General features: G+C 48.5%; 1 protein-coding gene across 1 annotated transcript; it reads left to right on the top strand.

Annotated features, from left to right (window-relative positions):
- Positions 1–19,914: 19,914 nt before the first annotated feature.
- On the top strand, positions 19,915–61,374 carry LOC144134064 (uncharacterized). Its single transcript, XM_077667056.1, has 3 exons — positions 19,915–20,470; positions 61,189–61,305; positions 61,370–61,374. Exons 1-3 carry the CDS (start codon positions 19,915–19,917, stop codon positions 61,372–61,374), a joined length of 678 nt encoding a protein of 225 aa, XP_077523182.1.
- The last annotated feature ends 10,715 nt before the right edge of the window (positions 61,375–72,089 follow it).

The raw sequence follows: 72,089 nt of genomic DNA, 5'->3' as shown, positions 1-72,089 counted from the left end.
CTGTGAAATGAACTTTCCGCAATTTTTCCTGAATATGCTTCTCACACAATAGCGCCAGTATAGCAGGTAGGCGAGACTCCTTTTTTGGCTAGAAATGCTGAAAAAACTTCACCGCCCAGCAATCTGTGGGCGCCGGGGTAAGCCCGGTACGAGGATACCAGTCATCGTCTAATGGCTGTTGATCGACGGCGTTCGTGCTATTGGGCGAGCTGGAGCTATTTCTGCAGAAGTCGCACCATGCTTAACTGTCTAAAAATGCTACTTTGAAAACTTGTGCACGAAATATTACCATTACGGCCTGTGCGTTGCTCTGCGCAATAACACTGCTAGTGGCCCTATCGAAAAATCTCGTATATACGTTTCATATGTGTTTGTCCATACGAGATTATGGAATATGTGTCATAGGTGCCCACATATGTGACACAAACCAAATATCATACGTATGATATGTGTGTCGTATGTAAATATATTGGGACAGAGAAGCGCTGGGCTGGAATTGAAAAGATTGAACCATGAAACAGCTGCCATACAATTCAGAAAAATAAAAAAGTAAAAAGTACCGGGCCAAAAAAAACAACCTGCTCATCAGTATTCGGACCACCATCCGCAACATCGGCTGCGCAGAACACTAACCACTACTCCACCACTGCTTCAAGTAGAAAAATTGTGTTGGGCAACTACACCGAGGGTAACCATATTTTCGAAATTATAAAAACTGGCATAGATACTACTCACCGTGAGCTACACCCCTGTCAATAATCAACGACCCTCACAATAGAAGTTCTAAGTTAAGAATTGAATATTATTTAACTAACCAGCTAGTTAGCACGTCTTAGCACTATTCTGATGTACTACACCATCGACAACGCTACGACGCAAAAAGCGCTCTTCTAACTAGAACAACTTATTTTTAAAAATTGTGTAAATCTTAGGTCAAACACCCTGTGTACTCTCTCAGCCTACAGCGATCCAGCAGAGCTACGGCAGGCGAAGCGCGAGCTCGGCGCAGCGACCACCTGCTTCAAGACGCAGATTCGGTTGTTAGGAACACCGCTGTTAACCACCGTCAACACGCAATGAAACCTTGGTTCCAATTAGTGCTGTTACGTTCGCATTAGAGCGTGTTTAAATCTTTACTGTAGTGTGACGCCATTCCGCTATTTAACGAAGTATATTTTAATATGAGTTATATGGTTCATATCGCTGAACTTTGACATGAGGCATCCGCGTTGTAAAAATAATAATAATAATAATAATTGGTTTCTTGGGGAACGAAAATGACGCAGTATCTGTCTTATATATGGTTAGACACCTGAACCGCGCTGTAAGGGAAGAGATAAAGGAGGGAGTGAAAGAAGAAAGGAAGAAAGAGGTGCGTAGTAGAGGGCTTCGGAATAATTTACTTTTATTTGTAAACAATGCAAATTATGGGTAAATATTGATGCTTCTTTTGACAGATGTTACGCCAAATAATCAAAGTGTCTCGCTCCTTCTACACGAATCATGTATAAAGAAGCTCTTGGAACACAGATTCTTCTAAAAAAAGCTACGGTTTAACTACTGTTGAACTTGACTAGAGAGCGAAAGCTGTGGTGTATCGGGCGTCTAGACGCGGCTTAGCGCCTGCAATGATGAGTGCGTTCCGGACAACTGCTAGCACTAGAGCTCGTAGAAGCGGCTGCGTTCTCAATGCCGTCCATGACGCCCGTTTATGAACGACTCAGTACAAAACTCGAAGATACGTTTCTAAGCCATCAATGGATGGATGGATGGATGGATGGATACGGCTGAACCCTTTACATCGGGCGGTGGCTCAAGCCACCTAGCCATGTCTTGTGAAATTTTACTCCTGTCTTGCTTTTAGCCGCCAATCAGATAACCTTCGCTTGGTTACTTCTAACCTCTTAAAATCCACTTTCCCCTCACTATCCCTAAACCCCAATGCCTTGGGTAAGTCAGCCCCGCTGCCTTCCACTGTAGGGTGAAGCCCTTTACAGAAAAGTATCAAGTGTTCAGCCGTTTCCTCCTCCTCTCCGCACGCAATGCACAAAGTGTCTATCTCCTGGTACCTGACTCTATACGTCTTAGTCCGCAAAACTCCAGTCCTGGCCTCAAACAGCAAAGAACTTCCCCTACAATTATCATAGATATTTTCCTTGACAATTTCCTGTTTAAAGGTCCGGTATGTTTCCAGTGCCGATTTCGTCAGCATCCCTGTTTTCCACAACGCTCTCTCTGTTCCTTTAACCTTTTTCTTAACCGATAATTGCTGATTTGCCCCCTTACTGCTGTCCAGATATTTGCTTGTCAATTTTCTAGTTCGCTTTCTCCATTTCGTGTCAACATTCTTTATATACAGGTATCTGAAAACTTTCCTAGCCCACCGCTTTTCATCCATCCTTCTCAATCGATCCTCAAATGCTATCTTACTGCTAGCCTCTCTGCTCTCGAAAGACGCCCATCCCATATCCCCCTGTACCCCCTGATTTGGTGTATTGCCATGTGCTCCCAAAGCTAACCTCCCTACTCCCCGTTGCCTAATTTCCAGCCTTGCTTGAACATCTGGCCTCATACACAGGACCGCATTCCCGAAGGTCAGGCTAGGGACCATCACCCCTTTCCAGATCCCTCTTACCACCTCATACCTATTGTAATTCCACAGTGCCCTATTTTTCATGACAGCTGCATTCCTACTAGCTTTATTCATTACATATTTTTCATGCTCTGTCAGATACTCAGCACTGTTATTTATCCACACCCCAAGATACTTGTACTCATTCAATACTTTTAGCACGAACTCCTGTATTCTATGCTCGCCGCCCTCTTCATTAAATATCATGACTGCAGATTTTTCCTTACTATACTTGAAGCCTAATCTATCTCCCTCTGTACTGCATATGTCTAACAACTTCTGCAGGTCTTCCTTGTTGTCAGCCATTATCACTATATCGTCCGCGTATATTAGTCCCGGTAATGTCTGTTTAATCAATTCCCCTTGCTTGAAAAAAGATAGGTTGAAGCCTAGTCCACTCCCCTCTAGCTTGGCTTCCAAACCTTGCAGGTACAACATGAACAACAAAGGGGACAGAGGACATCCTTGTCTAAGCCCCCGCTGTATCTCTACAGGCCCTGATACATTTTTTTCCCATTTTATGAGCACTCTGTTACCTCTATATATATCTTTTAAAAGATTAATTACTCCATTTTCCACATCCAATGTGCCCAATATGTCCCACAAATGCTCCTGAGTAACGTTGTCATAGGCTCCCCTAATATCCAGAAATGCTAGCAATAAGGGCCTATGTTCCTTTTCCGCAATTTCTATACACTGTGTCAATGAAAATAGATTGTCCTCCAACCTCCTTTGTTTCCGGAACCCATTCTGTAGTTCCCCTAACACCCCCTCGTTCTCCACCCAAGCCTGCAGTCTATCCTTTATTATTTGCATCACCACCCTGTAAACCACAGATGTCACTGTTATGGGGCGATAGTTACTTACGTCTGCTTTGTCCCCCTTTCCCTTATATATCATGTTCATTCTACTTAATCGCCATTCATCGGGGACTTTCTCATCCACTATCATTTTGTTCACTACCTGTATTAATGTTTGCTTGGATTTTGGTCCTAACTTCTTTATCAACATAATCGGGATCCCATCTGGTCCTGTTGATGTGCCACTAGGAACCTTCTTCTCTGCCCTTTCCCACTCTCCTTGCTCAAGTGAAGCTATTGCTGTAACCGGTCTATCCTCCTTCGATAAACTATGTACCACGTGCTTTGCTGAAAATTTTTCCGTCATCCTTGTTCCTATGTGTTTTATTGCTTCATCCCCTTCTAGTCGAATACCCTCATCTGTAACAATAAACCTTTGTTCTAGCCTAGTTTTATTACTCATTGCATTTAGATGTTTCCAGAATTTTTGGGCTGCTTTTCTATCCTTTTTATTTACTTTTGACATCCATTGGGCACCCTTTCTTCTAATTTTCTCATTAATCAAATAGGATGCATCCCTTCTACACTTTATGAAGGTATCCCATTTTCTGTCTACTTCGGGTTTTGGTTCCCCCCTCTTCTTGGAATATCTGTGTTCTCTGGATGCTTCCTTGCGCTTTTCTATTGCCCTCTTGACCTCCTCATCCCACCAACTCTTGGGTTTGCGTCTTTTCCCTTTTAACTTTACTCGCACCTTAGCTAGCTCTAGCTCCAGTAATCGAGTTAATTTGGTATAAGTCCATTCTGTTTCACTATCCTCAAAAATTAATTTCTCGATTCTTTTGGCTGCTACTTCCAATTGCTTTTCTGAGTAAAAATTTCCCCCTGATTGTTCATCTTGCTTCAGTCCTACATTGCTTTTTCCTCTGAAGCTCAACTTGATACGCTTGTGGTCACTACCTAGACTTCTGGAACCATCTTCATCTATGCTCATTACCCCTAATCTGTTATACATCCTCTGTGACATTAGTGCATAATCTATCGTCGAGTGCAGACTCCCCGCCTCCCATGTTATGAGCCCTTCACACTTCTCGGTGCTGTTGCATACAACTAAATCATGCCTGTCACACATGTCCTGCAGCATGCTTCCTGTCGAATCCGTGTACCCATCCAGGTCTTCTATGTGTGCATTCATGTCACCTAATATAATTATCTCGCCCTGTCCTCCTAGCTCATCAATGTCGCTTGCAATACATTCTAACATTTTCCTGTTTTCCTCTCTGGCATTGACCCCTGTCCACAGGTATACAAAGCCAAGGAGTGTTAGCTTGCCTGCCACTGTTCCTTTTAGCCATAAATGTTCCCTGCATCCCAGTCTAACCCTTTGAAAATTCATACTTTTATGAATGAATGCCCCAATTCCACCTCCCTTTCTGCTGCCCTCTGTTCTACTGCAATATTCCCATGCGTAGTCTGGGTTACAGGGTGGTTGCTCCATGTCTCTAAGATGTGTTTCCGCTAAACCATATACCATTAATTCCTCCTGTCTTAACTGTTCTTCTATTTCCTCCCATTTCAGTCTATTCCTGCCACCTTGCATGTTAATGAAACCTATATCTGAATTAACTTGGCCCTGGCGCTTGCGTCTCTTTCTTCCCCTATGGTTCCATTGTCCGTTTGATCTTAATTCTTCCTTCTCTACACTGGTTCCATAAGAGCTCTGGGTCCCCCCAAAAAAGCTGTTGCCTGGCGACCTATCCTACTACCCACCTTCTTGCCAGTGGCACCACCGTAGTGGATGCCATCCTGTGTAAAAGGGTGGGGCCTAACCTCATACACTTCCCTGTTCACCTCCATCACCTCGTATCTTAGTCGTCGACTCAATAGCCTAATTACCCGATTAGTCTCCACGACCCTCCTTTCCGTTTCGCGAGCCTGTCTCTGGACCTCTGGGATTGTGCATATGGTCACATGCACACTCCCAGAGGCCTCTCTAAGCCTACGCATCCCCACCTCCAACTGCGTCTCAAGATTCTGGCTCCTCCCCTGCAGTACATCATTGAGACCAGCATGGATGACCACAAGGTGTTCGCCATCCATGCTGCCCACCACCACCTCCCGGGCTCTGGCCATTGCATCCACCATGCACTTTCCCGACTGAGCCTCCACCTGCACCCGCCTGTCTGCCTTCACTGCCGTCAGAACGCCTCCCTCAACCCTCGCTACATTCGAGTCCCCGACCACAAGAACTCTCCTGCGCCCCAAACGTTCGCTTCCTAATTCCATCTGTTGGCCTCCGGATCGCTCTAGCTGCCTCTCCTGCCGCTGTACGCTATTGTCGCGAGTTTCCATGCCCGCTTTAACCTTTTTCATTGCGTTCTCATTTTTCCCACTCGATGCTCGCTGCACTACAGCACTGTACGATTGACGAGCCTCGTCCCCCGCCTGACACTTCTCCGAACTGGGGTGCCCAGCCGGCCGCGACCTGAGCGCTTCAACCTGTTTTTCTAGTTGGATCCGCTTTTCCCGCTCTTCTTTAATCTCGCCCACCATTCGCTTCAACAGGGCGGCATTATTCTCCTCCTTTTTAATCAAATCGGCGACCTGGGCTTCCAGCTTAATCCGTGCCTCTCGTTGGACCTGCCAGTCCGCATTAAGTGCATTAAACCCAGCTTCCCATTAAACCCATTCACTGGAGGCGCGCCATCTGCTGGACCTTCGCCGTACACTGCTTGTTGGGGTTTACATGGGCACCGCGTGATGGCGCTACGACTGCACGCTATGCACGAACGAACTTCATTGGAAACTTACTTCGCTACTCGGTTAATTGGGATTTCCGTAATATTCAAGTCCATAATTTAGTTATTCACGCGCGCCTCAGTACATATATCGAAGGTACGTTTCGTAAAATTTCTGCTTTCACTATACGCCCCTTAATTCACTCCCAGAGATGGAGAAACCAAGAGATGGAGAAAACAGCGACATAATCGCACATCAACGCCCAAACTGAAAAGTACACTGTACCGTTGCTCGCCACAACTGGAACTCGCTATGCGAGAGTCCCTCTCCACTGACTGTCGGGGCGTCCAAAACGTGGCACGTATCAAGATCCGTCATCAACTCCAGCAAGAGCATATCCGAAACCTATGATCGAATGAACAGGATCGTTCACTCAATCTAAGGCACCAACAATGAAATAATAGCTGGAGCACAAGTACTTATACCTAAGCCCACAGATACCCCATGTCGAGTAACCAGTCTTTCCATCAAGGCCCTTGATGCCCCAGTCACGATGGAAGAAGTCAGAGGGGAACTCGCTTCCATGAAAAAGAACACCGCACCTTGGCCAGATTAGGTGACCGCCCGGCTCCTATACAATCTTCCCGACGACCAGATTGCATTGCAAGTACCCGGGCGGTCGCCTTATCTAGCCCCCGGTGCGGTGTTTTGTAGCGATAGCTACATTACGGTAGCATTTCGAGCATTCAGCGTAGCGGCGCCGTGCCGGTGTCAGCGCCGCTACCCTATGGCTGCGCTGCCACGCTGTCACGTGGTTGGTCACATGGTGCGGAGCATCTGCCGGCGGCATGGCGCCGTGGCTGATCATGTGATTCGTCACGTGGTTTGTCACGTGACCAAGTTCCACTGGGCCAGCTGTAGCTATCGCGTTACTCCATGTTTAACCAAAGCTAAACCACCGTCATTTATTTTTCTAATGGAAGCGAGTTCCGCCCTGCCTTCTTCCACCGTGACCGGGGCATCAAGGGCGTCTTTGAAATATTGGGGCTTATGACCTACCCGATGACCAAACTACATCATTAGTCCAACATTTCAGAGAGAAGCACTGGGATACGGGACTACTGTCACCGTCCTGGAAGCTGGCGGACTTACGATACATACCAGAGCCCGACAAACCCTCGCTGTTAGGAAACCTTCACCCAATTTAACTAACGTCGCGCCTGGGCAAACTCTTCCAGAGGCTCATCCCCACCAGGTTTGCTCGATACTTGGGGGCAACAATCTGCTGCTGACAGCGCAGTTTGAATTCCGGCCGCACATTTCAACGCAGGACGTCCTGCTATAGATATGAAAAGCCCTTCTTGACAAAGGTCAAAAATTCCAGATCGGGGCCATTTTAGCACTTGATTTGAAAGGCGCATTTGACATCTTCCACTCTAGTATAATGAGTGGCCTAGTTGATGTCAACTGTGGTCCCAAGACGTACAGCTACATCAAAGACTTCCTAACATTGAGATAGGCCGTACTCAACCTGGGATCCTTCCGATCTGGGCCCATCACACTTGGCCCACGAGGAACACCGGAGGGGGCTGTCCTGTCATCTCTGATTTTCAACCTGGTGATTAAGGACCTACTATCCTAGCTTCAGAAAATCAAAGGTGTACAACACGCCATCTACACAGGCGACATCACGATCTTGTGTCGCACCGGGAATGGCGCAGAAGTTGAACAGCTTCTCCGGGCAGCAGCCGACGTGTTCCACCAGTATACAAAAATCCGAGGCCTACCGTACGCCTCAGAGCAGTCGGTATTTCTCGTACTCGAGAAGCCGAGACAACCTCTGACCAAAAACATCGCCATCCGCATCGATCGATAAGAAATCCCGAAGGCACCCGAAATTAAAATGCTGGGCCAGTATTTACCAAAAGGCCGGCAAAAGACGACCACCGCCAAAACGTTCACAACTAAGCAGCAGATAACCAGGATGCTCAGCCGCAACTGCAACAAGCACAAGGGCATTAAAGATATGGGTCATAATTCGCCTGATGCAAGCATTCTTCGTCTCAAAACTAGTGCACGGCACTGCCTAGCCCCACCTCACCCAGTCAGAAATAGCATAGCTGGAACCACTCATACGGGTGGCTTACAAAACGGCACTGTGTCTCCCATAGGCAGTATCAACATCGCACCTCATGTTTCTCGGCATCTACAATACGCTCCAAGAAATCTGGGAGGCGCAAGGACTATCACAGCTCAACCGCATGGCCATCACTGTACAGGCCAGATTGTTCTGAGCAAGGTACACCTCACAGCACCCTACACTGTCGACCAAAGGACGGAACTTCCTCTATCAATCTTCAAGAAGATATATGTCCATCAAATACCCAGAAATATGCATCCGACATTTTACGCGGAGCGAAGAAACGTTAGAGCCGAAAGCCTGCGCAAGAAGGCATGCTCTACGTGCATGCAGCCGGTCCAATCCAAGGGCGGATGACCATCGCCATAACGAATCCCGAGAGCAAACTGATTAACTGTGCGTCAGTGTGCACGTCCATCCCCACTCACGCAGAGGAGGCAGCCATTGCGCTAGCGCTAACTGCCAACTCAAAGGCCAATTTACTGACTGGTTCCCAAATATCGTGCAGAAATATAAGAATGGACTAATTCATCAATCAGGTCTCACACTCTTAGCCAAACGTCCTCCGAATCAAGGCTCAATCGTATGCTTTCCAAGGAGCACGGATCACTCGGGTGGGATTGATGCCGCCCACCAGCACACCCGAGCACTCTTATACCGGGATTTCTCCTTAGTCGACGGGAGGGAATGATGCCGAGCACCGGCACGCCCGAGGTTTCTTATACCATGATTTCCTCTCTGTCGTCAAAGCAGAGGAACACATTACACAGCCGATTATCAGCCTCGCCGAACACCCAGAGGCCTGCAGACAGGACAGACAGACATACCCCACACCTCACAAAACTCTAGAGAAGACGGAAGAACGCGCTCTAAGAACGACTACAATGAGACACTCTCGTAACCACATAAACTCCTCCAAAGATACCCTTCACTATAAAAACCACGTTGTCCACACTGTGACGAAATAGCTACGGCTATCACATGGTGCGGGCATGACAATTCAATCCCGCTAATGAGAGACAATTAATAATAATAATTATTTTTTGGGGACAGGAAATGGCGCATTATCTCTGTCATATATTGTTGGACACCTGACCCGCGCCGTGAGAGAAGGGATAAAGGAGGGATTAAAGGAGAGAGAGACAATTCATAATACTGTACCATTCATAGGAAGTGTAAGGCATAGGAGAGCAAAGAGTGAAAAAGACGCGCCGAGCTAATAAGCACCAGGCTGATCCCGGAGGCAGTGCAATACCGGGCCGACCCGTGACAGAGTGCTTCAAGCGAAGCACACCGCCATATTCCAAAAAATAAGTTTAATATCTTAGGTCCAAGGACCCGCTGCAGATATTAAATCAGGTATCATGTATCAGGAGCAGCTGACTGACTGATGTTGCTGAGAAATGGGAAAAGGAAAGACCACGGGCCTGCCTACTGGCTCAAGCCGAGACACGCTCGCTGCCGCGTGCTGAAAGTAGGAGACCTAAAAGATAGGAGGAAAAGGTAGACAGAAAAGGCGCCGCGCGCTAATAGGCCCATAGGCCCCGGGCCGACCCCGGAGGTAGTGCAATACCGAGCCGACCTTTGCCAGAGTGCTTCTAGCACTCCGCCATATTCCAAAAATAAGTTTAATATATTGGGTCCAAGGACCAGCAGCAGATATTAAATCAGGTATCAAGTATGAGCCATAGCATAGCCATGATCTACTATTCTGAGCAGCTGTCTGTCTGTCTGTCTGTCTGTCTGTCTGTCTGTCTGTCTGTCTGTCTGTCTGTCTGTCTGTCTCTTGTTGCCAGGAGTAAAGAAAAGGAAATTGCACAGGCCTGCTCAATGGCTCAAGCCGAGCCAAAATCGCTACTACGCGCAGATAGTAGGAGAGATCAAAGATGGGATAGAAAGACAGGATAGAAAAGACGCGTGGTATAATGACCCAGGCCGATCCCGAAGGCAGTGCAATACCGAGCCAACCGGTGGCGGAAGTGAAGCGACCTTCAAGCACTCTGCCACAATTAAAAAAAAAAGTCCAATTGGGACCCGCATCAGATATTCTACGGGGTCTCAAGGGCTGCTCGAGCCGGAACACTTATGTAGAGACACTCCTTTAATGAACCCATTGTCTTTACTATTATTAGCAATATATGGCTGGCTGCGATTAACAATACACTGTCTTTGCAAAGGCTTAATGTAGACTTCGCCTTCTGCGCATCATTTCTAGCTCATTATGAAGGCAACGAAACGCAAACCGATATACATTACTTTATTCCTGACTGGCATTAGCTTCGTGACTGCAAATTATTCGCGGCGCGCGTTGCCAGAGAGAAAATTGAAAAATTCTCACTTCTCGGTGGACACCGCCGCTCCCTAATACAAGGAAAGAAGCTGGGAGTGAAAGAAGAAAGAGAGAAAGAAATGCCGTAGTGGAGGGCTCCGGTTTAATTTCGACTAGCTGGATGCCACCCGCCGCGGTGGCTCAGTGGTTAGAGCGCTCGGCTACTGATCCGGAGTTCACGGGTTCGAACCCGACCGCGGCGGCTCCGTTTTTATGAGGCAAACGCTAAGGCACCCGTGTGCTGTGCGATGTCAGTGCACGTTAAAGATCCCCATGTGGTCGAAATTATTCCGGAGCACCCACTACGGCAACTCTTTCTTTCTTCTTTCACTCCCTCCTTTATCCCTACCCTTGCGGCGTGGTTCAGGTGTCCGCCGATATTTGAGACAGATAATGCGCCATTTCCTTCTCCACAATAAACAATTATTATTATTACTATTATCGTTAACATGTCATTGCCTTTATATTTACCCTCCATCGAAACGCGACCGCTGCCGTCGGGCTCGAACGCGAGTACTCTGGATCAGTAGCCGAGCGCCCTAACCCCTTAAGGCACCGCGGCGGGGTTCGCCAAGGTGCGAAAAATTGATATTGAGCAAAAAGTGCGCAGTATTATTTCATATGGTAACGGACACTATAGAGTAGTAGAAGAAAACTATAGATGCACCAGAGGAAATGGCACGTTAACCATACAGTGGTAAAAAAAATAGAAGACGCTTAAGGTTCGTCTTTAAGAGTTACGCGACAGCGTGTTACAGCGTTGCCAAGGAGTGAACGGAACGCCATCGAGCGTTAGGCGCGGCGCGTGGCCCGTCGGACAATTTAAGGAAAGGACGCCTATCTCATATATCTCGATTGACTCTCGAACCGGGTGATAAGGGAAGGAAAATGAAATGAATATTTGTTTTAAGGAAAGGAAATGACACCTGAGAGAATTCTCGCTGGACACCCGTACGGCGCCGTAAGGGAAGGGAAATTCCTTTACGGCGCTGTTTAGGTGTCCACCGATATGCGCCATTTAAAAACGAAAGCTTTACTGAATAATAATAATAATAATAATAATAATAATAATAATAATTGGTTTTTTGGGGAAAGGAAATGGCGCAGTATCTGTCTCATATATCTTTGGACACCTGAACCGCGCCGTAAGGGAAGGGATAAAGGTGGGAGTGAAAGAAGAAAGGAAGAATAGGTGCCGTAGTGGAGGGCTCCGGAATAATTTCGACCACCTCGGGATCTTTACGTGCACTGACATCGCACAGCACACGGGCGCCTTAGCGTTTTTCCTCCATAAAAACGCACCCGCCGCGGTCGGGTTCGAACCCGGGAACTCCGGATCAGTAGTCGAGCGCCCTAACCACTGAGCCACCGCGGCAGGGTAAGCTTTACTGGCCGCGAACTTGCAATTTGGCCGTGGCAGTGCTCCGAGGAGGCACATGACGTCACAACGCGCGCCTCGCCGCGGAGCCGAACCGGTCTGGCCGGGCCGGCGGCGGCTGGCGCACTCGGCGCAAAATACAGACATGCTCCAAGTCTCTGCCAGCGCGGTCAGAGTGCGCCGAAGCCGCCGAGCGCGTCGGCCGTCAAGCGGAGTTGGGGAGTATAGAGGGTCTCGCTTTGGCCGACGGGACGTCGCCGTGCAGCGCGCGTTACGCCGGAATATAAACGCGCCTTAACAGAACCTGCGCTTAACCGCTAACCAACGTATTTGATGGCGGCCACTGAAACCCACAGCACACTGACTGTGAGCGAATAAAAAAAAAACCTGTGCCGAGGCTCGGAATCGAGCCAGGGCCATTGAGGCGGAGACACTACCCCTCCGCCACGCCGGCTGAAACTTTAACCATCAATAAATTCCATCAAGTGAATGCACTCTTCCGATGCATAAGTCTCCGCACTTTCGCTACGTATATCCTGGCCTAACAGAGCTAAGCCATCAGCATTTTTTCGCTCACGGCCAATGCCACCGATGACACCGCCTTTTCAGTGACACGAGCTCCTTAACACTGTCCGGTTAAAATTATCGCGCGCCTAAGCAATTATGACGGACACTTCAACCACGCAGTTTGCTCTGGTGTGGCGTTTCTTCCACGATATAGCAAAGTCCAACGCCAATGAACCCAATGAAGGCCTGCCCTCAACCCTGCTTCAGCAGGGTTAAGGTATTTCTCGTGCCGCGTTTCTACCAAGTGTTTCAGATTACGGCGGGGTTCTCAGAAAACGAGACTGGGGCCGTATTCCGAGTTTGTGTCATAATAAAAAGCGTCATAATCTGCCGCAGCGGCCGCACCTGATTGGTGAAAACGCCGGAAGCGGAATTCGGTTCGGTTGCGATTTTGAGCGCCTGCAGGATGTCACTGCGTTGCCACCGCCGCAGGGAAACGTTCAGCGGCGCATTTGCGCTTTGCCAACAAATGGAACGAGACCAATGGGGGAGAAGAAACATTCAGCCAAAAGGGGTAAGATGACAGTTGCTTTATTTGCCCAGAGGACTTCAACAAAAAGGTACAATAGTTTACATTCTCTTTTCTGCACTGCACTGTAAAGGCCGGAGGTGTAGTTAAAGAAAATATTGTTCCCAATACGCATGTCTTTTCAGTTAAAGAAGGCGGTTGCTACTGCTGTCGATGGTTGATGGTAAATATAACGCAGCTATCTTGTTCGCATAGCACGGCGGCTTACATTTATCTTCAGGGCAAAAGGGAACGGAGAGGATAATTTGTAGCATCCACTCAGTCGCTGCACAATGCGCGCTCCGTTCCATGCTGAACCATGACGCCTTGACGAATTGCCGTCTGCAACATCGCTCAACATATGTTGCCGCTGTTATCAGACAGTTGTGCAGACAGTAATTTAAGTCTTTCATTATATTTGTGCAGACACTGCAAGAGCCGCGAGATGCCGCTTATAGGTTTTCAATTTTTCTGCCGCCAATGAATAAACGAGATGAGCTAAAAAATATTCTTGCTTTCTTTCTCCTCATAGATGCGTTTGCAGACTTCGCAGACGAAGTTTTCATAAGTTCGCGATGGTACGAAGCGTAGACATGTCCACACTGACGCCTGCAAACTAACCTGCAAGCTAACTCGTGAGCTCAATACAAACACACACCACAGCGGCTATCGAAAACTGTAAGGGACTCCGAAAAACAACCTCTGGCGTGTCAAACGCTTCGATATAGCAGCGCGTCGCTGGCGACTGATCATTCATGCACATGCGCGGTTTCACGCTGCCAGGCAATACACACGATCATAATGCAGGACACAGCAGCTATTACAGAGTTCTAGAAGAGGAAATGCACGTTTGCGCGCAGTAAACGCAAGTATTTTGCGGGTCATTATGCTTTATGTTACATCATTCAACATACCCAAACGAGATAACTCCGGTTATAGTGGTGCCATCGGGTTTGAATAAAGAGAACATTTTCTACAACAAACCGGTGCTCGTTAGGCTTAAAGGCTACTGAATCGTCTAGCAAAATAAAAAAAACAGGCTAAATTTATCATTCATCCGATTTGTTAGAGGCAAAAGAAGACGAAGCGAAACTCCCGTACCAAGTTTATAGCAAGGTCACGTGCCGAAGAACGCAGTAAAACCGCCGAGTTCACTTCGAAGCGCTCTAGAGGATTCGCTTCAGAGCGCGCCGCCATGTTGGCTGTCCTTGAGCATCTGCTGCTAGAGGAGCGCACGCTATGTGTCGGACGTTATCGTCCGATTTGTTCGACCCTTTTCGCTCCATCCGAACCACCACATCCGCTTCCGGAGTTTCGACCAATCATGTGTCGCCTCTGCGGCAGAATATGACGCTTTCTATTATGACACAAACTCGGAATACAGACCCAGTAATGCTTTGACAATAAAAAAATCGTCCTAAAGCGAAACCTTTACTAGGCCATACTCCACGAGTTGTGGCGAAACAGCCACATGTGATCACATACGATGGCAGTGTAAAGTAGAACCCCACCGGAGGATCTGGTACAAGTTGTTTCTCTTGAGCAATGGGAGGCGGTTCTGCTGAACTCGTCGCGGGCATTCAAGCACTGGCCTCCGAGTGAGCCATAAAGTCACCGTTTAGCCATGAGCTGGAGGCCATCTAGCACGGACCGTCGGCATCTGCATTCTGACGAAATACACGTGTTGCATTTTAAATGGCGGACAGCGTAGCTTTGACCTTCAGGGACCTAAAGCGCGTGGCTTGTGAAGCTGCGCCGAAAACGGACACCTCAGTCGCAATTTAACCCGCCGCGGGGGCTAGTGGTTAGAGAGCTCAGGCACTAACAAGGTGTTGCCGGGCTCGAACCCGACCGCGGCGGCCGCGCTTCGATGGAGGCGAAACGCAAAAGGCGCCACTGTGCTGTGCGATGTCACTGCACGTTAAAGATCCCCAGGTGGTCGAAATTATTCCAGAGCCCTCCACTACGGGACCTCTTTCTTGCTGTCTTCTTTAACTCCCTCCTTTATCCCGTCTCTTACAGCGAGGTTCCGGTGTCTGCCGGTATGTGAGAGAGACAATGCGCAATTTCTTTTGGATGGGATCGGGAAAACATTTATTGAGCTTTAGAAAAGATATTTTCGCGGCTTCAGTCGGCGTCTTTCATCTTAAGATGGCGTCTTCCGTCTTCATTCACAGGGTTGGTTCCCTAGTCCAAGGCTCCACTGAGTATGGCCATCTCGGGAGCTCGCTCTACTAGGCACCTTTGGCCTTTCAAGCTCACGCTGGAAAGTATACTCTCCCACTGTTCCCCACTCGGGTTTTTCTTTCTGTATATAGTTGGAGGCTGAATATTTTGACAGGCCCATGATATGTGGTATAAATCTGGTTTCTCTCCGCACCATGGGCACCTAGCCTTATACTCCGAAGGGCACATTGTACTAAGAAGGTTTAGATTCGGCAAAGTACATGTCTGCAGCTGTCGCCATGCAACAGCATCCTCTCTGCTTACATCCTTATGTGGGATTAGATACTTCAGTCTGACCCCTTTATAACAGTTTAGGATATCTGAGTAGCCCATGGGTACCGACTCAGGTTCCTCAAGGCTGGATGTGCCGGACTCCCGGTTGGTATGCCCTCCAGCTATCCTATCCGCCTCCTGGTTCCCTGTTATGCCAGTGTGCACTGGTACCCAGATTATGGTATGCTGAACTTTGTTTCCCAGGTCGCTTGAGCAAAGTATGTGGCGTGCTCTGCGCCCAATTCTGCCGCTTGTATAATTACGACATGCTGCTTGAGAGTCTCTTAATATTGTTAGGGAGCTGCCAGATTGGTAGCCCTCCAGTGCTGCCAGAGCTACAGCTGCCTCCTAGGTCTCGCCTACCGTGCAGTTCTGTAGTGATCCACTGGTGATCTCCTTGAGGTCCGAATTAACCACTAACGCCACTGCTCTGCTGCTTTGTCTTCCGTCTTTGACAAACGTTGCCGCGCCCGTATACCTTGTGTTGTCTTTGTTTGCCAGGGTTCTCTGCACGTACTCCGCTCTTCCTACTCTATGCGCCTTGTGCAGATTCGGGTACATATTCTTGGGTATCGGGTTGACTCGCAGTGTACTGAGATACTTGTCCGGAATTTCTTCAGTAGTTTCAATCTCTTGGATCATGTTGCCGCCGCTTTATGTTCGCAGGAGCACCCTTCCCGTGGGGGTCTGCATCAACCTACGTGCCTGAGAGCATAGTAGTGCTACTCTCATTCCACTGAAGGTATTGTGCAGTGCCAGGGCTGGCAGTGTCTCAGTTGATGTGCATTTCAGCAGGGCAAGTTCAGTTTTGTACGCCTTTCGCACTATGACGTCCGCTTGTTCTTGCTTGATGCAGTTGTGGTAGGGAAGGTTATGCACCACTCTGATAACCACGAGGCTCCTGACTAGCTTGAGTGTGTCGCTGTCCATCACACCGTGTCCCTTGCTGCATACTCTACTGATCATACGGGCCACCTGCATGGTGGCGGTCTTTAGCAGTGTCAGAGTATGACAGCACCGCTGATGGGACTGAAGCCACATCCCCAGGATCCGAAAGGTGGTCTTCGTCATAATGGGTTGCCCCTTGAGGTATACTTTGAGTCTGAGCTCATCGCTTGTAAGCAACGCTCGGTTTTGTTTGCCTCGTCACACCCTTAGGAGCTCGGACGTCTCCGTCGAGGAGGCGAGGCCACTGGCACTAACGTAGGTTTCTACGCACGTGGCCTCCTTTTGCCGGCGTTCTCCTTTTTCGCGGAGCGATCCTCGGTTCACCAATATAGTAATGTCGTCAGCGTACATGGTGTGCCGTGTGCTTTCAAATTGTTTGAGTTGCCTTGCTAGCCCGATCATTGCCATGTTGAAGAAAATGGGGGAGATGACCGACCCTTGAGGAGTTCTCTTGTTTGGGGTGCGAAGCATCTCGGATCTGACTTCTCCCAAGCCGATAGTTGCTGTCCGGTTAGAGAGGAAGGCCTTGACCTCGCCATGAATCCTGATGCCACAGTTCAGGTTATTCATTCTTGTGAGGATGGCTTCGTGGCTGACATTGTCGATGGCTCCTTTAATGTTCAGTGCCATGAGGACGTGTTCGCCATTCCACGGAACGTTGCTGAACACCTGAGGAGCACGTCATGCGTCGATAATATAGCGCGGAATCCAAACATGCTGTGGGGGTACAGCTCGTTGTCCTCCATATAAATTAGCAGCCTCATAGTAACCATCCGCTCGTAAAGCTGGCCTGAGCTTGACGTGAGAGATTAGCCTACAATTTTCTACTTAAAGTTTTTTGCATGGGTTTGGAGTCATCGCTACCTTCATATGCTTCCACTCCTCGGGTACTGTCTCCACCGCCCAGTGCTTGTGGAGGTAGTCACTTAGTTCGGCTACCAGCTCATCACTGATGTTGCGAATCAGGGCGTTATCTTCTCGGTGCCTGAAGCCTTATTCCTAGTGGTATTTTTTATTGCCGCGTAGACTTCTTCTTTGGTTATAGGCCAGTCCAGATCAAGATTTCCTGCCCTTGGAGCACTCGGTGTAGGCTGCTGGGTCACCGTCCCCGAAACACTTGTGCCTTACTTCTACGAGCTCATACTCTGGGCCCTGAAACTGGTGAACCAACCTCTGTATGGCGTTGTTGTTCTCCGACTTGGTTTAGTCGGGTCCAGGAGTGCCATAAGTATGCTCCACATCCGGGCAGTGCTCAGGGTTTCGTTCAAGGATTTGCTCAATTGCTGCCAATTTGATCTCGCCAGTTGTTCCCCATACTCTTCTATCGTTCGCATAATTTGCGCAATCTTCAGCTTTACCTTCCTATTAAACTTCTGTCTCCACTTTTTGGTCAGGCTCGGTCTTGCCTCCCATACCTAAGCAGTCAAGAGTCTACCTCGTGTTTTTCCTCTGTGCGTTTAATCTTCTTGCTGTACTTGCTTAGCCTTTCCTTCAGCACGTTCCCCCTTCCTGGATTGAGAGTATCCCGCCCAGTGGATGTCCATCACATGCTTCTCTAAAGCCACCCCAATCCGTTACTTTTGCATTAACTATCCGACACATTACGTGATCCATTCCCATTTGCGTCTTGATGATGTAATGAACACTACCCAGGCTTTCCAGCATATTTTCTCAGACCGTCGGTATCGCTCTAACGAAGGTGAGGTCGGGGCTGGTGTCCTCCTCGACGCTGCTCCCTACTCTGGTTGGGACCTCTGGGTCTCTTAGGTATTGGCAGTCTATGTTGTCCGCCGCCTCCTTGACTCTCGTACCCTTTTTATCGGGGTCTTGTATCCCAGCTAAGGTCCTTGGCGTTCAAGTCTCTGACGATTACGAGCGCGTTGTTTTTAGCCAATCTGCTCACACCGTGGAAGAGCTCCGCGAATTTGCCTTTCTGCTTTGGAGGACTGTATACGTTTACAATAAAAATACTTCCCCCGTTCGTCTTCGTTTTCGGTATAATTTCGGTAATCTCATGATCTATGCCTCTGTCAGCAATCTTGTCGTGCGCATGGCGGCAAGGGTTTTGCTGATTAGAATGGCTGTCGTACCATTCTCCTCGTTTTCTTGACATATAACACTGTAATTTTGGCGTGAAGTCCCAGGTCTCTTGCAGAGCAATGACGTCGGATGGAATTAGCTGCTTGCTGATGTACTGTTGTAATTGTCCCTGTTTTCTTCGGTACCCTCTGCAATTCCACTGCCAGATTTCAAGCTTTTCGCTTTTGCCTCTTCCTTTATTGGGACTGGCCATGATTAGTTCTCTGAATGCGTTTCATTTACTTTAAAAAATTTAGTTTTTGTCTTTTGGTGTTTGGGTGGATCAGCCGCGGTGGCTCAGTGGTTAGCGAACTCGTCTACTGATCCGGAGATCCCGAGTTTGAACCCGACGAACCCGACCGCGGCGGTTGCATTTTTATGGAGGCAAACAACTTAGGCGCCCTTGTGCTGTGCGATGTCAGTGCACGTTAAAGATACCCAGGTGGTCGAAAGTATTCCGGAGCCCTTCAATACGGAACCTCTCTCTTCCTTTCTTCTTTCACTCCCTCCTTTATTCCTTCCCTTACGGTGTGGTTCAGGTGTCGAACGATATATGCGACAGATACTGCACCGTTTCCTTTCCCCCAAAACCAATTTTTATTGTTATTGTTGTTAGTGTGGGCATGAGATTGTACCAAAAGACGTGTTTCATCGTGGCTCTGTTTCGAGCATTCGGGTTCGAATTCGTCTTGGTTGGTGTAGTGCTTTCTTATCGGGATTGGGAGAATTAGAAATCGGTTTAAAGGAGGGGATATTAAGCAGCAACAGTCTCACATATCTCGGTAGGCACCAGAACTTCACCTTGATGGAGGGGATAAGTGAGGGAGTGAAAGAAGAAAGGAAGAAAGGGGTGCTGCAGTGGAGGCCTCCAGAATATTTTCGACCACCTGGGGTTTGATGGATGGAAACAACTTTCATTACACGCATCCGCGTGCTAGGGCTACAAATCAACAACAAATGTAATAATGGAATAGAGATTATCAAACTATGACGATTCCCCAAGGCAGCAGACGCCAAGGACACCGCAGGCGCCTTCTCAGTGAGCGGCCCCCAGCTGCACGGGGAAAAAGGGACAGGGAAAAGATAATAAACGCTCCTCCGCTTTTCACAGAGGGGGGCCAGTCTGACTCCCGCCAGCAACGTGTACTGTCGGTTTACGAAGCGCTCTTCCCGCGCCGTCTTTAGGGCACGTCGGTGACCCGTTTCAGCATTTGCTTCTAAGCTCACCTCCTTACAATATTATAACAATTCTGGCGACGAGGTAAAAGTTTTCCGGCATCCCATCATCTGCAACTATGCCGACCTACGGAGCATTGGAGCCATTCCACGGAGAAGGAGGAGCCTGGACGGAGTACTTGGAGCGATTCAAGCTGTTCTTCGACGCCAAAAGCGTTCCAGAGGAGAAGAAAAGGTCCGTGTTCCTGACATGCTGCGGGTCCAGTACCTACTCCTTACTACGGAGCCTGCTGACGCCTAAAACTCCAGATCAAGTCTCTATCGACAAGATATTCTCCGTGCTTTCGGGCCACTACATTCCGAAGCCTTCCGTGGTGGTCTGCCGCTTCAGATTCAATAGTCACTCTCGCCAACCGGAGGAGTCTGTGAGCGACTACACCGCATCACTGAAAAAGCTTTCATCAAACTGTGAGTACGGCACCTTCCTTCCTGACATGCTGCAGGACAGACTCGTTTGCGGCATTAATGACACGTCAATGCAACGACGCCTGCTTGAAGAGCCAAACCTGACGTTCGAGTCATCAGCCAAGCTCCTAATTGCAAAGGAGACGGCTAAAAGAGACTCAAGCATGTTGATGCATGCTCAGGGCATGACCGAAGCGCAGACAGTTCACAGTGCGATGATCGAGCAAATGAAACAGACGATAAGTTGTTATCGCTGTGGAGCGCCGAACTACGCAACAGTATGCCAGCACGCAAAATCCCGGTGCAACACATGCAGCAAGATCGGGCATCTGGCCAGAGTATGCCGCTCAAAGGCTGCCGACACGAAGCAAAAGAACGTGTCCAGGAAGCACAATGCGGAACGGCAACAAAAGCAGCCAGTTCACAGCCTAGCGGACAGTGGAAATCTTTCTGAAATCCAGTCACAGGTCTTGGAGACGTGGCAGATCAACAGCGAGAAAACAGTTCCTCCGTTTGTAGCAGTTTTGCAAGTCGCAGTCAGGCCTCTTAGAATGGAGATAGACACGGGGGCCAGTGTCTCCGTAATAGAGGAGACCGAATTTTAACAGTGGTTTCCCGAGCTCTCAATAGACCCTTCAGACGCAATTCTGAAGAGTTATTGCGGAAGTCTGACACCCGTTAGGGGCAAGGGTATCGTTTCAGTCCAGTTCGGACGAAGAGAGGCAACACTGCCTTTGTTTGTAGCTCCGGACCAGTGTCCAACCCTTCTCGGACGAAACTGGATCAGTGCTCTTCAGCTCGTCCTAAACGACGTCAGATCCGTTGATTGACGAGTGTCGACGAGCTGCTGAATTGCTACAAAGAAGTATTTTCCGACGGACTAGGAACATTCAAAGTTGTGAAAGCCAAAATTGTTGTCAAGGAAGATTCACCGCCAAAATTCTTCTAACCACGAACGATTCCTTTTGCATTGCCGTTTCCGAAGAAACCATGCTCTAGACTGCATATCGGCTTTGGTGGTCAATTTCTAGGACACTACTTTTTCGTCCTAGTCGATGCCTACTCTAAATGGGCAGAGGTGGTTCCCGTTCATGCACATTCAGCAGACGCCACAATTCGATGCCTGCGAACCATATTTTCCACACATGGCATTCCAGACATCAATGTCTCCGACCACGGCACCGTATTCACCAGCGAGAAGTACGCTGATTTCTTGAGCAAGAACAGCATTCGGCGAATCCTGATCCCGCCATTCCACCCAGCATCGGACGAACCAGCGTAACGCGTCGTGCAAACAATAAAGAAGAAACTCAAGAAGGCGCCGCCTGGAGATTTCCAAACAAACATCGACAGGATCCTGCTTTCCTACAGAACAACGCCGCACGCGTTTACTGGGTCACCTCCCGCTGAGCTCCTCATGAGCCGGCAGCTGCAAACTCACATTCAGCGAATGCACCCCGGCCTAAGTGCGCATGCGGACTTCTTGCAATTGAAGCAAAAGATACGCTGCGATATTAACCCACGCAAAAGTTGTTTGCCTTCGTCCGACGAGCCAGTCCTTGTTCGAAACATCCGACGAGGCCCAGCTTGCATTGCAGGAATGATTTGCCCACCCACAAGTTCTTCGTCGCTTCAAATAGAACTCGAAGACGGAACGCTGTGGAACAGGCACGCGGACTACGTGCGACCGCGAATGACGCCCGGCGTTGTCTCAGATGACGAGGAGCCTTCTCCTGCACTAGCAGCGGAAACGGACACAGAACAGCTGTCCCCACCTTGCTGCTCATAATGCACCGAGCCGTCTACAAAGGCCTCGGCGCGGCAACAGCAGTCGAGTGCGGCCCCTTTGCACCCAAGCTTCGTCGGTCTACCCGGGTCCGGAGGCTTGTTATCTACTACGGACTGTAGAGGCGGAAACAAGACACGGCTCGTCCCCAGTGCGGTAAAGCAGGCTTCATAACAAAGGAAAGGGTATGACGATTCCCCAAGGCAGCAGACGCCAAGGACACCTCAGGCGCCTTCTCAGCGGCCCCCAGCTGAACGGGGAAAAAGGGAGCGGGAAAAGATAATAAACGCTCCCCCAATTTTCATGGAGGGGGCCAGTCTGACTCCCACCAGCAACGTTTACTGTCGGTTTACGGGGCGCTCTTCCCGTGCGCTCCTTCAGGCACGTCGGTGACCCGTTTCGGCATTTGCTTCCAACCTCACCCCGTTACAATACCATAACACAAACTACAGTTACGTGCGAACAAATCAGTAGGATGATTGTCAGGGTATCTGGCAAGCACAGTGGACTCATGGAAAAGGAGACAATACGCCTGGTGCATGCGTTTTCCCTTAGCCGAATAACATATGCAGTGCCCTACCTCAAACTACGGCAGAGCGACAAGAAGCAATTAGACGTAATAGTCACAGTGGACATCAAGAAGGTGCTTGGACTCCCCTCCAAGATGTCCACTGATCGCCTTCTCCACCTATGAATGCATGACACGCTGGAAGAACTACTCGAAGTTCACCAAACAAGCCAAATAATGCGGTTATCGACAACCAAAGTTGGTAGACGAGTCCTCGAGGATCTGCACATAGCGCTTCCGCCAGCAAAAGAAGGCAGAGGGGACATTCCCAAGGAGTGGAGAGATAAACTACTAGTTAAATCAATACCAAAAACATGCATCCCGAGCACAATCAGCATCCCGGAGCTGGAGCGATACAGAAGTATTACGGCAGCAAAAATGGCACGTATTATGTAGACACGGCGGGTTCTACGCAAGAGGGCCTCTGCACCGTAGCGGTCATACACGAGGGAAAGCAGGTGGATGGACTCTCGGTGAAAACTAGTAAAGTTGCGTTAGCCGAGGAAGTGGCGATAGCGCTGGCAGCCACTCAATCCGACGCCACGCACATAATTTCTGATTCTCAACACGCCTGTCGAAATTGTATAAGAGAAAGAAGAACGCCGCTTGCCAGCAAAAGTTTTGCAAACGCGCAACATAGCTCAATGCAGGGAACAAAGAAATGCTATGGGTGCCCGGACACCAGGAAATAGAACGGAACGAGGCTGCTCACACAGCCGCCCGAACGTCTCTCCCCCGAAGTTCCACTGAATTCCCATACTCTGAATTCCACTTTGTTCCACTGAATTCCGAATCCGCCTACGACATACGCGGACAATAAAGCCTATCTGCGCCTCAGTAGGCAGACATTTCCAGAGCCCGCCAAGGGCCTGGATAGAACTGAGGAAGGACACCCCAGAAGGGCGCGGACGGGGTTGTTTCTAAGCCTGGCGATTCTAAAACACATAGACCGTACATTTTCGGTGTACTGTAAAAATTGTGAGATATGTGGAGACGCATATCATAATGTATGGGCCTGCCAAAAGAATCCACAAATAGAGTAAATAAGCCAAAGAGAGAGGGATGGGAGGCGACCTTGTCCGGCTGCTTGGATCTGTAGCCCGAGAGGGCTCTGGTTCAAAGAGCGCGGGTAGCGGCTACCGCCGATGGTGTCCCGGAATGAGGACTACCACCCAGGCACGAGAGTGTTGGAACCCTCCACTTTTCTCTAAAACCCACTCCAGTGCAATAAATAAAGTTTTACCACCAACACCAGAGTGGTCCCCTACTGGTCCAGGAGCCCACGGGCTTGTTCTTCACGTAAAGCACGATCCACCAGGCAATTCTTGCCGGCGCACTGAGTGGTCCGTAAAGCAGCCTTGCAGGAAGAATGAGTGGGATTGGGGATGGAGGGGGCGGTACTCCCTAGCGGGAAAGCACGTTCCCTAAGGTAGTATTTGTAGTAGCAGTATGTGGTTTTCATTAAAATAATATTAAAAGAAGAAAAAGATTTCTGCTAGTCCCGGCATCTGCCATTGATACTGAAGGGCCTGAGCTGGGACAGCGGAAATAAAGGAGAGCAGGCAGAATGGAGAAATGAAACGAAAGATGTGAGGGCACAGGAAGAGAGGATAGGGGGAGAGGTAATGTACACAAACTATTTACACAATAAGAAATGTGTCCAGGTTGTGCGCGTGATTAGTTAATAATGGAGGAATAAAAACACACGCGCACAGCCCTATGTTGACTACAAAAGGAGTGCGGTGTCTAGTTGTTAATCGTCCGAGGTAGAACTTGAGGAGCGTTCGTCCACTGCGTGAAACTACCTGGCGGAGAACAGACGGGACGTTAAGCCTGTCTAATTGAGGAATGCACAGAGGCTCACCAAGGTACGCTCACGGGTGCGCGCACTGCCCTGTGGCATTAATATCGTCTTGAGGGAAACTGGCAGTATGCCCATTTTGCCCTATAGGCCGCAAGCATATCGCGACGAGCATCGACGAATGCGGCGCAGTAAAGGAGCAAGTGCTGTAGGGTTTCCACTGCAGCGCATCCGTCACACGCTTCACCTGTCGCGATTCCGTGACGCCCCGTCGTTTCCCGGGCCACACGCAGCCAATACGCGCGCGGAGAATCATTACACGTTGCGAACGCGTAAGTGCGCGACAGCCGGTGGTGCTGTCGATGCGCTCACCTCCTGCGACGCGTGGGTCGGGGTGCTGCTTTTGGAGATGGTCGTGGATGACCGCACGCACGTCCTCTAGCGCAAGGGGGATATCCCTAGCAGGTAGTTCATGTGAGGTGGTCGCGAGGTCGTCAGCTTCTTCGTTGCCGGAGATGCCATAGTGACCAGGCACTCACTGTGTACGCACAGCGCATCCTCTCTTCGCGAGGCGATCGATGCGCGATTGAATTTCCTGCACCAGTGGGGTAGCGCGGCCGTTGGACTGCAGGCGGCTGAGGGCGGCGCGGGAGACGCACAGCAGAGCACTCCTGGGCGGCGGAGGCCATAGGGTGAGCAGCAGGTCGAGCCCGAGCCGGATCACCATCAGCTCAGCCGTGGTGGAGGAGCCCAGGAAGGTTGCGTATTGCTGGCTGTGCACTCGCTGGGCGTGGATGGTAGCCGCCGCATCAAGGGAGCAGCTGTCGCGGGCCACTGAGCCGTCGGTGTACACGAGGAGATGGTCCTGGAGCTCCTCGTGTATGACGGCTCTGGCCAGCTGCTGCACAGCACAGAGGGGTGTGCTCGGCTTTCCTGCGATGCCGACGATCTCTCGCTGTACCTCCGAAGCAGCATGCCAGGGCGCGCAGAAACCATAGGGTGGTGGGATCAATTGCTCATACTTGAGCAGCGCCGCGCCCATTCGTGCGCGCGGGTGCGAGCGCATACGCTGCAGCACCGAGCCGCTGTCCGGTTCCCGGTGAAGCCGGTCGATGTGATTCAGTTCCCAGTGCGCTGCTTGGAGCTCAAGTGGCCACGCTCCTGCCTCGGCCAACGTTGCTGCGCACTGCGAGTTTTTGGGCAGGCCTAGGCACACGCGCAGGGACTTGCGGTGCTGAAGCTGGAGTTTCTTCCAGCACGGCTTGCGCACCGTGACGAGCGGCTGCGCATAGGACACCGCCCCTAAGGCTGCGCCATTGTATAGCCGCAGAGAGGCATGTTGGGAGATGTCCTGGCCTCGAGCTGTGAGCTTGTGCACGGCGGCGGTGATCTTCTTCATCGGCAGATAGTCCTTCGTCGCCGCAGGGTGGAGGTAACGGTGTCAGTCGATGTCCAGGCCAACGTACCGCACCGATTTACGCCAAGGAATCGGAGTCCCGTCCAGTGACTGTTGCTCAAGGTGCGCGCGCGAGCGCGAAACGCAGGCCATGGCCACCGATGTTTGTCCGCGCTCAGCGACCGACCAAGGCCCTGCAAGCTGACATCGATAGCGGTCAGAGCTCCCTGAAGACACCCCCGCACGCGGAGCGCTTCATCTGGTGGTCAACGGCACCACATAGCTATGTCGTCTGTATATATGGACATGTACATATGGTGTCGGCCGCTCGTGGGGAGGGAGGCCGGCACCACCGACATGGCCACATTAAACAGAAATGGTGATAAGACAGAGCCCTGCGGCACGCCCATGTCCACCGGGCGTGGCTTCGAGAGCTTACCCCCTATTCGTACGCGCATGGTGCGCCCGCTCAGGAAGCCATGAACGTATCGCAAAAGGCGCTCGCTCACACCAGCCCCCTCAAGCACCGCGAGAATTGGTGTGCGGTGAACATTGTCTAAACCGCCCGAGACGTCCAGTAGTAGCAGCAGCGCAACCTCGCCTGCCGTCCTGGCATGCCCCAGCGCTGTAACAACGTACGATATAGAATCAGCCGTGAACCGCATTCCACGGAAACCCATCTGCCGCTCGTCAAACAAATGATCCTCCGCGGCCCGCTTGTTCAGGCGCTGCAACACCATATGCTCCATGAGCTTACCTGACGCCGATGTTAATCCCACCGGCCGGTATCCGCTCAGCTCCGTAGGTGGGCACCCTGCCTTTCGGATGGGACAAACGACCGCGGTTCGCTAATCTTCCAGTAGCTCCCCGCGTTCCCACACCCGGTTGATTTGCTACAGGAGGATCTGTCGTTGCTGCGCATCTAGGTTTCGCAGCATTTGGTATGTCACCCCGTCCAGTCCGGGCGCCGAGCAGCAGCGGCAGCGCTGCAGCGCATTGTTCAGTTCCGCCGTGGTGAACGGCGAAGCACATGGACCTTCAGAGGCGACGGGAGAGGAAATGGCGTCGATTCTGAGGATGTCAGGAGCAGCTCTTTTAGCTGCGTTTGTGGGGCTGGGCTGCGCGAACCGACCGCAAACCGCTCTTCCAACTCTTCAAAGCTAAGCCCGCTGGAGATTGCGAGGGCCGCCAGCGGTTGACGGTTTGCCTATGGTTCGATGATGCGCTGCAGGGCGTCAAACAGCCTCCGCGAGCTGACATCTTCCTCCATCCTTTGGAATAGTGAAGCGCGCTGCTGGCGATATAGCTTGTTGGCGTGGCGGCGCGCTGCCGCGTCCAGGCGGTTGCAGACAGTCCAGTCGGCGGTTCTGTCAGTCTGTCGCGCCCGTCGCTCTGCGCGATCTTTCTTCTCGCGCAGATCAAGCAGCTTCATATCAGGTGTGGGCTGCCCTGCCCTTACCTCTGCCCGTTGGGCAGTTTCGAGGGCGCTTCGAACTACACTTGAAAAGAAATCGGCGCCAGTGGCCGCCGCCTCGTCGACCGCCCGCCTGAACGCACTCCAGTTGGTATCGGAGTAGGTACGTGGGTTCAATGCAGTGGGTTCAATTAGGATAGAGTATCATCCGAGCCGCAGAGAGATGGTGATTGGCGCCATGTCGCCTCGATGCCTCTGGATGCGAAGGCAACGTCGATGCAGGAGCCGGTTGTTCCGCGTCGTCGAAAGGTGGGCTCGCCGGTGTTCAAGAGGGTGAGTCCCAGCTGCGTTGCTGCGTCGTGCAGGTCGTCTCCACGCGCGGAGTGGCGCGCACTGCCCCACGCACTATGGTGGGCGTTAAAATCACCACAGATGATTTGGCGCGGGGCATAGCACGAAGACACAGCACGAAAACACAGCGCGTTCCACGCGACAGCTGGACGCACAAAAACACTGGCCACCGACGTGTCAACACCACCGACGCGCACTGTCACCACCACGCACTCCTGTGTCGCCGCCGCCGAGCCGACGAGGCTGTGCTGGACGTCCTGCCGCACGTATATCGCGCACCTTGATTTCCCGGGGCGATGAGATTTGACACAACAGGGCACTGCGGCACAGGTGGGTTCATCGCACGTGGTGGCTGTGGTAGCCAATGTAGCCAGGTAGCGGCATCTGGGGCGACCTTGGACCACATACTAAAGGAATGTTTTCATGCCCCCGGGAGGAACGTGGTATAAAGTCGAAACACCAATGGGAGACCTTACTACTGAGCTCCGACCCGGCGACTCAGCTACAACTCGTCCGACTGGCCGAAGCCGCCGCCGAGAGTGAAGACTTTTCGGCCGTCGTCTCGGCGGGTAGCCTTCTGGTTACCCTGTGTCTATCGGATATAAAAAGTTTTCCTATCGTATCTTATCACAGCGAGGACACCGAACTGCAACGAGGACTGGTTCGCAGGGCCCACGCTGCAGCGAAGGCCAATGAGCTGCCGCAATAGCCGCACCACCCACGGATCGGACAATTGCCGATATTTAAAAAAGTTTCAATCAATCAATCAGGCAATCTCTGGAATAATTTAGACCACCCGGAGATCATTAACGTGGACTGGTACCGCACAGCACTCCGGCGCCTCCAATGTCTCGAATAAAAGCGAACTTCTCCCGAATTATTCTAATAACTTGATCGCTATAAATTATATGCCAAAATAAGGCCGCCACCGTGTGTACGACGTGGACGTAACGAGCGTTAGCTGTTTGGTTTACTAGCTGAAGAAAGCGTAGAACGCGCCGCTTGTTTCGAGGAACGGAACGTAATACCTTTTGAAACGGGGTGGATTGCCACCATGCTCGGCTACGTATGCACGCACGCCGCCTAGCGAAACGATCGCCGCCTAGCGCCATCTATCAGAGACATTACGATGCACGTCTACACATTGTCGAGTAGAACCCCCTCAAGAAACGTCCCAAACGGAATTTGCTTCGTTTCGGGGGTCAAGGTGGGCCTAGAATTCGCCTTGTGGTGCGATATGAAAACGCTTCAACGGGTAGTTGCATGTATACAATGTTTCGCTATTAAGTAATTGTGGTTTTCTTTTCTATATACAGTGACACATATATAGGCATATACATTCGTCCGCTATAAATACTCCACCAGAGGGCAGCACACACACACACACACACACACACACACACACACACACACACACACATATATATATATATATATATATATATATATATATATATATATATATATATATATATATATATATACAGGGTGTCCCAGCTAACTCAGACCAAGATTTTGAAAAGACGTAAGCGTTCTTCAGAACTTGTATCACGTGGATATTGTTAGGGTTTATCTAAAGTTACCGTACGATTTTTTTCCTCTTCGTACTAGAATAATTGGTCGCGATAAATTAATTAACTTTTTAAATAAAGCTTGAAACGCTCAGGCGTCAATAGGAAAGTTGTGGAGCTCCACAAATATTTTCCAACCCCGGCACTTCCAATGAGATAGCCATAGCGCGGCCGTTTTTATTCAGGAAAAACGAAAGCCCGCGGAGTTAAAAAAATACCACGTGACTGCGCGCTCCGTGCTCCCGAATGCGCCGCGATTACAGCGCTCTCATCCGAGATTTGTAAAAAAAACATCGCCAGCGCTGCGCTTTCTCTTTGCTTACGAGAAAGGGCTTCAACCTTTGCTCGGCTCTGACATTATACCGACAGCGGCTGGCGACGGCGCTCCGAAAACACGTTCGTCAGCAGCCGCTCGCGCCTGCCGCGGAAGAATGCGCCGTCATTAGCCGGTTATTTTCCAGTACTATGAAAAGAGCCCTTTGTTTCTCAGCGTTTAAGTCGACGCAGAATGCCACAAATACACACAAAATACGCATGACACATCTGAAACGTGTGCGAGACAGGGCGTCATTTGTCATAATCCCGCTTTCTTCTAAGCTGTGCCAACGGCTGGATGCATGTGAGCTCAACTGTCTATTACTGTAATGCCGCGTGAAACCGCTTCGAGGAATTTTTTAGCAGTGCCTGAAGAATGCCGTACTCAAACGAGCAGAAGGCGAACATGGTCTTGGCCTTGGGGAGCAGCACGGGGCGATAAGTGGAAAGCTGCCAAGGTGTACCGAAATTAGCAGTGTGGGGGAAGACCTAGCGCAAACACAATAATGAGGAGTTACTTGACGCTGAAAGAAACAGGTAGCTTCAAGAAGACGCGGCACAGAAAGGGTACTATCACTGAAGAGGCTGACGGAGACATTTTGGCTTTCATGGCTGCAAACCCTCATGCCTGTTTGCGTGATGTGAGTGCTGAGGTTGACATTTCAAAGTCTTCAGTGTCAAGAATTATTGGCAAGGCTGAAATGCATCCGTATCACCTCCAACTGCATCAAAAGCTGGAAGAAGGAGACTCTCAATCTTGGCTTGACTTCGCAAACTGGATCCTGTTGAGCAGTGACGAAATAACGAATTTTGTTGACAAAGTGCTCTGGACAGATGAGGCAACCTTCTCCAGAAATGCTCAAGTCAACATCCATAATGCGTATTACTGGAGCGATACGAACCCACACTGGCTGGCGCAGACCAAACAACCGTACCAACGGTCATTCAGTGTCTGGTGCGGTATCTTTGACAGAAGAATAATTGGCCCAATATTGACCACATATTCACTGCTCAGTGATACCTGAACGACATATTGAAAGGCCCGGTCGAAGATTTTTGCTCTGATCTTCCTCTCGCGCTTTTGAAGCGGACTTGTTATCAGCACGACGGTGCACTAGCTCACAGCAGCAGCGTTGCCCGAGCCCGGCTTGACGAAGCCTTCAAATGCCAGTGGGTCGGGCGGCATGTACCTGTGGCCTGGGCTGCAAGGTCACCGGACTTGACACCTCTTGACTTCTTTTTGTGGGGATATGTGAAAGACCGCGAGTACCGCAAACCCACAACTACACCAGAAAAGCTAAAGGCAGATATTGCTGAGGTCTCCAGTGAAATACCGTCTTGCGTAATCAAGGAAGCTACATCGGACGTGCTGAAAAGATGCCAATACTGCATTATGGCAGAGGGCGACTTGTTTGAACACTTTCTTTAGACAGACATCACAGCGAATGATTCTCTGCAACCGTTATCCATGGAAATAGTCATCTGTGCAAAACTGTTGTACGACGTGGAAAAGGCACGTAAGTACTATGAAATTACAAATTACCTGCCTAGAAGGAATGGTAAAGAAACTAAAATACAACCTTCTGTAGCCACTTACATCTGTTTCTTTTGTGAAAAGACTGTAATTCACACCAAGCTATCAAGCTTGTTATAATGCGTCTTTATTTTTTGTGGTCTTCCTCCCAAACTCGAACTCTTGAGATTGTCAGTGTTCCTCCGCATGCATTCTGCTTGCGTGACAGCGCAATTATCGCCGCAGAAACGGGAGCTGCGCTTTCCTTCAACTGCCACCAGAGCCCACTCGCGCTTATCTTGGAACCAAGCACAACACGAAGCCCTCTCGTGGTAGCACGAAAGGCGCAAAGCGATCGATGTTTTCTAGATATCACGGATGAGAGCGCTGTAATCGGGCCGCATTCTGGCGCACGGAGCGCGCTTTCACCTGGTATTTTTTAAACTCCGCGGGCTTTCGTTTTTCCCGAATAAAAACGGCGATAATAAGGCTACCCCGTAGGAAGTGGCTGGGTTTGAAAATATTTGCGGAGTTCCACAAATTTCTTATTGACGCCTAAGCGTTTCATCTAAAAAGGTAATAAATTTATCTCGAGTAATTATGTAAGTCGGACGATCAAATAAAAGGGGGCTGTAGGTTTAGATAAGCCTGAACAACATCCACGCGATTTCTGGAGAACGCTTAGGATTGTTCATAATCTTGGTCCAAGTTAGCTGGAACACCCTACATATATATATATATATATATATATATATATATATATATATATATATATATATATATATATGGCGGAACGTGGCGGAGTGCTATACGCACTCAGGCGCCCGGTATTGCACTGCCTCCGGGATCGGCCCGGGGGCCTATGGGATTATTAGCATGCGGCGGCTTTTCTTTCTATCTTTCCTCTCCTATTCTTTAACTCTTCTACTTTCAGCACGCGGCAGCGAGTGTGGCTCGGCTAGAGCCAGTAGGGAGTCCCGTGCACTTTCCTTTCATCCTATCAGCAACAGCAACATTGAATGTGTAAGCTTATATGTCATAAGCTTATAGTGCTATAAGGTTATATGGCCTGATACTTGCTTTAATATCTGCTACTGGTCCTTTGACCTGAGATATTAAACTTATTTTTAGAATATAGCAGAGTGCTAGACGCACACTGGCACGGGTCAGCCCAGTATTGCACTGCCTCCGCAATCGGCCCGGGGCCTATGGGCCTATTAGCGCACGGCGCCTTTTCTTTCTATCTTCACTCTCATATCCTTTAACTCTCCTACTTTCAGCAAGCAGCAGCGAGCGTGGCTTCGCTTGAGCCAGTAGGCAGGCCCATGCACTTTGCTTTCTTCCTGTCAGCAACAGCAGCAGCAACAGCGAATGTATACATGTATAGCGGTCCAGTAACGGGACAGCTTTCCTACCCATTTAGGTTATTTTTAAAGCGGAAGCTTTACTTGCAGTGAACTTGCGATCTCGCCGTGGCGATGCTCCGAGGAGGCACATGACGCCACAACGCGCGCCTCGCCGCTAAGCCGAACCGGTCCGGCTAGGCCGGCGGCGGCTCGCGCTGTCGGCGCGAAATAGACACGTGCTCCAAATCTCCGCCAGGGCGGTCAGAGTGCTCCGAAGCAGCAGTACGCGTCGGCGGTCAAGCGGAGTTGGAGTATAGAGGAGTATCGCTTTGGCCGACGTGACGTCGCCGTGCAGCCCTCGCGCGCGTTACACCGGAATTTAACCGCGACTTAACAGATCCGGCGCTTAACCGATAGCCAACGTACTCGGTGGCGGCATCTATGGGATCCCCTGAAACCCCCCGCACACACACTGAATAAAAAACCTGTGCCGAGGCCCCGAATCGGACCAGGGCCTTTTGCTTTCGAGGCGGAGACGCTACCACTTCGCCACGACGTCTCAAGATCTATCCTTGAATAAGGGCACATTAAGTGAATGCACTCTTCCGATGCAGAAGTCTCCCTGCTTTCGCTAAGTAACCCTGGCCTAACCGAGCTAGGCAATCAGCAATTGTTTTTGTGAGGGTCGGGCTAATAGGAACGAGTGGGCACAACCATTTTTTATTGGCCGCGACCTTGGATTTGAGAAACTAGTTTTTTTATAGCGAAATTTATTGCCGCAGGGCACCAATAATGGGTGAAGGTGTAATGAGATATGCAGTAGTGATTAAATGAATGAAAAAAGGCTAGCTGATTTGACGAAGTCCAGTAGAAAACGATAGTAAGGTCCCCGCGTCCAGGCAATATATGAAGCAGGGTTGCTTGGTGAAAGGCTCGCTACATTGAGGTGCCGGATCCTTTTAGGCTTGAGAGCTGGGCAGTCCCACAGCAAGTGATGAAAGTCGGCCGCTTCAACGTCCTCGTGTTTACATCTCGGGCACCCTGGCCGAAGAAACAAATCTCGGTACTGAGGCCACTTCCGAGAGACGGCAGGTGTGAGGGCAACCCCGACCTGGATCAAATCAAATCAAATCAAATCATATTTTATTCTCCAGAAAGTATCTGGATGGTCACCTGGGCTAAAAGCTGTACGAACAGCTTGACGAAGGCCCAGGAAACCATTACATGGCAGCAGCAGACAAAACGAAATAACAATTAATGAACAATACAGTAGCGGTCGTCAATAAATAAATAGAAAAGAAATTATACAGCGTATGCATGAGAGCAACACAGCAGAAATAAGATAACAGAATGTTTATCAATAATGAATGAATGCAAAAAAAAGAGTACAGTGATGACAGACATTTTCTCAGATGACATAAGAATAAATACAGATTACATTTTCACAAAGTATGTTCGCAGTTGTTTTGGACTAAATCCAGCAGTATCTTTATATTTATTTAGAAAAAATGGCAGATTGTGAGCCAAGGATTGCAGCTTGTAATCAGTTCGAAACTGTGGTAAGGACCAAGTGTCAGTACAACGAGTGTTAACTTTTGGTGTACGATGTTCAAGGGAAGCAAGTTGTGTCAAGAAATTACTCATACCTGTGGAAGAAAAGTATGTTATTTGTAACAAACGAAATTCATATATATTATTTACACGGATCATATTGAAAGATCCTATTGTGGAATTAACACTTGATGTTGGTTCGGTGTTTGCGATAAGACGAACAATTTTCCTCTGCAAAACGAGAAGCTTGTTAATATTTCTTTTAGTTGTTGTTGCCCATACCAGTGTACAGTAGTTAATATGAGAAAGAAATAGAGCGTAATATATTTGTAGTTTAGCGCTTGTGGGAAGAAATGTGCGGCAGCGTGAGATTACGCCAGTAACAGCAGACAGTTTTCTAGAGATATAATTTGAGCGTCCCATTTAAGATGGGCAGAAAAATACACACCGAGAACCTTATGCTCGCTGACTATTTCTATATGCTGGTCTTGAAAAACGAATGAATTCACCGGAGGAACTGTTTTATTCTGAGCACGAAAAATAACGGCTTTGGATTTAGTTGGGTTTACTTTGATTTTATTTACTCTAGTCCATGCCGATAGTTTAGTAAGGATATCATTGCATTTTAACTCTAGTGCGCTAATATTACTCCCAGAAATAAGTAAGGTGCTATCATCAGCATAGATTATGAATTTAACTGTGGTGTCAATATTTACGATATCATTGATAAAAGTATTAAATAAAAGGGGCCCCAATATACTTCCTTGTGGCACGCCACATACTATTGGTAAGAATGATGACCTTTGGTTGTTAATACATACGCACTGGCACCTATTTTCTAAGTAGGATTTAACTAAAGCCAAAGCTGTACCACGAATTCCATATGATGAAAGTTTACTAATGAGAATACTGTGATCAATGGAGTCAAAGGCTTTACTAAAATCGAGGAAAATTCCGGCTGTCAATAAATTATTATTAATATTTTCCAAAATTATTTCCTTCAGGGCTAACAAGGCGGCTTCAGTCGACCGTCCCTTTCTGAAACCATACTGTGAGTTTGTCAAAATACTGTGCTTATCATAAAAGTTTGTAATGCGAGAAAGAATAATTTTTTCCAATCCCTTCGAAAATACTGGGAGGACAGAAATGGGACGGTAATTGGACGCAAGGTTGTGATCACCGCCTTTGTATAACGCAGATACCCTCGCACATTTCATAGAAGTTGGAAATATGCCTGTCTCAAGGACAAGATTAAAAATATGAGCAAGGGCAGACGTTAGCAATTCTAATACATACTTAACAGGTTTAATTTGAATATCGTTAGTGTCCAAAGATCTACTGTTTTTTAGGCTCATGAATGTGCTGTGTATTTCATTTTCATCTGTAGGAGCAAAAAATATGCTTTCAGCACAGCTATAAGCTATGGTGACTGTATCTGAGGGAGAACTATTCGGTGTTGCAGCGTTTACAAAATAATGGTTGAAGTATTCAGCTATGTCGTGATCTCCAAGTTCACGGTCATTAATAGTTACCTTTCTCGGAATTGAACGGGAGTCATCCCGTCCAAGGACATTGTTTATAATTTTCCATGCAGCACCAGGTCGTTGCCTGTTTATATCTGCAAACAGTTTTTGGTAATATGCAGTCTTCGCACGTTTAATCTCCGCGTTTACTTGATTCCTTGTTTTCTTAAATTCCTTTAGGGCGGCTTCGGAACGTGAACGTAGAAAATCATGATAAAGGCGGTTTTTCGTTCTAATCAATTTGAGGTGTTCCCGGTTTATCCATGGTTTTCTCGTTTTCCTTGATGACTTAAGTGTTATCAATGGGAAGTGCTTTGCATAGATGTCCACAAAGATTTTAATAAATTCATCGTATGCATCATTCGGATTTGTTTTGTTCAGGACAGTTGACCAATCACATGTCGATAAATCTTGTCTGAACATTTCTAAAGTGTCCTGCGTGATAGATTGAATTAGAATGGGTTCTTTAAGTTCTCTTGTTTGAGTGCAGTTTGTTTGATAAGTCATAAATACAGGGCAATGGTCACTTATGTCAGAAGTTAGGGTACCAGAGGTATGAACTTTTGTATTTATATTTGTCAAAATAAAGTCGAGTGCGGATTGAGTAGCGACTGTAACTCGTGTAGATGTTGTGATTAGGTTCAGAAAACCAGAGGAATGTAACGCAGTCTTAAATTGTCGAGTAGTGTTGGTATCAGCAAGCATATTTATATTAAAATCGCCACCGCAGACAAGGCGGAAGTTGTTGCTGCATACATAGTCTAGCAATGACTCAAAAAACTCTATGAAAGATTTTACGTTACCTCCTGGTGGACGATATACAACAGAGATTGTTTCATTTTTGCATTGTACGGTGATGATTTCAAAGTCGGAGGTTACTTTGCTAAAGTCAGGCAAAATTTCACAGTTCTTGTGTACTTTAACATGAACTGCAACACCACCACCTCGTCTGCCAGTACGATTTAAAAAGAAATTCCTATAACCTGGTAATCTCAACATATTACATCCGTCGTGATACCACGTCTCTGACAACATCACGATACTAAATTTAAAACCAAAATCATCCAGAAATGAGATAAGAGCATCTTCTTTTCCACTCACAGACCGTGCATTAATGTGCAGAACAGATTCGCAAGATTTTGCAGGAGGTTCAACATCTTTAGGAAAAATGAATTCTTGGTACTTCATAGAGGAATCCATGATGTGCTAGCTAATATGCGCTGTTATCAGAGGAACGAGTTCTATTCCGACTGACCAAATATGCCTTCAAGATCCCTTTCATGTGCTATCAACACGGTTGAGCTGCCATCTGATTGCTTTGCGTAGATTTTGCCGCTATACGCCCAAACTGATTTCCATTTGTGTTCGTGTTTCTTTTTTACAGTCATCGCAAGTAGTTTCTTGAGCGCGGGACAGAGGTGCTCGTTTACAAAAACAGGTGCTGTATCGTCAAGGCCGAGGTCGTCATTTGTCAGCCGTGCTTTCTTGGCTTTTTTCAAGACAGCATCCCGTTTTGAGCGTGTCCTGAACTGCACGACAATGCTTTTGGTCTTATCAGCCTTTCGTGTCGGCACCCGGTGGCAGGCTTCAATGTCACTTTCCGCTATCGGTTCTTTCACAGCATTGGCAATCCTAACAAGCAAATCTGTCACGCTTTCATTTTCTTTCTGAATGACGCCTTGAATTTCGATGTTTGCCCTCCGAGAATACTGCTCTGAAGACACCATACGATTTTCAAGATCTTGAATTTTACTTTCTGCTGCGAGACATTTTTTGCGGAGGGCTTCCTTTTCTGTTGCAAGACATTCTTTTTTCAAGACTTCTGATTCCAGTTTTTTCTTTAGTTCATCAATACTGCCGTGAGCAAAGTCAAGGCTCTGCACAAGATTCCTTTGTTCAGCTTTCAAATCCCGGATTTCATTGCGCAAATCCCTCTCTAGTGATTCGCGAAACACTTTAAGCTCTTGCCTTATTTCATCTTTAAATTTGAGAAAGTCGGCCTCTTTAATCGACATAGTGCATGCGACAGGTGTAACAAACGGGAACAACGCTGAGAATTATGTACTTGGCAAGTAGGACAGTCCTAAGAACATACTATTTCGGAACAGGGAGGCATTATCAATAAAAAGTTGCAACCAGAGCAGCAGCAGGGACAGCAGAATAGTATTACAAGAGAAAAAGAAAACACGGTAGTGTTAGAACTAACCTGCACACAAATAAGAGAAGACTTAGATGTTGCACGTTTCGCTGTCGCTGCTGCTCTGTGGCGATCCCTTGATGCCCGCTTGATTTTATAGCAGCGGCCACCGGAAGGGCGACGGCAATGTTCCGGAAGGTTGATATGCGCAGCTGCAGAGCCCGCACGTGTAACTGGCGATGATACGGCTTGCAGGTGAGGGTAGCAGGCGAGGGTGGAAGGAGTGGTTGACTGGGTAAGCGGGAATCTGCACACAAATAAGAGAAGACTTAGATGTTGCACGTTTCGCTGTCGCTGCTGCTCTGTGGCGATCCCTTGATGCCCGCTTGATTTTATAGCAGCGGCCACCGGAAGGGCGACGGCAATGTTCCGGAAGGTTGATATGCGCAGCTGCAGAGCCCGCACGTGTAACTGGCGATGATACGGCTTGCAGGTGAGGGTAGCAGGCGAGGGTGGAAGGAGTGGTTGACTGGGTAAGCGGGAATCTGCACACAAATAAGAGAAGACTTAGATGTTGCACGTTTCGCTGTCGCTGCTGCTCCTAATCGCAACCTCCTCTGCACGGGTAAGACCACGAGGTAGGGTCACCGCACACGGAGGGATGCGAGCACGTGTGCGGCGCCGCAGGAGTTCTTTTCTTGATGAAAGGAGGCTAATATTGTCCAAATGAAGGAGCCGAAGCAGTGATGAGTCTAGATTCGCATAGCGGGTCGCTAAATCTGCCTGGATTTGACCGGTTAGCATATCCCGTGGGACCCACTCAATACTAGTTGCCGTCACAAATGGCACTTTGTTCTCAGTGTGGTAGGAGATCTCACGAAATCTTGAAACGTTATGAATAGTTGCTGCCACAGATGGCACTGTGATCAAGGGCTGTAGCAGATCCCACGAAATATCAAAAAGTGATGAAACGCGCCTTTTAAAGGAGGCTTCATGATCACAGTGCGGTAATCACGATCAATGAGATGCCCGAGCGCGGGCGGTCTTCGTTCAAATACATTATTTTTATGGTGATATCTGGTCTCAAATATGAGCTAAATTGCGAACTCCACCGCGGGCACCCACAACGACAAAGGGTCAAATATGGCAAGCATGTCCAACGCTTAATCTCCACCTCCTGGAAGACTACTCGAGCCAGAAGGGAATATCTAGAGACACTCCTTAGTGAACCCCTTCTCTTTATTTTTATGAGAAATACGTCGCTCGATGCGATTAACAGTATGCAGTATTGGCAAAGGCCTAACATGCACTTCGCCTTCTGTGAATAATTTCTAACTTAGTATGAAGCCAACGAAATGCTATCCCATATTCATTATCCTAAACCTGACTGCTATTAGCATCGTGACTGGAAATTAATTGTGGCGCAGCCCGCCAGAGATTATAATTTGTTTTGGGGGAAAAAATGGTGCAGTATCTGTCTCCTATATCGGCGGACACCTTAACCAGGCCGTAAGGGAAGGGATAAAGGAGGGAATGAAAGTAGAAAGGAAGAAAGAGAGAGGTGCCGTAGTGGAGGGTTCCGGTGTAAATTCGACCACCTGGGGATTAAAGTGCACTTATATCGCACAGCACACGAGTGCCTTAGCGTTTTTCCTGCATAAAAACGTAGCCGCCGCGGTCTAGTTCGAAACCGGGAACTCCGGATCAGTAGCCGAGCGCTACTGATCTGGAGTTCCAGAGAGAAAATTGAATAATATTAATAATAATAATAATAATTATAATAATAATAATAATAGTAATAATAATTGGTTTTTGGGGAAAGGAAATGGCGCAGTATCTGTCTCATATATCGTTGGACACTTGAACCGCGCCGTAAGGTAAGAAACAGGGGGAGTGAAAGAAGGAAGAAAGAAAGAGGTGCCCTAGTGGAGGGCTCTTGAATTATTTCGACCACCTGGGGATCTTTAACGTGCACTGACGTCGCACCGCACACGGGCGCCTTAGCGTTTTTCCTGCATAAAAATGCAGCCGCCGCGGTTGGATTCGATCCCGGGAACTCCGGATCAGTAGTCGCGCGCCCTAATCACTGAGCTACCGCGGCGGGTAGAGAAGAAAGGAAGAAAGAGGTACCGTAGTTGAGGGCTTCGGAGTGAGTGAGTGAGTGAGAGACTTTATTTTACAACAGAAGACAACCTCATCCCACCCACCCTCCGGATTTTTCTTTCAGTCGAAGTATGAGGGCCAGGGCGGATCGGGGTATACAGGGTAGCCGCGTCAGATGCCGGCCTGAATTTCTTGAATCCCGGCGACCCCTTCGCCGGCGCCTTGCTCGCCGGCGTTAACGCCGATGTTCCAAGCAGCGTACGTGCCGGCGTTTCCGCTGGCAGTCGCGGGCTTCCCGCCTTTTTTCATCATGCGGTCGTGCATGCCGAGAATGGCCTCTCACTCACCATTCCCAAGTTCCGAGGGGGCCAACTGGGAGAGAAGCTGATGGAGCTCCTTCCCACCATTACCGGGGACCGGAGGCGGCAGCTCGGGTTTTGGCAGAGTCAGCAGCTCGAGCAAAGGAAGAGGCTCAAGCAAGAGCAGAGACACAGGCTAACAATTACTGAGGGTTTAGCTCTGGCTAACCCTGGTCGAAAGCGAAATGCTGCATCTCCCTGGCTATCTTCTAAACGACATAAGCTTCGCGACCATGAATTCTAGGCGCGCGGCTCCAGCAGAAAGTTTTTCCTCTGTCGGCTCAGGCCTCTGGCAGTGAGCGCGCACACACGCGCCTATTTACGCCTTGACTCCTTGCTCTACCTCTCTTATGTTACGTCAGCTACAGCAGCGACGCCAGTGGCTATTACACCGTTTTGACTTTGACCCTTGACCTTTGACCTTGACCCTTGGCCTTTTACCTTAATCATATGATCCACCTTGCTGTCGAATCTGACTGCCACCAATTAAGCCAATGGTTTGACCTCTATAGCTACATTCAAGGTCAAACTCTGCCCCGCTGCCGGCTCGAGAAGGTGGCTTAGTGAAGCTTTTGGTTTTAAAAGGTGAGCTATCCAGGTAAGACGTTTCCTTGGGAAACCGCTCGGGAGAAGGAACAGGAAGAGTAGCGATCGCTAAGAGAGACCTAGAGCTCGGCACCATAAAGGAGGAAATGGCGGAGATGAGGAAACTCATTAACTGTAGCACAAAACAGCCGAAGGTGGCCGAAAATCCACCTTTGCAACAATCACAGAACGCGAATCAGGCGCCCCAGCGTAACAAAAACGAAGGGGGAGGCATCCAAAACACAATGGATACGGACACCAGAGTTCCCGCGGAAAGACTTCTACCCTGAAAAGGAAACAACGAAGACAGCTCGTCCAAATAGGAGGTAGAAATTCCAAACGAAGTCCCATCGACCAGAGCCCACAGCACGCTGCGGTCAGATATGAACACGCTTATGAAGCTGGTTGAAGCTCAAGATGCAAGAAGAGATAGCATTACCGGTAGGGTAGACAAAATAACCGAATGTGCTGATAATCAGACGGCGAAAGTCTTCATGTTCAGGGAACAAACCAATGCTTGCTGCGAGCAAATTATAGAACGACTAGGAAACATAGAAGCGAGGCTTCCCCCTGTTGCCGGCAACACCCTCCCTTCGCTGCAACCGCACTAATATCCTCTATAGGACGTCATGGCCCCTCGCCAACAAATCAGAATCTTGCAGTGGATCTGCAGAGGCTTCTATTCAAAAAGAGGGAGCCTGCAAGCATATATTCGAAAAAGCATAAACACACCGGCCGTAATCGCGCTACAAGAGGCAAGCGGCACGGTCAAGTTAAGCTGCTACGCCGCGTACATATCACTATATGTACAAGGCGAGTACCAACCCAAGTCGTTCATGGTCACGCTGTTGCAGAAAAATCTGACGGCAACGCAACACGCACTCCAACACACCAACGAGAACTACGCGATGTTAGAACTAATCCAAAACACAAAAGAGGACCGCAGTTTCTTTGTTCTAGATACATACAACTCAACGAAATACCGGGGGACACGGCTGGCGTACCTCTTACGAAAATCCATTAGACTACCTACTATAAAAGAACTTGTAATCACTGGGGATTTTAACGCTCCGCACTCCGCATGGGGATACCGGAGAGCCTCCCCCAAGGGAAACAAACTTTGGACGGACATCCAAAACTTAAGGCTCACGCTACTAAACAACCCGAAAGACTCCACGAGGGTAGGCAATAGCGTCAGTGTAGACGCGTCCCCAGACTTGACGTTATGCAAAGACCGAGAGGCTGAGAGGTCGTCAAACACAGGACACACCTTGGGTAGCGATCGCTACATGAAAGAGATTGAAAAGAAAACGAGGCCGATGAACGGGGAAGCTGCGCAAAACGAAAGCAACAGACTGGGATACTGTCAGAAAAGTCAGGCATAGAAACTCTCCGAGAGACATCTCGGATCTAAATCAATGGCTCGAGTCATTCAACAGAGACAGAGACACTAGAGATACTCCAACCACTGGATTTGGTATCACAGGCTAAAGGCTGGCGCAAAAATGGGAAGTCCAAGAGCCCTTCATGAAGAGGTAGAAAAACCAAAGCCCATTAGAAGGCTAAAGAAGAGAATATCGACAGTCGAAAAACAGATAGAAAACTACTCAAACCAGCTTCAGAGTCAACAATGAGGACAGATTTGCGATGAAATCAATGAGAAGCTAGGCTGCGAGAACACGTGGCATCTTGTTCGCCTCTTGCTAGGTCCAGGACAAACAAAGTCAGCGGCAGAAGGGCACCTGAAAAGATTGGTTCACAAGTACCAGGGGACGGCCGCGGACCTAATCGAGGAAATCAAGAGCCGATAGCTCAACACAGACCAAGGGGGTTCATCTCCAGCTCAGCGTGAAGCAAATAACGCAACACAAGATGATGACATCTTGATAGCGTAGTGTGGGGAGCAGTGAGCCATTAAGACCCCGTCGGCGGTGGTGGCAGAAGGGGTAACCAACAAAATGTCACTGGACTTAGACCTTGTCTTAGTCTCTGCAGATAAATATTACCTGAATTCGATATGAAAATTGAAAACCCGTGAAAAGAAACTTGAGAGGGGTAACTTAAAGGCGATATCCCTAACTTCATGCCAGGGGAAGCTGATGGAGCATGTAATACTAAACTGACTGCAAGAAAACGCAGAGGATAGGGAGGTATTTTCCGAAACAACGCTAGGCTTTAGGAGCACGTTGTCCACACAGGACGTGACGCTCCAGCTCATAGCAGACATCATAGACCCGCCTAAGTTGGCGCCAAAACTATACCAGGCCCCGACCCACATAAAGTCTGATAACATCAAGCACGAGGCCATACTAACTAATGTGGCGGAGACTGCCCCTGACAACAGTAGCTACGATTACTTCAGTGACTTTTTAACCGAAAAACAGCAAAAATAAATCTACGAGACGTCAAGTCAGAAACTTTTCAGCTGGGAGACAAGGACACTTTGCCGGGTTCTGTGCTCTCTCCCTTCTTATTCAACCTGGCGTTGAAGAACCTACCGCCACTATTGAAGACAGTCGAATGTATAAAACAAATGCTATATGCCGACGACATACCAATATGGACGCACACAGGCAACGATGTGGAAATAGAAGCAAAGCTCTAACATGCGATCAATATTGTCGAGGAATACGTGGAGTGGGCAGGGCTAAAATGCTCGCCAGGCAAGTCCGAACTTATCGTGAATCCGAGGCGAGCAAACGCAATAACAACGCAGGAGACGTTATTCTAGAGATAAATGAGACGTCGGAAGCCAGTGCAGAAAAAATCAGGGTCCTGGGGCTGATGAGCAAGGACAATAGAAAGAACGCAAGGACAATAGAAAGAACACAAAGACAATAAACACACTAAGCCGACAATTAACATGACAGCCAAGCTCATGAGACAAATAGCTATGAAAAGACGGCGAGTCAAAGACAATGGTATGCGCCAAATGGTTCACGCATTGGTGATAAGCAGAATACTATACGCCATCTCCCACCTCAAGCTAGGGCTGGCAAAAAAAAAATATAGGGGATTATGAGGCAGGCATATGAAGCAGCCTCGCCGCTCCCACACTGCTCCCCTGTGGAACGACTTGTACGGAATGACGTCTACAACACCACCACGGAACTATTCGAGGCACATATATTTGCACAGTTGACGAGACACGAAACCACACAAGCTGGACGGAAGATGCTGAGCAACCTAGGAACACGTGATAGAGTCTCGGATAGAAACACGGAGGCAAAATTACCGACCGAAGTGCGAAAATTACTCGCTAATTAATTAATTCCAAAAAACGTTCACCCTGCTTTTCACGAAGGAAGTAGGAGATGAAGAGCTAAGGACCTGGAAGCCATGCTAGAAGGATCGGAATACAGAGCCTATGTAGACGCGGCGGAATACGATGGAGGTGACTCCTTTGTGGTCGTGGACGTGAACTACTCGTGTGAAACATTAACAGCTGGTTCGGTCAAAACAACTCAGGAACAGCGAAGGAGGCCGCTATCACCATGACAGTGGTAAGCACCAAATCAGTCACCATAATTAGCGACTCCAAGGTCCCTATAAACCGTTACGCGTGGGGTATGATCTCCAAGGAGACAAAACCAGTCCGAAGACAACAAGATTAGAACCAAAGAGAGGTTGAACTAATATGGGTGCCGGCCCACTCGCGCAACAGGGGAAGCGAGTTGGCTCACAATATAGCTCGAGGATATGCCAGGCTAGCTGTGAGCCGCGTTGAGTCACCAAAAGTCTCGAGAAATGCATTCGTATCCTTTCACGACTGCACCAATCTGTTCAAATTAGAAACGAGGATATATCCGCCAGCAGACGAGAAGCTCGAAAAAAGCCACATTTTGCTCACCTGAGGTTTCCGTGCGCCATCATGAAACCTCGGACAGGAAAGAAACGTACAAATGCGAGTAGTAAGAGCTCATGCTCTTAAAAGCGAGGTCTAGACCGGGGATCGAACTTTGGCCCTTGGCGTTCGAGACGGGTACGCTTCCACTCCGCCATGACGGCTCGACGTTTGAGATATGTACTGAGGTGTACATGAGTTAATATGTGCACGTAAATTACCGATGTCGCAATTAAGCCAGTGCTATGTGTTTCCGCCAAATTTCCTCCTACCCACCGCGGTGGCTCAGCTGTTACGGCGCTCGTCCACTGAGTCGGAGTACCCGGTTCAGAAACCATCCGCGGCGGCCGCGTTTTGACGGCAGCGAGACGCAAAAGGTGCGCATGTGCTGTGCGATGTGAGTGCAAGTTCAAGATCCTCAGGTGCTCGAAATTATTCTCGATCCACCCCCCCCGGACAGCACCTCTTCCTTTCTTATTTCACTCTCTTCTTTTTTCTTTCCCTTACGGCACGGATCGGGTGTCAGCCGAGGTTTGTGAAGCAGTTAGTAAAGCAGTTACCAATCATCTATAAATTTCCTTCGTGCTTGGTGTGCACTCGTACAGCGATCATGTGGAGCCCACTGAAACCCCCCTTCGCCATGCACGGCGTTGGCCTGGCAGATGGGGCGCACATAGTCAGCCTTTTGCGTTGTAGTACAGTCGTACGTTTCTGAACAGCTGTGATGAAACCGCAGCCGTCTACGACTGCTATTGTGGAGCTGCGTCTGTGTTGTTTTCAGAGGCCTACTAGAGACTCCGAGCAATTTGTCCAATGGGCAGGTGATGGCGTTTCCTGGAGTACCTGGCAGCACGGCAACAAGCTGTCTCGGTCCACTCTCAATGGCGAAGCTTACTCCTCCTCCCATTTTATAGTGGGAGCTACACTGGCTACTAGTCGAACACTTCGCGGTACATGGGAGAGGCTAGTTGTGCTCATGCGCCGATGCCATGGTAACCAGAGAGTCCTCACAGCTGCGCCACGTTCTTCGTCGCCGCCTCGCCGCTCTACCGCCCGTACCCCGCGTCGCATGCGCAGGATTGCGTATACAAGGCGGATATATAGTGGGCGTCTGTATCACAACATTTGACATGAATCCAGAGAAGGAGAGTCGAGCCACTGCTAAACGGCGGTATATACAAGAGAAGATTAACTCTTCCGATTCTGAGGTTTTCTCCTGGCAGTTGGCTTGAACCGAATAAGAACGCTGGAGTCTGTGTGCACGTGAAACAAAGAATCACCGCTGTCAGACATCTCCATTCGATCACAGTGAATAATGCTGAAGCCTGCTGAGTTCGGCTTCTGGAAAGCGGCATTATCATCCAAGAGCCTACGTTGCACCGGGATCACCTGTAAAGCAGACGATTGATGTGGTTGCCATGTATATACCAGCATGCGGTATGATTTAACAGTTGTGTGTGACTTAATTTGCTTTATTTAAAAACTAAACAGGACTGTAATAATATTAATTGGTTTTTGTGGACTAGGAAATGGCGCAGTATCTGTCTCATATATCGTTGGACACCTGCACCGTGCCGCAAAGGAAGGGATAAACAGGACTCTCATGGTCAGTGTATGAAAGAAAATTTTGACTTTAATTTAGATTGGGACAAGCACGTGCAGACTACACAATGAGGAACTGCTATAGAGCTTTTATACTAAAGAGGCTGTACCAAATCGAAATACTGTATCGACAAAATTGAGACCACTGTACTTCACAGATCCTTGGGCAGTCTTCGTCTCTGTGAAGCAAAATGAATGAGATGTGTATACCGAATGCCTCTCATTGCTAAACCAACAGTGAACACAAGCTCAGTCAGGAAAACGTACCTCTCGCTACGTATATCATGGCACAGCCGAGCTAAGCCACTGTCAATTTTTTTTATTGACTGAACGTGCGCGCCCTGCGATTTTTACGCAGCCTCCGAATATTATCGACTCGCTGTGCCAACTACTACTACTACGACGCCGGCAGCTGTTCGACCGAACGAGCTCCCCCTAAAAGCGCCTATGTGCTTTGCTATACAGGTGCACGTTAATGGCCTCCTAGTGGTAGAAATTATCCGGAGACACTCCACTACGGCCAACTTTTAAAGCGAAAGCTTTACTGGCCGCGAACTTGCGATTTCGCCGTGGCGGTGCTCCGAGGAGGCACATGACGTCACAACGCACGCCTCGCCGTGCCTTTCCTCAAAATCTAACTTTTTCAGTTCTATCTTTCTTCTTTTCATACCTCCTTTATCCATTCTTTTACGGCGCAGTTCGGGCGTCCACCGAGATATGTGAGCCGGTTACTGTGCCATTTCGTTTCCTAAAAAAAACGAAACAAAAAAGTGAGCCGATGGCGTTCATAGAGTTCATTCGCGTTGACAACTTTGCAAATGCCGTTCATTTTCACGAAAGGAAAGCGCCCAACCTACTCCGTTGGTAAGTGGAGACCTCAATCTCTCTTTCATGTGCATGCCGTTGGTGTCCAAACGTTAAAGCGTCCTTTGATTGCGTTCCGCATATTGGATAGGCAGCGCGCCTTCCCTGCCACCCTGGGAGGTGGCATGCAGTAATAATAATAATAATTGGTTTTTGGGGAAAGGAAATGGCGCAGTATCTGTATCATATATCGTTGGACCCCTGAACCGCGGCGTAAGGGAAGGGACAAGGGAGGGAGTGAAAGAAGAAAGGAAGAAGGAGGTGCCGTAGTGGAGGGCTCCGGAATAATTTCGATCACCTGGGGATCTTTAACGTGCACTGACATCCCACAGCACACGGGCGCCTTAGCGTTTTTCCTCCATAAAAACGCAGCCGCCGCGGTCGGGCTCGAACCCGGTGGCATGCAGTAAACAGCTGATCCCGAGAGGTTGATCACCAAATGAACACTGCGGCGTAGCTATTCCTGCAGTGCCGCATGTCAGCCTCAACGCTGTGAGCGCTAATGCATTCGGGCCACATCTCTCTCTCAACAATCGCCACATGTATCAAAGCAGAAATGAGGCGTCGCTTATCCAGGGAGCCAGTTATGCGCCCTTGCTTTCCACAAAGCCATCGCCGTCTAGAATATTGTCAATGCCAACGCCAAGGAACGCAGTGAACGCCGGAATCTTTGGCTTTGTATATCCTGCATTAGCTGAGCATATCCACATTAATTTTTCTTCTTTAACTCCCATCCTCCACCCTTCCACTGACATGTGTGCGACAATTACTGCGCAATTTTCTTTCCTCAAAAATAATAATAATAATTGGTTTTTGGGGAAAGGAAATGGCGCAGTATCTGTCTCTTATATTGGCGGACATGTGAACCGCGCCGTAAGGCAAGGAATAAAGGAGGAATTGAAAGAAGAAAGAAATAAAGAGGTGCCGTAGTGGAGGGCTCCGGAATAATTTCGGCCACCTGGGGATCTTTAACCTGCACTGACATCGCACAGCACACGGGAGCCTTAACGTTTTGCCTCCTCAAAAATGAAAAATGGTTTTGAGGGGAAAAGAAATGGCGCAGTATCTGTCTCACTTCTCGGCAGACACCTGAACCGCGCTTAAAGGGAAGGGATGAAGGAGGGAGTGAAAGAAGAAAGAGGTGCTGCAGTGGAGGGGTTCGAAATAATTTCGACCACCTGGATATTTAAGAGCGTTAGCTATTACTCATCACGATTCTCGATTTCTTGGGGTCTGCTACCAACTCCCTTCCGCGTGAAATAAAGATTTTTTTAAGTAATTCAAGATGGCGGCCCCATAGTGAAATCTATATGGCAACACAGTTGTGATTTTTTGGTGACGTCATTAGTTTATGGAATTGAGGATTGATTGGTGATATTATTGATATATCCAAGATCGCCGCCAATTGATGACGTATCTGATAAATCGAAGATGGCGGCTGCATTAGGAAATCAATAGCACCCGAATTGGTGGTTGATTGGTGACGTCACTTGTCAAACTCCTAATTCTCTTTACTTCAACGTCTTCCAGCAGGTGGCGGCATAGTTTTTAATGTGCACTGACATCGCACGGCACACGGGCGCCTTATAATTTCGACGACCTGGTGATCTTTTAATGTGCGCTTGTAACGCATAGACACGGGAGCCTTTGCGTTTCACCTCCATCAAAATAAAGCCGCCCCGGTAGGGTTCCAACCCGGCTACTCTGGCTCAGTAGCCGGGTTGGAACCCTACCGCGGCGGCTTTATTTTGATGAAGGAGAGACGAAAAGGCTCCTGAGTCTGTGCGTTGCAAGCGCGCATTAAAGATCACCAGGTTGTCGAAATCTTTGGTTGTGCTACCCGACAGCGGCGGCTGCGTTTTTATGGAGGCAAAACGCTAGGGCACCCGTGTGCTGTGCTGTGCGATGTCAGTGAATGTTAAAGGTCCCCAGGTGGTCGAAATTATTCCGGATCCCTCCACTACGGCACCTCTTTCTTCCTTTCTTCTTTCACTCCCTCCTATAATCTCTTCCTTTACGGCGCGGGTCAGGTGTCCAACGATATATGAGACAGATACTGCGCCATTTTATATCCCCCAAAACCAATTAATATTATAATTGTTGTGCTATGTTACTACTTGTTAAAGAGCCCCAGGTAGACAAAATTATCCTGGAGCCCTCTCTACTGCATCTAATTCTTGCTTTCTTTCATTCTTTCATTCTTTCTTTATCCTTTTTTGTGCTGCACGGTCCGGGTGTCCACCGAGATGCGACACAGTTACTGCACCCTTTCGTTCCTCCGAAACAAATTTTGAATTTTTTGTTCAAAGAGGTAAAACATACTGTTCCTTTGCATTCCACGAAATTGGGCATCTTGTTTGCCTTTCCTTTTTGTATTTCTCTCTCTCTCTGCGCTTCTTATGGCCGCTTGTTTACTCCTTAGAGTCTACCCACTACCTTTTAAAAACGCGGCTTGATATTTAAGATATAATTGATTCATTTTATTGAAGAGAAAGATAACAGGTAGGCGCATTTCGAGCAATCACAAGCGAAGTTCACATTTAAAGCAACTTGAGCATTCACTTCGTTCAACATATCTTGCTAGAAATCTTTATTTTCCGGTTCAACAACTGAAGTTTATAATGGTGGCATTCAAACACAACTACAATTTTCAGCTGGATCACCATAGATGTTCAACGCCATGTTTTCGTGTCGGCAGGCAACACCAGATTTACTCTCTGGTATTTTTTGGGGCGATTGATTTAGGAGGTCTGGAGTCTCCGGTCGTGGTTGTGAAAAGAATTTATTCATCTATATATACAGAAAGGTGTTCGGAGAGAGGCCTCTAGTGGGTCTCACCCCTTACAATATAAGGCGGAGTCTCTCATTCCGGGACCCCGTTGGTTCGGACCGCTGCGCAGGTCCACCAACCCAGAGCCTGTTGGGCCGATAGTTCTCGGCAGACGAGCAGGGCCGCCTCCCAGACCTCATGGTATGGGGTGGGGCGTTGGGCAGGAGAGAAGGATTTTGCCTGTATGCCCAACCCATGCGAAAGGTGTCGGCCACGTCCCCACAGAAGGAGCAGCGACCGTCGAAAGAAGAATCGAAGTGCTTGAGAACCGCCCGGTACAGCAGGGTGTCCGGAAATTCTTACCTCCTGGAGTTCTCTAACGTGCAATGACATCGCACAGCGCAAGGACGCCTTTGCGTAGAATTTCGCTTTCATTGAAATTCGACCGCCACGGCCGGGATCATATCCGTGTCTATTGGGGCAGGAAGTGAGTGCCATAACTACCGAGCCACCGCGGCAGCGGTATTTACGGATGGTCGGGGTGTTGTTTTTATGAATGGTTGGCGTATTGTTTGCATGGATAGCGATGCCTCACATATCTGTTTCAGATGTCTCGGTAGACACCCGAACGGCGCCGGAAGTGAAGGAATAAGTGGGAGTGAAGGAATAAAGAGGTGCCGTAGTGGAGGTCTCCAGAATAATTTTGTCACCTGGGACGTGCACTGACATCGCGCAGCACACGGGCACGTTTTAAGTTTTGTCTCCATCGAAACACGGCCGCTGTAGTAGGGTTCGAGCCCGGGAAATTCGGATCAGTAGCCTAGCGCCCTAACCACTGAGCCACCACCGCGGGTATGCTTATGCTTCTTCTGCCGCCCCGAAAAAACGCGGGTTTGATCCCGGAGGCACCAGTCCCATTTCTATAAATGCGAAATGCTAGATAGACGAGAAGTGTGCGATGTCAGTACGCGTTAAAGAACCCCTGGTGGTCAAGCTTACCCGGAGGCCTCCACTGCAGTTTCGTTAATAGCCTGGGTCGCTTGAGTACGTTAAATAGTTCAAAATCACCGAGCACCTAAGCTAACATATTCTTTTATGCGTTTACAGTAACTGTTTCTTTGCTAATAAATGTTCCTTGACGAACTTTGCTGAGCAAGCCGCTGAGCAACCTTCCTGGGCTCTTCGCTCAGTCCTTTGTAGTTCATATGGTGGCAGCCGCCTTTTGGCCTCTCCCTCCTCTGCCCTACAAACTTATAGAGGATTTTTGCCTGTCTCCACATTGCCACCTGGTAACTGTGGAATGTAGAACGTGGCTTCTAGTGTGTAACAATCGTGGGAGGAAAGGGGTGGATGGAAGTATACACAACACTATACAGCGGGATGCCGGACGCTGTTAGCGCGCTATCGCTAAGAACCTCCCTCACCGATTTCGCCACTCTGTATCACGCCTTCTTGTTGAGGGTACAGGATACAAGCAACCGATTGCAATTACAGTTGCTCTGTCGGAAAAGTAACTGATTATAGTGGGAAATTATCACTCCAGAAAAGTAATTAAGTAATTAGAGTTCTAACAGTAATCGATTACTATGAGTTATATTTCATCATTTACACTTGACCGTCGAAATTCAAAGCTTCTATTCCCTACTAGCTCCCTTAATTAGTGCTCATTATAAAAATGCTATCATTTCCAGCATTTGTGAAAGCCTGCTGTACCAAAAAAACGGAGACAAAGTAATGAACGAAAGGAACACCCAAGACATTCCGTATTTCCATGGGCTGTCCCATTATATTAAGAAAATGGCAAATAGAATCTCATCAACATAGTTCCCTGTGCACCGTACAAGCTTGACAATGTCTGTGCAGTGCATAGTGATTGATAGCGATATCACGCTTTGAGAAGTACTTCAGCAAGTGCAGAAACTAATTTTTGTCAGCAGCATCATCATCACAATAATAATAATCGTCATAATCATCATCAGCCTGACTACGCCCACTGTGGGGCAAATACCTCTCTCATGTCGCTCCATTTAACCCTGTCTTCTGGCAGCTGCGTCCACCATTCATTTTCCCGCAAACTTCTTGACCACATCCGCCTACCTTTCTGCCTCCCCTGCTACGCTTGCTTTTTCTTCGAATGCACTCCGATGCCGTTAAGGTCAAGCGGTTGTCTTGCTTTCGCATTATGTGCACTGCCCAAGCCCATTTCTTCTTCTTTATTTCGACTAAGATATCATTAACACGCGTTTGATCCCTCACCCACTTTGCCCGCTTCCGGCCTTTTAACGTTACACCTATCATTTTTCTTTCCATAGCTGGCTGCGTTGTCTTTAACTTGAGCTGAACCCTTTCGTTGGCCTTCAAAATGCAGGTGCAAACAGATCTATAACTTTCTGCCCAACTGAAATAGTGTTTATGATGGTAAAACGGGAATGTGATCTACAGATAGGGCCTAAGAACACAATTTGAAGGTAAAAACTAAATCCGGCGGTTTCTTCGCATAGCATTTTTACAGTTGTGGTTTCAAACCGCTTTAAAAAAAACCGTGTTCCTTGCATATGCCAAAGACATGCTGGAGCGAGAGATTATCCAAGCTTTTTTATTTCTAAAGTGGCAGGGAACTGTGTCAGAACACACTGGGTTTCACTCCTCAATGAAAAGCTTCGATTTCTGAAAGAAAACGTGTACGTTGCTTATTTTTGTGGACGGCGATTTCTGATGCCTTTAATGCAATTTTAATACGTCTTTATTACCTATACATTGCCTGGAATCATTTTTTTTTTCATTTTTTACACTGCTTTGCTAAGAATTGTTTCAACTGTAAACACTGGTTTCATGTTTTGATCTTTTTCGTTTTTCTCTTTTGATGCAGCCTGGCTCAGAGTTTACAATTGCGCGTTGACAATAACCAGTTATTTATGGCGTATTCCAGCTTATAGGCCGGTTTTTTAAGAACTTTCCTTTCCCATGTCAAACTGTGGCCTGTGCTGTTAGCAACAATAAATGCCAGGAGGAATATAGGTTTACTGCTTGATCGAGTGATAGATGTTCTATCGGCAATGCTTGTACTAACACAATCTGTCTCTTTGAAGCTAACTGAATCATTCGGCAGTGAGCGCCCGTCTTGTACGTACTCATTCTCATCACCCACGCCATCTTTGAGCTGTTTCTAACAGTTCAAGGAAAAAGCAATTATTTTTATTACAACGAATTAGCTATGCACGACGTATTAAAAGAAGCATCCAGAGATGGCGCCAGCTACACCAGGAACGAATGCCACGGAAAGCGCAACACGTCAGGTGTCCATGAGTACCTTTGTGCGTGGCCAAATAATTTGCCGCAATCACATCGTCATGGACGTTTCGCCCCAGTAGCCTTTTGCAAAGAAGTAATTTATTACCGGTAATCAATTAATGGAAAACAGTAGCTTAATTACCCGAAACATTACCGTTTGAATAAGCAAGCAAATTATTGCAAAATTACAGAAAAATGTAATTAAGTACCGGTAACAGGTTACAAGTATTCAAATACGCGCAACTCTTTCTGGCGACGCAGGTTGCTCGTTCGCCTCTGTGTTTCTTTCGGGAACCGCAGCTTGTCTCTTGCAAGAGCCACCGGTGGCAGCACCTGCCATCGTAGCGCAGTGGTGGATCACTTAACCGCTCCACCACTGCGCCAGGAGGGGTATGAGGATTCGCAGCGATCTATGAATATAAATCAGAGAACGACCAACTCCGCATACGTGCGCACTAACCTAATAAAGCTATCGCACCATGTACCCTTGAGGTGAAGCTTAACTTTCCTCTCCAGTTTCACATTTCTAGTATCAAGGCCACCACTCAGCAATTTCGCCGACCTTTGCCTGAATCTTACTTGACGTTAAACACCGAGCCTCAAATCGAAAGCGAAGTGAGAACGGAAGTGCAAGCACATCTAAATTCGTACTAGACCCACCCATGCTAAATCATCCATCTTTTTTTTCTCATGGTGGGGCTCATAATGCTAATAGATTAAAAATTCAGCGCGTATGTGAGTGAAAAAAAAACAACATACGATAATTCGATATGAGGCAAAAGATATGCGTCATGTATCTCTCTCTACTGCACTGACCAACTTTCCTTTGTATCAGAATTTGCTTTTACCGTCGCCTTTTCGCCCTTTTCCTACTTAGGCTTGTACAGAGGGGCGGCTTCTGGAGGGTGGGGATTCTGCTCGGTGAAAACGTATCTTTACCGGTGGGTGCCCGTAATTGCACACACCAGAGAATGCTTTGAAGGAGGCACCTTCTTTTTGGATTCCCAGAACGAGGATGGTGCCCCCTCCCCGATCTACTCCGATCCCTTAGAAACGCTGGGGCAGGAGGGTGGTGGGCACACGCACCATTGCTTTTTTGCCGAAAGAGGTCTGTATACAGCTAACATCGTAGAAATTTTCCGACGCGTGATGCAATCGATACGGGACGTAGGCTGGTTACATTTGGCCGTTTCCTCGTTTGTGGGGATAGTAGCGACTTCGCCGTTGAGGCACTTCTATAAGGCGACGCTCTTTTTTAAAGGGAAGTAGTTTATCAACGCCGCTTTTTCGCGCATCGTACGACTGCATCATAAGAATGAATTCTTACGGTGATCCCTCTCGGGTCGCTTGTATATTTTTGGTATGTATTGCAAAAAATGCAACCTATCGGTTTTCTATGTCCGTTGTAATTAGCTTTTGCATGCGAAGATGACAATTTAGAAGCCAGATTTTTTTCCGCGTCAAGATTTGACCATTCCCATAGGTATGTTCACAACAGTATCTTCCAGTATTGTGCACTTGACTAAGAATAGTTGCCAAATGCTCTCCCGATTGCTTTTCTATTGTGGTGAAATAATCGGTGCCAGCGCAAGAAGAAACTTTAAAAGCAACATACTGGTCCAAATTAAAAACTTTTACCATTCGCATCAGCTGTGGTTACCAGTATGTCACAAAATGCCACGGTTGGCCCATAATTAATAGTAGTGCCCTATGAAGCTGAAGTTGTTTGAGCACTGTTTGGTGTTATTTGTAGGGTAAGGCATTGGCTGCAGGACGTGCTTTTCACTCGCTCTATTTCAATTCGAGATGATTTACGTCACTCGCGGCAGATGAGCGGCGAATGTCAGTGCTCTGTTTGAGCCAGCTTCTGGAATGCTGGCACCCATGGCTACCAGCGGCTTTCACATTTTTAAGGAACCTCCAGTTTAGCACTGCGTTTAGTCGAATGCCTTGGCGTGGCTCCAACAAGAAGGCAGTAAAGTAAATGTGGAATGGTCTTAAGGAGAAAGAACAGATAATACCTGTTTCACATATAAGTGGGCATATTGTCGCGAATATTAGCAGTGTTTGTTCGATCTTCAAATCTGCGGCCACACCACTTTATGGCTTTGTTTGCGATGAAAGACGCGACTAGATTTATCTCGATTGATCGCAGCCAGGCAGAGCTGGTTCGACGTTGTTCCGGAATGTTGCGGTAAATTTGGGCGCTTTATCTCGAAAGTTCGCTATCCGCTTTAAATTGAGCAAGGCCGACAGCGGTGGGCATTCCGTTGTCGTCGCTTCGCCGCCGCCGAGTGATCCAGTCCAATGCGGGCGCAAGGCAGCCCAATAAACAGTTTTCTTTTAGAAGACATTTTTTCCGTCTTCATCGCTGCTTCGACTGCCATCACCACTACGTGACATCTGGTGGAGGTACTGGGCATATTTCCATGTACCGGACGCCCCCTTCAAGTCTTGACGCCAGCACTCAGCGCTTCGCACCCAAGGACGAGCTAACAGCTCAGCGAGCTAGCCGACGTCTCCAGGGAGAGGAGCCTGAGTCGCGACCCTGCCGGACCGCACGAGACAGCAAAAAGATGCTGCCACGAGCCCCGCTACCTCGCCGAAGATGTCGACACCGATCACACTGCAGCAGCAGCGGGTGCCGCCTACGTTCAATGGATGCCTAGGCGAAGACCCCGAAGAATAATTGGAACAATTTGAGAGCTTGGCATCATTCAACAACTTGGATGATGCGGCAAAAATTGGACACGTGTTTTTCTCATTGTATGGCGCCGCACGCGCGTGGTACGAAAACTACGAGTCGTCCCTTACGACATGGGAGATATTCAAGAGAGAACTATTGAAGGTAATCACCATTGTCGTGAGGAAAGAAAGAGCCGAACGACTCCTCGAGTCCAGGATCCAGCTTCCGAATGAGCCCGTCCGTGGTTACGTCGAGGAGATGAAGCGCCTATTTCGCCGCGCCGACCCCGGGATGACCGAGGAAAAGAAAGTTCAGTTTTTAATGCGCGGCGTAAAAGAACAACTATTTGCAAGCCTCGTCCGCCAGCCGCCAAAAACAGTCGAGGAATTCATGCAAGAAGCCTGCACGATTGAGAAGACCCTCGACGTCCGAGCTCGGCAGTACAATCGTCCTTCCTCTACCTGTGCAATCCGTTCGGACACGCCAACCACCACCAGCGACAGCTTGCGGGAAGTTACCCGCGAAATCGTCCTAGAGGAGCTACGTCGATTACTGCCATCCTCCCCACAGCCACAAGCAGCGACTTTGATGGACGTGGTACGGGAGGAAGTGCTACAGGCACTTGGCACCCCGACGGCCACAGAACTCCAGGCCATGACCTACGCCGCTGCCGTAAGGACTCCTCAGCCCCAGCGAAAACCCCCGCATCCTGTCTGACATGAACAACTTCTTCCCGAACGCCACCTCTCTGTCCCCGCCCGCTCAGCCTACGATCGACGCTCAAGCCCCAGGAAATGCGACGCCTGGATGACTTCCGACAACCGGGCGTTGTGCTTCCATTACCTGAGGCCGGCCATATTCGTCACTGCCCGTACCGACGTATCGGTCTTAGATAATTTGCCGTTAACGCCCCACGACCACGCTTCGGCCAACGTGCGTAGGAAATCGACGAGTACCTGTGTCGAGAGGAGTACACGCCGAAAAGCTTATCGCGCTCACCATTGCAGCCAACCTCGCGCTTTGCGTCGCCACGCCGCAGCTACACAGCCGCGGTACGTGGAAGGTCTCCCAGCTCCTGTAGGAGAAACTAAAGACAGAAACCTCTGGAGGTGAGGTTGCTCACGAGCGAAACGCCGAAGATCCTCCACCGACCGCGCCCCATGAAGACGCTGCACCTGCGATGCCGCATGAAGAACTTACACTCGCTGCACCGACGCCACACAAAATAACAACCCCGAACACGACAAAAACTGCCTGCAAAATGACGCCGCCACCCAGAAAAGCTTCGACCACACGCCCCACCCGCGACTTGCATACGCGACAAAAGCCGTGACGCGACGCCGAGAGCGACATGCAGTGCAAGAGCCAGCACCTCCGACTTAGAGGTGACTATCGACGGCTGCCAAGTTACCGCACTAGTCGACACAAGTGTCGATTACTCGGTGATGAATGGAAGATTCGCTGTGCAGCTGACAAAAGTCACAACGGCTTGGGACGACCCAGAAATTCGCACCGCAGGGGGCCACCTCATTACGCCATCAGGACGAAGAACAGCGCGAGTGACTGTCAAAGGATATACCTATCCTGCGACCTTTGTTGTGCTACCGAAATCTTCCGAGATGTGATCTTCGGTATGGACTTGCTTAATGAGTATCAAGCGATCATCGACCTGCGATCCAAGCTGATTACGCTTTAGACGGACGAAGCCATCGCTTCGATTATAACTCGAGAAAAACACGTTTCCTTGAGTGTTGTGGAAGTGAGCGCCCAACCTCGTTCAAGCGTTATCGTGACCGCAGGTGCCACGAAAGCCATTAACGCTGAAGCCATCATCGAGGGGAACATGCAGTTGCTTCTAGACCGAGGAATCAGCATCGCAAGAGGCATCGCACATTTCCGCAATGGCCAGGCAGAAATACTGTTGGCTACCTTCAGCGAAGAATACCGGCACTTTTACAGAGGAATGGCGATTGCTTTCTCCGAAGAACTATCCGAAGAACGAGACTCCTTCGCCCTCTCCTATCCCTCCGCAGTAGATTCGCCTGACCAAGAGAACTCGCCCACTGGCTGCCAACACAAGCGATTAGCCCTGATAGCTCGACAGGCTCTACTTTCGGCACAAGCTTAGCTTCGAGGTGTAGGATTGTCTCTGTCAGCGGAAAATCTGGCTTTGTCCTGTTTTTAGGTGTAGGAACACGTCAATCGCGGTTGAAGATAGACCTCGGTCACTCTTGCATCCGTCAAATCAACCACGCGCGTTTCCTAGGCGTCATTATTGACTCCCGTCTACAGCGGCGAAAAGCTGTAGACGCGATTTTTTCATCTATATCTTCGCGTCTCAATGTGATCCGTAGAATTGCACGTGCGCAATGGGGAAACCATCCTTCTGCAGTGGTCAAACTTCATGAAGCGCTGGTGGTCACTCGTAAAATATATCAATTACCTTTAATTTCCCCCCTCAGCATCACACTTTGAACGTCTCGAAATTGTCCACAGAAAGGGCCTAAGAAGATCCATTGGAGTTCCTCAGGTGGCTGCGAATAAGGCAGTACTTCATGACTCCCTATCGAAGCCTCTTAGCCTTATCGCTTCTCAGAGATTACTAATGCATCTTGACCGCCTAGGAGAAACGGTAGCTGGACGATCCCTTCTCCAGCGGCTCTGCAAGAGAGTCGAAGGCCTAGTTGACACACAATACTCTTAGTTCTTTAGGCCTTAATGTAAAACGGAGAGTTGAGCGAGTTGGTACATCCTGCTGGGAATAACAGCACTGAGACGAGGGACATAGAAAAAAGAAGACAGCGCCGATCCTATTCTCTTCTTCTTTCTTTGTCCCTCGTCTCAGTGCTGTTATTACCACAGACCTTAACGTCCGAACGCAAAGAAAACCGTTGAAAACCCCCTGGTCTTTTCCGACCCTCGACTGTAAGGTCACAATTCCCCATGTGAGCGCAAAGCGCAGCTCGCCTTTGGCAGCAACGCGTTCTCTTGTACTTGAACACTTGGAAACATAGTATGCCCGCCATCTCCAAATTTTCACGGATGGTTCTGTGGACGAGGTGAAACAAGCTACCGCAGCGGCTTTTTACATTCCTTCTAAGGACTGTAAGTGGTCCGTACGGTTTACTGCTGTCGTATCCTCTACAACGGCCGAAAGTGCTGCTATTGAGGTGGCTTTACGGAAGTTAGGGTCTTGGCCGGCTCAACCTGTTGTCATCCTAATTGATTCAAAATCTGCCCTTCAGAGGTTAGAGCGTGGGTGCCCTACTGACGCCTTGTCTATAAGCTTTATGCGCTTGTTGCAGCATCTGCACAGCAGAGGCTTTACTATTCATTTCCAATGGGTGCCCTCTCACATAGGAGTCAACGGTAATGAGGTGGCAGACAGTCTCGCCCATAAAGCTCTCTCAAGGATTCCATCAAAGAAATACCTCAAGATGGAAAAGGTTTCTACAGCAAAACGGTGCACGATTATTTCAGTATCCTGTTTAGTGCGTCCCACAAGGCATGTGTGACCAAGGGAATGAGATCTCAGGCGACCCTACTACGTCGAATTCGCACGGACTCTGCTAGCACTCCTGCATGGACGCATAAGACGGGCATTGCATTGTCTAAGCTCTGCTTGTTATGTGGTGTGTGCGGGGATATCGAACATTATATTATGTACTGCCCAGAGTACAACGCGCAAAGTCGTGTGATGTTCGCTTCCTTCAAGAAGACAGGAACCCGTCACAGTGTTGTTCAAGACATTGTCTACCCGAGTGGAAACCAGACATGCATAAGGGTGGCTGCACGCCTTCTTTTGACATTTCTGCAGGACACGGATCTTGTTTCCAAATGGTGACAACAGGAACGTACTATGGCCTACTGTGATTGAATGAGTGCGTAGATGGTGTCTTCCGGAGTGGACTACGTTATACTATGAGTGAATGTGTGTATGGATTGTGGCACCACAATGGCCTATGTTCTACTGTGACTGAATTTGTGCATATATGGTGACTTCTGGAGTGGTCTGTGATGTGGACTGTGTGGATTGATTGTGTGCAAAGATGGTGACTGTGGGAGAGAATGTATGCTGTTATAAGAGACTGTGCGCAAAGCGGGGTAGATGCGACCGGCTTTAGGACAATGTTAATATAGATGGGACGCTACGGTGGAGCAAATGCCGGCAGATAAAGCAAGATTAACCCCACCTGTAGCATTCAACATCTCAACTCAACTCAACTGTTTATCGACTTCGCCGAAGGTTCAACAAAGGCCAATTGCCAAGCATTGCATTATAACGGACCAACACGACCGACCACTCCGTCAAAGCCCCTACCGTGACTCACCGCAAGAACGACAAGCCATCCGGGACTAAGTGGAAGCAATGCTTGGCGATGACGTCAGCCAGCCTTCAAACAGCCCATGGGCGGCACCGGTTGTTCTAGTGAGAAAGAAAGATGGCGCACTTCAATTCTGCGTTGATTACTGCCGCTTGAACAACATAACAGAGAAGGACGTCTACTCCCTCCTCCGGATCGATGACACACTGAACCGTCTCTGCAACGCAAAGTATTTCTCATCGATGGACCGCAAGAGCGGCTACTGGCAAATTGAGGTCGACGAAAGCGATCGCGAGAAGACAGCATGCATCGCTTCAGATGGGCTTTTTTAGTTCAAGGTGATGCCATTTGGTCTCTGTTCCACACCAGCGACGTTTCAGCAAGTAATGGATACAGTGCTGGCAGGCCTGAAGTGGCAGATTTGTCTGGTATATTTAGATGACGTCGTTTTCTTCGCCTCGAACTACGAAGAGCACCTCAAAAGGCTTCGAGCAGTACTTGTCGCCTTCAAGTTGTCTGGCCTAACCTTGAATGGAGAGAAGTGCCACTTTGCATACGAAGAGCTGCTGCTTCTAGGCCATATCGTTAGCAAGGAGGGAGTACGCCCTGACCCGCAGAAAACAGCTGCTATTGAACAGTTTCGACCGTCGGCCGATAAGAAAGCAGCGCGCAGATTTCTCGGACTGTGCGCAGATTACGGACGATTTGTGAAAAACTTCGCGCATCGCAAAGCCGCTGATCCAACTGAAGAAAGCAGACGTGCCGTTTAAATGGGAAGCGCCGCAAGCAGAAGCCTTCAAGGAACTTCAGCGTCGTTTACAGTCCCCATTGGTCCTCGCACATTTTGATAAAAACGCCGATACTGAAGTTCATCCTATCGCGAGCAGCTTGGACCTGGGCGGTATCCTGGTTCAAAAAGCGACGGGCTGGAGTAATTCATGGCATAACTTAGACGTTTCCTTTGCAAGGCGGAGGCTAACTATTCGACAAGAGAGAAGGAGTGCCTTGCCTTCATCTGGGCTACTTCAAAATTCCGCACCTACCTGTACGGAAGACCGTTCAAGTTGGTGAGCGATCACCACACGCTGTGCTGGCTTGCCAATTTGAAGGATCCCTCTGGCCTACTAGCTCAATGAAGTCTGCGTCTCCAGGATATTGACGACCCCGTCGTTTGCTAGTCCGTACGCAAGCACTCTGACACCGATTGACTCTCACGACCCCCTGTAGATGCACCGCCTCCGGACGACGATGAGGACGCCTTCCCGGGACCCATCAGCCTCAGCTCTTTTCCTCTGCAGCAACGCTCGGACCCCCACCTAAAACGCCTCATCGAGTACCAGGAAGGCAAGTTTTCTTCACCCCCCGCTTCATTCAAGCGAGGACTGTCTTCCTTCTGTGTGGTTTGCAGAATGAGGTCCTTGTGAAGAAAAACTTTGCCGCGAGCAATACAGCCTACCTCTTTGTTGTAGCTGTTTTTCTCCACGAAGTTCTATACACTTCACACGACGAGCCGACAGCTGGACATCTCGGGTTTACTCGCACCCTCCGCCGCATTCAAGACAAGTATTACTGTTTCGGACTCTCTGCCGATGTCGTACATTATGTGAAAATCTTCCGAGATTGTGAGCGACGAACGATTCCTCCCACACGACCAGCAGGATTTCTGAACCCCATTGAACCTCCCTCAATGCCCTTTCAGCAGATGGGCATGGACTTTCTTGGCCCTTTTCCAAAGGCAACGTCTGGAAATAAGTGGATCTTCATAGCGGCCGGCTACCTGACCCGCTATGCCGAGGCGAAGGCCCTAGCGAACGAAATAGCAGCAGAAATCACCAAATTTTTCGCGGAATGAATTCTTCCACACGGCGCCCACGATGTGCTCATCCCGGACAGAGGAACAGCATTCACGGCGGAACTAACGCAAGTCATCCTCCGTTACAGCCAAACCAGCCACCGGAGGACAACTGCATACCATCCGTAGACCAATGGACTGACCGAGCGCCTGAACAAAACCATCGCCGATATTCTCAGCATCTATGTCGATGCCGAATACAAGACCTGGGATGTCATCCTGCCTTACGTCGTCTTCGCCTACAACACCGCAGTGCAGGAGACCACCCAGATGACACCTTTTAGGCTCGTCCATGGCAGGGAGGCCACAAGCACGCTAGACGCCATGCTGCCAAACGTTACAGAAGAAGAGAACGTCGCTTTGCCGCCTACCTTCAACGCGCAGAAGAAGCTCTAAGGCTTGCCCTATTACGAATCAAGTATCAGCAGCGGACCTACGCCAGACGCTACAAACTACGAAGACGCAGCGCCGAATACAAGCCAGGAACTGTAGTCTGGGTTTGGACGCCCATTCGCCGCCGTGGATTGAGTGAAAAGCTTTTGCGCCGCTATTTCGGCCCGTACAAGGTTCCTCGTCGGCTAGGTGAACTGGATTATGAAGTCATTTCTGACGCAATGACTCCATCCCAGCGACGCCGCGTATGACCAGAAGTTGTCCATGTTGTCCGGCTGAAGCCGTATTGTGTGCGCTAGAGGTCGCTGTATTTTCATACTCTATTTCCGCAAGATCCATTTTATCTCTTACTAGTCGTGTTATTTGTTTTAATGCATCGGGTCGATTGTTCTTTGGAAGGGGAGTAATGGCGCGAATATTTGCAGTGCTTCTTCGTTCTTCAAATATGCCGCCACACAACTTTATTGCTATGTTTGCGACGCAAGACGCGACCAAGGAGGTTATATAAAATCTTCTTATATAACCTCCTTGGACGCGACTAGATATATCTCGATTGATCGCATTCAGGCAGAGCTGATTCTATGCTGTTCCCAAATGTTCCAGTAACTTTGCACGTTTTATCTCGAAAGTTCGCTATCAGTCTTAAATTGAGCACGGCCGACAGCGGCGGGCATTCTGTTCGACGACCTCCGAGCACGCGTGTCGCTTCGCCGCCGCCGAGTGATTCACTCCATTGTGGGCGCAAGTCAGCTCAATAAACAGTTTTCTTTTAGAAGATATTTTGTCTGTCTTCACCGCTAGTTCGACTGCTGTCACCACTACGTGACGATATCAACCACGCTATCGAGAAAAGGTTGAGAAGAGAAACAGAGAAATAGGTGCAGCAGTTGAGGACTACGGAATAGTCTAGACCACCTGTCTATATTTAATGTGCATTAACATCGCACAGTCCTTGTAGCCTGCGTCTTTATTTAATATGCATTGACGTCGCACAGTCCGTGTAACCTGCGTCCGCACAGCAGGACTCAGGTTACAGGGAATTGTCATAGAACCTGCTGGTGGACAGGACCTCGAGGCACCTGCGCGTTCCGTGTTCGTAGCAGGGTGTACGCGTGAAGCACACATGGCAAAATTACATTGAGAAATTAATTAAATTAAGATCCTTATTACATTCCTCAAAAATTGATAATATAATTCAATTACATTGCAAATTACCGCTCGCAAAAGGCAGTGCCATTAAATTACAATTACTTCCTGGAAAGTGATGCAATTCGTTTTAAACAACCCTTCAGCTTTAGTGCATAAAAAATTCCGAAGTGAACTGGTTAAAAGAAATACCAGACTCTCTCGACGCGCACATGTCTTCGTCTTATGCACGGCCACGAAGTGACTGTACCTATGGCGGAAAAATTCTCACTCCCCTAGAAAAAGCAGCCCTTCCACCAAATAAACCACAACGCCGCGAAGGCGCGCTATTATTGGTGAAGGTCGCCCGGCGGCTTCGTGACGGGACAGCTTCACAGCGGTTGCGCCACAACGGAAAACCCTCAGTCACAATGAGCAGACGGGCAAAGTCACCGCGAAGGCACGCCCAGGCGTCCAGAGTCGAGTCTCTCCCATGCTTCGAAATATGGCATGGGCAGCCGTACAACTGCCCTACACTACACATTCGTGAATCGCATGCCATTTACACTCGGGAAGCGGCAAGTCTGGGCACTGCCAGCACTGAACAAAATACCCGCGCTGGAGCCGATCCTCCGTGGAGAGGACTCTCCAGTCAAAGCTCGACATGAAATCTAAATCCGCTAGTTTTTGTGTACATTACCTCTCCCCCTATCCTCAGTTCTATTCCTCTCACCTGTTTCTTTTAATTTCTCCATTCTTGCTTGCTATCCTTAATTTCCGCGAACCCCAGGTCATGTACCTCAATATCGTTGGCAGTTGCCGGGGCTTGCAAAAATCTTTTCCCTGCTTTTTATTATTATCTTAATTAACCACTTTCTGTTAATATTGTCACCAAGTGGGGTCGGTGGTCTTAATATTTTGACAAAGCAAAACCACGCAGCACTCATCTTGTTCAGCCCAAGTAACCACGGACTGAGGTGATATTTCTCTGTTAGTGGTCTTCACTTCGAATGTTTGGGAATCAAGCTCATAGGAAAGCTTCCGAAGATAAGTTTCAGTATATGTGAATTTCGGCAGTGTTATGTTCATATTTTTTGTTAGTTGTTAAGCTAAAGGTACCTATAGGCGTCTGCGGGCAAGGGAACTATTTTACTGGTGTAGCGGGGGGAAGGGGGTTCGCTTCGCGCACTGAACGAATGGCCACTGAGTGCCACTGGCAGTGCCATATCATACGAATAGCTAGACTGCTGCCCAGCGCACGCTCGAGCATTCACCTAGACAGACGATAAATGACTCTTGAAAGTTTGGAAGCACATGAATTCTTCAAAGCCACCTTTTAGCGCAGCCGCCTCCGAAGAAATGACATTTTCTTCACCAACACAAAGCCCACCCTCCTTATTTGTTGATTATGCATGGCGTTTTATAGCTTTAACAATTGTTATTCCAGGTCTAGATGCAGCCAGATGCCACAACATCTGACTGCGTAAAAGGCGAGAACTCAAAGCAAGCGTTCCTCCATACAAACCTGAGCTTGTATAGTTTACGTTACAGTACAGTGCCCTTGCGTCTTTGAGAAGTGCATTTTTACAGTGAGCTGTCACTCTCACATTCAACACGGAGAATTTTTCTATGCTTCCAGTACACTGTTTCCTCCTGATGGCAACATTATATCAATACGGTTAATTGAGGCCGCTTTCATTTTACAGAAACACATCAATGTTTGTCGGCGTTTTGGTGCTTTGTGCCTTTTAAAGAGCCGCTCTTTTCTGAAAGTTATATTTTATAACATGAGCAAAGATCATGCGAAATCGTGAAAAAGCGAATCAACGTACTAGTCGTTAAAGGTGCACTCTTTTCTTCTCAGTTGTTTCACTTAACAATATTAATGACCTCAGCGACTATTATTAGTGTCGCCTGCGTCTTGGACAAATGAACCATTAATGAATTCAGCAATGTGCAGTCGATATGCCGCCGATAGTGTGTTTCCCTGCCGGTACTCCTCCAGTGTTTTCGTAGCATTACGTGGCGGCACGTTTTCGAGAACAGCCGCTACTAACTATAGTGGTCGCTAATCCCACACACACACTGTAAACTTGACTTGCAGAAGGAAAATGAGAGCAGAGAATGATGAACTGAGCCCCTGCATCTTGAAAGGGGCGATTACAATATTCCCAGAAGACGTAAGGGCGGTCGAATTGTCCCTGCAGGTGGCCGGAAATACGAGTGGGAGCTGGGTTCAAACTTACGACGTATAGACATTTATTTCTGTAGCAAAGAAAACATTTGTAAGGAATAAAGTGCACTGAAAGAATAGGTAGAGAACTCAACACTGGAAGACAGACACTACAAAGAAAAACACGATTTCGCACACAGTCTACAACTCAGTGTTTGTCAATGCTTGAAGCACGTTTCACGTCAAAAAGGCACTGATCAGTTTATCATTACTGACCATCGTTCTAATCCTTGGCGAAACTCGATGTAACTTCTTTGACAGCTAAACGCAAAAATACTATAAAGACCGAATGATACAAGTGCTGACGTCGAACCGACATGGCACTCAGTGAAGGAAAGAACCTCGCCCATAAGGCTGAATACCACACGGAAAAATACGTCCCAAGCAATGCTAGTGCGCTCAGTTTATATTATTTGTATTTTTATTTTTTAATCTTACAGTTGTCTAATAGTTACCCTTAATAGGAAGTGCTCTGCTCCATAAGAAAGGTGACAAGGAACAAAATTTATACTTGAAATGCATGTTTAACATAAAATACAGAACAAATCTACGCCTGCTGGATATCACGCGTAAGCAGAAAAAATAGTTGTCAGTGCTTTCATGAAATCATTTTATTTAAATGAAGTACCGAGAAGACATTTCTTATGCCTCACTCTATGAGAAACAACGGTAATGGTAAGAGATTGCCTAAGAGAAATTTGCAGCCACGAAATCTACATCACCTTGTCAAGCTTTCGTAGTGGACCCAATAGACTATCTGGTAACGTTTATTTATTTTATTTATTTATTTCAGTACCCTCAGGGCCCAAGGGCATTGCAGAGGGGAGTGGGGTACAATAGACAAAATAAGAAAGGAACAGCAGTCACAAGTAACACAAAAATGTGAACAAGAATATGGCTCTCGCAAATCAGTAGGTTACAGCAAATACAATCAAACGAATTAACAGTCATTTAACATGAAATTATGAGCAAAGAATAAAAGTAAGCATAAAAGTAGGCATACCACGCAAACAAGCATACCACGCAGACCAGGTCTGTTTTAACTACCACATAAGCTGAAAAGAATAAACGGCAGGGCGCAAGAATTACATGACCTATGTTACCATCAAGTTAGTTAAAGCCGATTTAAACACAGAATGGTCACGTATTTCGACGACCGATCGGGGAAGGTGATTCCATTGTGCCGATGTGCTGGGGATGAATGAGTTGTAAAAGTGGTTTGTTTGGCATGAAAGAATACCAACTTTATGACGATGATCGATCCGAGCTGAAACGTAGCAAGGTGGCGTTATAAATTTTCTCTTAAGGATGGGGTTATCGTAGTAAATCTTATAGAATAGACAAAGGCGGGATATATTTCTACGTTGCGACAGTAGCGGGAGTGATAAGCTTGATTTCATGGCACTGACACTAGAGTTACGGTGCGTATCGCAGAGCAGAAAAAGGTGACTGATTTACGCGGCGAATAATTGTTTTTGTGAGAATTTAGTATAACGTTGTTTTACGTTGTGAGTTTAAAAATTCGAAAAACGGTAGCAGTAAGTAGGACTCAGCTTTAGAAAACCGGTGCAGTCATGAGCATGAGAGTGTGAATTTTCAACAGTTTACTCCTGTAACATCTCAATACCACCGGCTAGTCGGTTAGTGCTTAGAAATGTCTCGTTTAAAGAAAAATGGCGAATTCTGCAATGCTTCGAGGGGCACTACCAGAAAGATTCCTCTTGTCCAACATAATTACTCATTTATACAAAGGTTTCGGAAGCTGAGTATTTGGTCCATGCAGAAATGTCTGTAATTTAATTAACGTGCAGTTCTGGTAAGCGTATTTCCGAAACTTCTACATAATTTTCATTTGCTTCAGAGCAAAACTTTAAAAATGCGACATCCTTGGCGTGTGTTTTTCCAGAATTGATAACCGTTCGAGCAAGATGGTTCATTGCTCAGAAAATAAATTGCGCAGTAGGCCGAAAATTCGGAAGAAGTATAGTTTTCCCGCACCACAAGATGAGGATTTTTGAAGCAATATTCTCCTCTACATTCACAGTTTTTCAATAGGACGGCTGGCAGGAAACTGTGCTGTTGGGATTCAGGTAGCGCGACTGGGCCGGAGAAGAGACGAGGACGATCGGAGGAAGAAAACTTGGAAAACTTTATACAAGGACTATTTACATTAGTACAAGTACGGACAACTGAGAGTGCTTCTCACTAAAGAGAGCTTCTTAGGATTCGGGAGTCTCTGATACCTCTCAAGAAGGGCATCAAACCAGCAGCTCCTTGAATACAATTCGTATTCTCCAGTTCCCTAGCTGGGGAATAGAGTTCGAATAATGATGTCCAATCACACGATGGCACTGATGGTACCACCCACGGCAGGGCAGGCCTGATGTATCTTCGCAGCTCGGTCGAGGGAAAGGGAACAGGACTCGGTCACGTTGTCGTCCCCGCGGCTTCCAGGTGGCCGCGCACGTGCATCCGGAGGGCACCTGCATGACACAGGAATGCAGGCTGTCTCCCCGCAGGTGTCGAAAGAGCTTGTACTGGTGACCGGAACGTGGAGGCTCTGTCGCAGGTGCGGCACTCTGGCAATTGCACAAATCCAGCGTGACTGAAGGGGACCACACTGATACCGCGCTTCGTCGTGGCGAGGACCGGAACGAGTACGCTTATGGTCGTCGCTGGAATTCCTGTTGAACACGTGGGGACGCTATCGTCGCTGCTTCCGGCATTCCTGTTCGAACACGTGGGGACGCTATTGTCGTCGTTCCGTCTGGCAGTCCTGCAGTCACGTCTCCCCCAGAGGGCTCACCCACCCTCGCGGTGGTCTTCATGGAATCCTCCCCATGTCCCCCTTCGCCGAATACGACAGCAGGAAGGAAGCGCGAGCACAACAGCACCCCCGCCGCCAGATATTGCGCCCGGAAGATGAACTGCTCGCACGTAGCTCAGCTGACTGGGCGTGCCAGGAACCAGATGCTCCTTTGGGAGTCTTCTGATGACCTTCAGTGCCGAAGCTCGGCATCGCTTCCCCTTGTCAGATGGCCGTTTTGGGAAATTCTCTGCAATGCTAGCCAAAAGGGATCACAGACGCCAAACCACACCTGACATAAGCACGTGCCCTCAGAGCCCATTCATCCCGCCGGACCAACACTCATTGCCAAAGCTGCACTTAGCAAAAAACTTCAATTAAACTTGAAGAGATAAAATGCTTTGCCTGAATGACAGGGCACCTGTCCAAGGCGTCTGCTCCCTCTCGAAGCTTTCTTGGGTAGAAAAAAATTCGCTAAATGAAATCGGGTTGGTGCTTAGAGCGCACGCGGTACGAGAATAGGTGGCTTGATTTGGCCAACGTAGCGTTTAATTTTGCCCGCCCCATTACCTGGAGTCAAGGTACGTTACACCACTCGCTCTCACTTATCCTTCGCCCGAATAAGTAAACGTACTTCTAGGTATGTTACCTGATTATGAACAACATTACTGCGAAGCAAGTGGGCGATTTGCGCTCTTCATTAGGAAGAGAATATGAAATAAACCTCGAAAACTACAAATTTGGGGGACATCCTCTTTTGTAAAATATTTACTAGCTAAAAGGCTCGGCTTAGCCCGTCGGCATTTGTGTGGAGCTTGCCTTTATTGTAGCGAACCTCGAAGCTCTGGTGCTGGAGTGCCAGGCTCCAACTCAGTAGACGATCATTTTTGGGCGACATATTGTGCTGCCAAGTCAAAGGGCAATGGTCTGTTTCTACTGTGAAACGGGTCCCGGAGACGTAGCATGCCGGTTTGTCTATCGCCCAAACGAGGCATGCGCACTCTTTTTCAGACGTGCTATACGCATCTTCCCGCGTGCTGAGTTTGCGGCTCAAGTAAAGGACAGGCCGTGTGTGCCTGCCATCGCTTTCCTGGCAAAGAACAGCGCCTCACCCGCGGTCGCTGGTACCCCATTTTATGATAAAAGGGTTTCGAGAAATCTGGCACAGCCAGTATTGGGCGCTCGCTTAGGGCCGTTTTCAGGCTCTGAAATGCCTTCTCTTTCTTTTGGCCCCAAGAAAAATTGGCAGGCCCACTTTTTCTCAGCGCGTAGGTCAGGGGGTTGGCTAAATCAGAGTAGCCCTTTACGTAATGCTGATAATAGCCTGCTAGGCCAAGAAAAGCTTTGATTTCCTATTTTGTGTTTGGGCGACGGTACTCCACCACGACAGCCACTTTAAGTTCCGCTGGTCTGCGTTGGCCTCGTCCAACCACGTGCCCAAGATAGTTCACTTCAGCGTACCCCAGGAGGCATTTTCCCGCCCTTACCGTTAAACCAGCCTCAAGCAGTCGGCTCAACACAATACGCAGGTGTTCAATGTGCTCCTCCCAGTGTTGTGACAAAACGGCCACGTCATCAAGGTAGGGGAGAGCAAAATCTGCAAGTCCCCGCAGCACTTGGTCCATTAACTTTGAAAAACAGTACGGAGCATTTTCCAAGCCGAAGCTCAACATTACAGGGCGAAACGTGCCCGCGGGGGATACGAATGTTGCGTACCTGCTGGAGCGCTCAGTGAGTGGCACCTGCCAGTAACCACGAAATAAATCCAGTGTTGAAATGTGTTCTGATTTACCGACTGCTTCAACCCTCTCCTTGATGTTCGGAAGGGGGTACGTCTGGTCCACTGTGATTGAATTCAGTCTCTGGTAGTCCACGCAAGGTCCTGGATCCTTGCCTGGAACCTCTACAATAATGATTTGTGACGTATAGTCACTTTCACAGGGCACTATGACGCCAAGTTTGCACATACGGCGGATTTCTGTCTCAATGATTTGTTTTTGTCTTGGAGAAACACGGTACGGTTTGTTCCTGATTGGCTGTTCGCTGGAGAGCTGAATGTCGTGTTCGACGAGGTTTGTTTTTCCTGGCTTGTTTGAAAACACCGCCTCAATGTCGCGGACGACCTTTTTCATGTCTCCTCGTATAATTTTCGTGAAATGTGGCTCTCTCTCGATTGAATTTAACCGCTCAATCGCTGCTTGCTCGTCCTCATGAGGGACATAAGGTATGTCTGAGATCAATTCCTCTGGCATGTTAAGCGCCATGTTAACCATGGCCTGACGCATACATAAGGCTTCATCAAATTACTGTGAATTACCCGATTGTGTTTGTTCTTAAATTTGACCTCATAGTTGGTGTCCGAAAGCTTGGACACCACCTTAGCTGACCCTTGCCATTGCACCTTAAGTTTGTTCCTTTTTGACGGACGCAGCAATATCACCTGGTCACCAGGTTGAAAGGTGCGCTTGCGTGACGATTTGTCGTAGTACACTTTAGACAGCGACTGCGCTGCTCTGACATTTGCTTCCACGAGGTCTCTGGTTTTCGCGCCTTTCCAGTAGTTTCAGGACGTATTCCACTACACAGGGATTCTCTCTGTAACCCTCCCATGACTCCCTTATCATGCGCAATAGGGTCACGTCACGCCCGTAGACTAGTTCAGCGGGGCTAAATCCTGTGCTTTCGTGGGGGACGGATCTCATTGCAAAGAGTGCTGCTGGAATGCAGCCTTCCAAATCTTCCTTATGCTCAAAACACAGAGACCTAAGTATCCGCTTTAGCACTGAGTGCATACGCTCGACTGGATTTGACTGAGGGTGGTGAATGGAACTGCGGATTATTTTAATTCCACACCGTTCAAAGAACGTTGTTGTCAAGCAGCTTGTGAACGCGCTTCCGTTATCGGTTTGTATCTCTGCAAGGAACCCTACGCGAGAAGAAATTCACAAAAGGGCGTCTGCAACACATGCGGAACTTAGCTCCTTCAAGAAAATGACCGCGGGAAATTTGGTTGCCACGCACAGTTAGGTCAGAATGTAGCCACAGCCAGAGTTGGACGTTGGCATAGGGCCGACAGTATCTATTACAAGGCGCTGAAAGGGCTCTGTAATTATGGGAACTAGTGTCATGAGTGCTTTGCATTTATCCGTCGACTTGCCGACCCGCTGGCAGGTGTCGCAAGGTCTAACAAGCTGTTCCACATCTTTCCAGCAGCGAGGCCAGTAACATTAGAGGGCTAATCTAGCTTTTGTATTCTTTAAGCCAAGGTGGCCCACCCATGCATTTCCGTGTGCGAGCTCTAGAAGCTGCCGCCGGTACTTCTCAGGCACTAGGAGTTGCTCATATGCGCGTCCCTTTGAGTCGCAGTATTTCCTGTACTGAAGGCCTGATTTCTCATGAAAGCTAATGTTCTTTCTGGCGACTCCCTCGCTCACCTTATTGCTTAGAGCTCTTAACGATGGGTCATTTTTCTGCTCTGCAATAAGTGCTTTCTAATCAACCTTAGTCAACTCCTCCCAACAAGTCGAAGCAGGTGTTAATGTCGAACCCTTCGCGTTGGTTCCTGTTGCCCCATTCTGTACAGAATCGGCAGTTCCTTGGATTTCATGAGCTACCGCTTGTTCGGGAACACCTTCATGGTCATTCTCATGCGGTTTAGACGGATCAGTTTCGTTTGCAAGGATCCCCCGGCTGGTCGGGAGAGTGGTTCGGTGCCTGCT

The sequence above is a fragment of the Amblyomma americanum genome, chromosome 5 (assembly GCF_052857255.1).
Source record: "Amblyomma americanum isolate KBUSLIRL-KWMA chromosome 5, ASM5285725v1, whole genome shotgun sequence".
Taxonomy (NCBI): domain Eukaryota; kingdom Metazoa; phylum Arthropoda; class Arachnida; order Ixodida; family Ixodidae; genus Amblyomma; species Amblyomma americanum.
Note: the sequence above shows the minus strand (reverse complement) of the source record. Positions and strands in the feature narration are given on the sequence as shown.

Coding starts and splice junctions, on each gene's coding strand:
- LOC144134064 (XM_077667056.1), top strand. CDS start 19,915: ATGCCGACCTACGGAGCATTGGAGCCATTCCACGGAGAAGGAGGAGCC. Junction 20,471..61,188: donor CGAAGCGCAGACAGTTCACA/GTGCGATGATCG, acceptor GACCCCCTGTAG/ATGCACCGCCTCCGGACGAC.